Raw genomic sequence first — 71,677 nt, forward strand, 5'->3', positions numbered from 1 at the left:
GTTCAAAAGAGAGTATTTAGGACCTTTTTCTTATTTTTTATGTATTGAACTTAAAAGTATTGCTGAATATTGCCCTTACTCTTACTTGTTAAAAAATTACTAACTTGTAGATTCTTTTGTACGATGCGAGAACTATATATTGACAAGTTTTCATAATATTCAACTAGTAGGGGTGTCAATGGGTACGATACGGGTCGGGTAGAGATATTTTCATATCCGTACCCGTTATGATAACGAAAAAAAATCTTTACCCTTACCCGTATTATCGAATACGGTACGGGTCGGGTAAATGAATAAAGAGTGCTATTAACATTTCGATTTGTGTTTTCGATAAAATATTTTTCAAAATAAGAAAAAAATTATAATGAGTACAACTAATTTGTATTATAAAAATTTAATAAAATACAAAAACTTTATTGTATCATGTATCATCTTCATACAAATATATATCTATTATATAATTTTATTTTTTTTAAATTATCTCATATAAAAACGGGTAAGATAACGAAAAAAAATCATTACCCTTACCCGTACCCGATTAGTTAACGGAAAAAAAATCTTACCCTTACCCGTGTTTTCGGATATGATACGGGTCGGATAAACGGGTAAAAGGGTGCCATTGACACCCCTATATTCAAGGGTTAATTTTTTTTTTTTTTTTTTTTTTTTTTTTTTTTTTTTTTGAGATTTTCATCTAGAAAAAATATAAAATATTTCTCAATTTAGCTTCTTATTTCATCCATCATATCTATGATGGCAAGTAGAGGCTGTAGAGCTCATTTAAGTAAAATAGAGGGACAAATTAAGTTATACTTTATCATCCCTATTTTATCTGCGTATCATTCATTACATGTCTGAATCTATCGCATTGAGCCAGATAAAATTGAGACGATGAAATTTATCTGTGTATGATTCATGAAATCAAATTTATCATATTAATCGTCAGAGTTAAATTCAATCTTCGCAGTACTCAAAAGCTGTGTTATATGATGAAGATGAACAAAGCAACAAAGATGAGAGGACACGATCGATTTTTTTTTTTTTTTTTTAAAAACCTTGGCAGCAGATTCCTTTCATCAAATTCCTATCATTTGCAAATAATTTTATTAGAGGATTCGACCCTCCAAATCGCAGCGAATTATTTATTTTTTGCACTGCTTCGTTCCGATCAGATTAGATGGGGAGTACAAGGACGCGAAGGAAGCTGCCAGGTCAGCAACAGGATAGAAAGGGCTAAGACGGCAGCCATAGCTGCTGCTGAGCTGGCAAGACATGAAAACAAAGCCCGTGAAAAGGCACAAGCTGAAGCTGCTATTAGGTCCAGTAATCTGATATGCGGAGTAGGGATTATTTTCATTCATAGTAACCAGGTGATTATTTTCATTCTTATTCATTCATAGTAATTCAGGTGATTATTTTCAGTTATTGATTAATTGAGTAAATTTGTGAGTTTTGAAAATTTATAAGGATAAATATTGTATTATGTAATTTAGAGAGATAAATATGTAATTTCAAAGTTTTTGAGAGATATATATAAAGAGGAGGGATTCAATTACACAATTTTATGGTGACACATCTTGATACCATATTTTTATAAATTATTTTTGCGATTTTAAAATTCAAACAGACGATCCGAACCGTTCAACATGATCTCCATATTAAAATATGATTGAAGACCAAATTTTACATTTTTTTTGAAATTTTTATATTATTTATTAAGATGTGTACAAAATTGTTATTTTCAGATAATTTTTTACCATTGAAAAACAATAATTTTAAAAAATTCTAAATAAATAGTAATAAATTTTCAAAAAATGTAAAATTTGGTCTCCAAGTACATTTTAATATGGACATTAAGTTAAACGGTTCAGGTCAGACTATGTAAATTTTGAAATTGCAAAAATAACTTATAAAAAAATGGTATCATAATGTGTCACCATAAAATGGTGTAATTGGATCTCTCCTTGTATATAAAATGACTCCTAAAATTAAGTTAAATTTAATGTGTTAATTTTTCTTCGTTTTAGACTACTTGATTTTATAATCAATTAATTTGAAAATTTATAAATTTTGTATGTAAACGTATTATGATAAAGTAAATCATTTTGAACATTTTGAATGTTTTGTTTTAGGTTTAATCCGATAGGTTTTTAATGTATATCAACGTAACCAGCAGTCAAATATAAAAGCACTTAAACTATTACCAGATTATAAAAAAAGTTCCTGCAGGGATCAAATTAACTGAAGTTGAAAGTTAGAAAGAACAGAGAGAAGAAGAAAAAAATAGTTATTTTGGTAATTCAGAAATTTGTTTTTCATTTTTTAGATTTTTAAGATCCTACGCTTACCAAAGCATTCGAAAAGAAATATATTGAAGCAATCATCTGACTTTGTAATAAACTTTTTTTTAGGTTCACAGAAGTAAAAAGAAAAAAATAATCTTAAAAAATCGTCTCCTGCACTACCAGCTAGTTCATTGTAACTAAACAATCCACACTGATCATACAAGATAGATACGCATTCTATTTCATCTTAAGCATGTCTCTGAACCAGTAGGCAGACAGCTTGGGGTATCGTTTTAGGTTTTGAAAATCGACATAGACCAGACCAAAACGGGATGTGTAACCCAACCTCCACTCAAAATTATCCAACAGAGACCATGCGAAATATCCAATTACATTTGTGCCCTCATCAATTCCTTTCTTCACCTCTGATATATAACTTCTGTAGAAATCAACCCTTTTTGTGTCATGCAAGGCGCCTGGAAGGGTTATACTGCCCGGTTGATCCATTCCTACACATAAGATGCTTATAAATATTGAAAGTTCCCTATCCAAAGTTCAAAAGATAGGTAACCCTTAAGATGCCCCTACAAAAACATTAAAATTGTCCCTCTGTGTCAATAAATGGCAAGGTATTCTTCATGTCCTGGTAGTTGCTAATAAGTGGGCATATTCAAGCAATGTAAGATATTTTGATGAAATTAGGTGGGTGCTTAAGATGTTTCCCGTTCTATGGAGTATACTTGTTACACACAATCAGATATTTTTTGGTGAAAAAACATAGCTACATACTCCTTACCATTTTCAGTTATAATGACAGCCGGGTTTCCATATTTTTCCTTTATGTACTTCACACAATGGTAGATCCCAGTGGGCACCATTAAAAGCCAATTTGAGTTTGCCTACAAAGTTATAATGTTTTGTTAATTTTGTACATGGTCAATTAAAAAAGAGGAGAGAGAGAGAGAGAGAGTAAATACAAAGTGAGAAATTACCCGAGGTCCTATAAGCACACCATTGCGCTCAGCTGCATAGTGAAATGAACAAGTAAATAACTAAAAAGTAATTTTTTTATAGGTTCCAAGTTTTATACCACGAATGAGAACATAGATGAGCACTACTCCTTGTCTTTGCAGATAATTAACAATTAGCTCCATCATAACCATAGAAAAAAGTAACCAAACCAGCTTAAAAGAAATAGAATTTGTTCGCAGCTGATTTATCATCTACAAACCCACAAATCTTCAAGAATTCAAGAAAATAGTAGAGCAAACACAACTTACTAACAGAATGAACATGCCAATCAGTTGAGTAGCTTATTGCTGCCAGGTTTTTCACAAGGGAGTTTTTAACATAGCAGGCTGTGTACTGATTGATGCCAATGAAGTCAGCAGAGCCTTTTACCAATGCAATTTGGTCTGGGGTGAATTTTGGTAACCTGTTTTTCACTATCTTTTGCATTGTTACTGGGTATTGCCCGTTAATCAAAGGATCTAGATACCTGCAATTAGAAGCTGATTACTTCATGTGTGGATTCTTGATTGTAGAAGTTTGGTACTCATGGAACAGGACAAAACTTATCTTGTAATATATATACAAGGATTTCTATTTATGGCCAATTTACAATCTACCAGTTGGTCCATGGTGCTAACTTTACTGAGCTGTATGTTACATATAGGTATAACCTTGTTTGGAAGATTAGTTGGGACATCCACCAACTAAAAATTAAAACTAGCAAAAGAAAAGAAGCATACACCATCCATACTTCCCATAAAGCCTCTAATGACCAATATGATTGAGACTAACTAATGGTGGAAACTACTTTTGAATTTTTTTTTTCAAATGAGCTTTTCGCAGTTATGGAGAATTAGAGTTCTTTTGCAATATTTGGATAGACCAGGGGGTTTTGGCAAAATGATATGTACCAAATATTGGAACTTGTGCCACTTAAGCACAAGTTCTCAATTTTCTGGTTATTCAGAATGAAAGTTACTCCTTAGTTTATTACCATCCTATCTGGAAGTCTCTGGCTCTCTGTGCTGCTGCTCTATCCTCTCTTGAGTTTGTAAGTGGCTCGTACCAGGCAAAGTCGAGAACAATACCGATCTTTCCTTTTTGACTAGGCTATAAATTAATAATAAGCTGTTGGATAACTGTATAATAGTCTCTCCGTCTTTATTCTTTGGCAAAAATTAAGGACCCTTGCTTTTGTAGAAAATTCAAAAGCAACAGCTACCAGTAGTTTTCTACTTTTCTTGAGATTTCCAGCAGTACATAATGAATGACAATAAGCTTTCTTAAATAGGCAAGCCATTCATATTATTGGAGGAACATATTAAGAAAATAAACTATAAAGTAAATGGGGAGAGATCACTAGACAATGGTTATTTTGACAATCTTGACAATGGATTCTAATAAAAATTCAAATAAAATTGAAAATTGAAAAGTGAATTTATAGGTATGTAATTGAAAGTTTAGATAACCTAACAATCAAATTTCATGCAATTTAAGTATTATTTGATGATGCATCAAGCACTGTTAATTCCGCCCCATTGAAACAGAGTAACTAAATGTATGGTGAAACATACACAAAATTTTATTGTTTCTTTGTAGACATGTTATGGATACTATAAATTGCCTATCATAACGAATTTCAAATTAAAGCTTTATTTTTAAGATTGTCAAGTTTGTCAAAATAAAAATTTGTCTAGTGATCCCCCCTCTTAAGTAATTAATATGTTTTGTGGCTAACTATTTATTTCTTCTTCATACTTAATTACATTGACGGAGTGAAATTTGTATCTAAAAAGGCAACCTTCTACAGGGACTTACTCTATGAATATGATGAGAAGATATATTGCATTTTGGATGATTTCAAGAATTTTTGAAAAGTCAAAAAAGAAAAAATTAAATAACTACCTGATAGTTGTCACGATATCTTTTCACAGCTGTTGCATGAGCAAGGAGAATATGGTGTGTAACAGTATATGGCTCAGTAGAAGAGTTGCCACCAGCTGCACACCCGGTGCACCGTAAAGGTGGATATATCTTCTGATCATATCCAAATACTGCCATTAATCTTGGTTCATTAACTGTGAACCAATTCTTAACTCTATCACCAAATGTCTTGAAACAGAACTCCGCATAGTTTGCAAATAGATCCCTGGAAAGTTGAAATTATATGCTGTTACTGTAACCAAGAATTGCAGCCTCAAATCTCAGCAGCATGCGAGACAAATATAGAATTGGTAGGTGTACTGGTGAAAACTCCAACATCAAGCGTAGCCATTGTATTCATTTTAATTTTCCTTTTTATATAATAATTACTTTGTTCAGGTTTTGGGCCCAAAAACTTACACAATCTTTGGGTTTAACCAGCCTTGGTACTTCTTTTCCAGTGCAAGCGGGGAATCATAATGAAGAAGATTGACATATGGTGTAATCCCTATTCAATTTTAAGAAAACAAATAAGATAGTTTGTGGAATATTTTCGAAACACGATAACAAAGTTATATGATCCTAAATTGGAGAAGTATCAAATTCAGACACCATAATTTGATATCAAAGGGAACTTGAATTCAAAATGTTGTAATCACGATCCTAGGACTTTACTAATTAGGACACTAGACTGGCTTTTGGCTTAGGTAAAGATAGAATGACACCTTGTTTAAGCATGTAGTCAATCAAATTGTTGTAGTAGTTTACTCCTTCAGGGTTAACTCTTCCTTCCCCATCTAGAAATATCAGATATTTAGTTAACCTGTTTGAATTTAAAGTGGAGAGTAAATTTTGATCTTTAAAAATAAAAGATGAAGAAAAGAAACTGTACCAGGAAATATCCTGGACCATGAGATTGAAAACCTGTATGCATCAAAATTCATTTTCTTCAAGATGTCTATATCTTCCTGAGAATGATAGAGAAAAGCCATAAGTTAGTAACGTTAAATCATTAGCTTTATAGCACCGTATACCTTACTGACGGAAGGCTGATTGGAAAAGAACAAAAGCACGAGGTGAATTTGAATATCTTAATCATCTGGGCCCTTATGAAACGCTCAAAGGTTGTCAGCTCATTAAAGGATACCTTGTAGTGATGATACTCATCTGTTGCCACATCAGCAGTACTATTATCTGCAATAGCTCCTGCTCAGTATATGAAAAAAAAAAGTCAGAAACTTATCAAACAGACCATCTCACAAAGTCATACAAGGGCAATTGCCCAGTGTCTGCTGACACAGCATTGCACTGGAAATCAGAATATCAAGTTCGAATCTCTCCTAGGAATTATAGGTTTATTCATCTCACCTTAAAAAAATAAATAATACATACCTAAGGGTAGGTTAGATATTTGATTGTTTGCCTTAGTTTATGTCCTACTTATAGATGAATGCTATGAATTTCATTTTAAAATATTCTTCTTATGGGAGAACTGGAGCAATACAGTCCCAGTGAGCTATAGCCTATAGTATAGAAATTGCTCTCAATTGGGACCAAATTGAGCAATCATTGATAAGATTACAGCAATTTATAGAGGATTTGAGACAGTCCAGTCTCCAGAACACGTTGGTTAATTTTTTTTTTTTTTTTAAATTTACCTTTATCTCACAACAAAAAGAAGGAATGCATTATTTTACCTGGAGTATGAACGAACTCATCCCAGACAGAGGGACCTCTTCCTTCTTGCAGAGCCATTCCTTCCACCTGAAAAGCCGATGTCGCCGCACCGAATACAAACCCTTTAGGAAAGGCAGCTCGGCTGAGCATTTCAGTGTGCGTTGGAGGAGTAATCGAAGTTGATTCTGGTTTTCGAGGGGTTTCGCCATTGGTTGCAAACAAGAGATGAGTGGTCAGGAGCAGAGAAGAGATGAAGACGAGAAGAGGTGAGAAGTTGCGCTTCATTTCTTAATTCTTATAGTTAATAGTTAAAGCCTTAAAAGGGGGTTTGTGCTTACAAGGTGCTCGAAGGTGGTGGAGACTGTCAGTATCAGAGAGGAGTTAAGTGAGGCAAGTAGGCGGATCGGGTATTCGGGTATTGAAATTTCAGGTTTGGATTCGGATCCTCGGGATTTCGGATACGTTCGCTTTGTGGAAACTCACGTCTGTTGGAAATTCAAAATTTATATTTATTTAATTATTTTTTCTTTCGAAAATATCACGTTCAGATTTTTTTTTTATAAACCATAATTAAAAAAAATAAATTTATGAAACCAATATGATTATTTTTTTTTTACAAAATTTATAAAAATTAAAATGTCATTTCAGTCCGAATTTTTTTTTTTTGAAACTGAAATGACAATGCAGCCCAAAGTAGTTTTACAGATTATCATACTAACGGTCACAAAAAATTTAAAAACCCCTCTAGACCGAAATGTCATTTCCGTCCCACTATTTTTTTTTAAACTCGAAACCACCTCTTCTCTCTTCTCTTCTTTCTCCTTTCTAAGCAAATATGTTTTTTCTGACATTTCTAAACAATTTATAAGCAAACCTTTCTAAACAATTTTATGGAAACAAAAAAAAAAACATTAGATCAAAATGGCATATTGGTTCATGGATGTTACACCAAAGACTACATTTTTTCTGAATGTGAAACCACCTCAGACTGAATTATCATTTTGATCTCGAGAAAAAAAAAATTCAGATTTAAATAACATTTCAGTTCTTATAATTTTTGTAAAAAAATATATTAAATAATCACGTTAGTTTCATAAAATTCATTTTTTTTTAGTTATTGTTTATAAAAATATTCGTTCAGCGGGCCATTTTGTGAGAGACATTGAATAATGGATATGTAAGTAGCCGCTCGATTTCAGTGGGCCAAATCAGGTCTGGCTCGAAACTAGACTAATTTAAAAATAAATAAAAAATAAAAAATTCAAATTAGAATGATTTTTAAGTAAAAGTTAGAGATTAAGTTACCTAACTATTTAATTTAATATCTATAAAAAATTGTTTCTTTCAGATTTTAAATATCTTTGTCACTAGATCAAAAAATGATTATCAAACTCAAATTAAAATTATTTATGAGTTTAAATATTTGACGATTCTTCTTTTATTTTTTTATTTAAGCATATCACAAGGACATTTAAAAACAGTTATTCATATTTTATAACGTATCTAAAACTGAACATATAAGAGCGATGTTTTAGAGGTCGTGAAAAAAAAATTCACCTAACTTATCGCAGGGGTACCTGAGGGAGTTTTTTAATTAAAAAAGAAGTAAAAAATGTTAGTATATTATTAAACATTCTAAATCATCTATTTTCTTTCAAAATATTCAATTTTTTTATTTCTTCGTTTACAATTGAAATATTTTTCTTATTTTTCCATATGTTTAGTTCCATATATTTTTCAAAATTAAATTAATTGTTTAGTTCTATTTAATATTTGAAATACATGTTTTGCTCTATTTTTTAAATGGAGTCGTCCATTTCTCTTGGACTGCTATCTCTTTTTTTATTAACTCTACCATCAACTATGTAACAGTTGTTCTTGTTATTATTTTTAGTACTGATTAATCTTGCATCTAACAAAGTATTTTTGGATTAATTAACAGTAAAATAATAACATAGAGAGGGACAAATATTGCACGGCTGGTCCTAGGCATAATCACAAAGAAAATGACGGAGTGCTACAAGTCAAAGAGACGAGTCCATTTAAGATCCTTATATAATAAATGGTTAGATTTTGGAGGTATATGAGTATGATACTCTTTGGAAATTCAAATTACTGTTGAAATCAAAAAAAATTGTTTGGTTAGTCAAGAAAAATAGAATTTTAACAAAAGATAACTAAATTATAAGAGCAAGGCAAGGTTCCCAGAATTGTATTTTTTTTTTTGTGGTAGTGACGAATCCATTAATTATTTATTTCTTGTCCTTATATCATACCCATTTGGCATTGGATTGCTCAATTTAATGATTTCACTTTTGATTGTAATCAAGTTCAAGACTTATGAGAGTGTTCGGCAAGCAAGATTAAGGGAGTGCAGCTTAAGGATTTAAGCTTTACTAAGGAGAGAGTGTTCGGTAGAGACAAGATTAAAAATGAAAGCTTAAATATAATAAAATATGTATTGTTTTATGACATGAGATGTTAAAGACCGAACTACCCTTTGTCAAACATGCTCAACTAATTACAGTCAACTATATTACAATCATTCATCTGCGCCACACTAATTCGACTTAATTTTACCAACAAGATGAAGAACAAGCTCAAGAACAATGTAAATAAAACTCACCTCTAAAATTAATACAAACATGATGATAATTAATAAATTATACAAATAAATATGATAATAAAAAATTTCATACAATTAAAAATTACAACAAATGGCATAATGATAATAAATAGTGCTTCCACTAGATATCAAAGAGAACTTCTCTAAACAACACACAACTCATGCCAATAAAACAAGTATAATTGCATAACACACAAATAAAATATTAAAGTATAAAGAGAACTTCTCTAAACAACACACAACCTTTGCTGTATAATTCTTATTTTCCTTCGTATCTTTTGGTTTATAATTGTCTCTCACTGAAGGACGAAGAGAAGAATGGCTTGGATTTACTGGAAGGGGATTGGAATCCTCTACATCATAACCTGCATACAGGAAAATTTCAATGCATAAAAAATTGGTTATTCATACAAGAATGAAGTGAAAATGAACATAGAGCCAAAATAATTTTGCTCCGATCATGTGCAGCTATAGTCTCTAACTAGCATCCTTTCTATACTCATCCAATTTTATCTATTTTATCTCTCTACAAAAGTTATTGAAAAGGAACATAGCTACTGAAAATGAACACAGAGTAAAGAAATTTACTTCTACAAAACTATAATGCAGAATATTAGCTAATAATAATAAACCTTGTTTTGTATGCTTTTTTATGAAAATAAACCTCAATAACATCCAAGTACGAATTATTACCCAACAATCAAATTCAATCAATCATACGCACGATGTTTCCCTGGGAACAAGCCCAGGCAAACAGCACTAAAACCCTCCAACTTAGAGGAGTTATTTGAGAGAAATTTATATTGAAATAAGATAAAATGTTCAAAATCAAATCTCTCGGTAGCTTGGAGAGCAAGACCCTTCTCAAAAGATTGAACAAAAATAGTAAAATGCACCATAGAAAGGGGAGAAAAAAAAATTCAGAGAATAATACCTTGACAGCTCAACAAGAGAGTTCATGGAGTTTGAGGTGTCAATGAAGAGAGCTTCTCGGTGCGAACGTCTTGGAGCCGTCGGATTGAAATTCCGGTGACTAGATCGTCGTCAATCTTCGTCGGAAATGGTAAGCTATCATCTATCTCACGCCTAGGGAACCATTCTCTCAAGAGAGAAGAAGAGAATAGAATATTGAAAAGAAATGAGACGCCTCCTTAAGAATCTCAGCTTTTGAGGGCAATTTTGTCCATACACATGTAAATTTGGCCTCTAAGGAGGGCCGGGCCCGTTCGGCCACATACTATTCACCGTGGGAAATAAAAATTTGCTCAGAGCTAAGTTTTTATTCCCACGGTGAACAGTAAAATTTAGTTCAAAATTTTTGATTCCCACACCCATTCCTATTTCCTACTGGGTTGCCGAACGGGCCCTAAGAAAGCAAAAAGTTGAGCTTAAGATTTGGGTCTAAGGAGATGTTATTGGGATTTCGAGTAGGTTATAGTGTAACAATTCGAAACAGTTCAAGATTTGTTCACTACCCGAAAAACCAGAATCCAAGTAAACTAATTCTAGAATTAAAACAGATTTTACCACTAGACGCACAGCGGAAACTTCAAGTCTAGTCTAGCAGTAGCCTTCTTCTTCTTTCCTTCTTCTCCTTTCGTTCCGTGTCAGATTCATGTAACAGCCCAGCAGTCACGCCTCTATCAGTATTCACACGAACAGGTTCAAAATTAACAATCAACTGGTATACTAGTACCAATCTGAAAGCCTCGTCTTTTCTCTTTCTTTCTCTTACGTTTTTTGATATGTGCGAAATGGAATTTTTTTTGGAACCTCTGAAACCGAACTGCTGCATATATATTTATAATGCTTATGCATCCATTCAGTCACACCATTTGGTTGCACCTTTTAGAAAACGTGATCTGATCTGAGATCAGATCAGATCAGATTAGATCAAGAATTTGGGCCTAGCCCAATAAGACTTAATATATTAATTCAGCCCATATTATTTGGCATGTAGAACACTTCTTACAGATGCTCTTAAGTTTGTGTAAGGATCAGTTGTTCGGCTGGCTTAAGGCCTTAAGAAAGACTAAGGAAGCTAAATCCACTCTGCCGAACAGGTACTATGAGTTTTAGATGCCTATATGCCTTTGAAAGATAGAAAACTGGTGGAAATGATTAAAGGAGCAATACATTGAGTCATTTGGTTTGAGAGAAATTATCTTATTTTGTTGGTTTGAAGACAATTAATGGGTCCAGTCCTTTTTGTCTTTGCCATCGGTTTTGAGTCTAACCAATGCTGCTTGGTTCATTTCCTATTGGCAGGATTTTGGGGCAGATGGCAATCTGATCTTTTGCTATCGGTAGAAGCATCATGCAATGCTGTTATGCTTCAATTAAAAGGCGCTCTGCCTTTTGCTATCGGTAATTAATCAAAATCGATCCTGTTTGCATATATATTAAATTGAAGCAGCTGCGCTACTTGTGCTATTTCTTAATTCTTATATCGGTCAAACAAGTAGTCAACCGATGGCAATGGTTAGTATGAGTTTAATTAAAGGGTGCAGCCGTAACTTCCAGAGAGAGCCATTTCGTTACTTTGTTTGGGCTGCTTCTGTATTGTCTCTTTTGCCTTTTCACTTAACTTTGTCTAGGATTTACCTCTTCTTCTTAAAATTTGTAAAAGAGTATGTGAGAGAGTACTATTGAGAATTTTTAATCTTTTTGTACTTGTGAGACTCTTTGATTTTAGTAGATTTGTGCTGTGTGCTCCTGTGATTTTTTTTCAAAAAGATTTCCACGTAAAATCTTGTGTTATTTCTCATTTTTTATGCTTGCTTGCTTATTGTCTTGACTTCTTGTGTGATTCTCTATTTATTTGCTTACCTCTTTATTAGAGCTTTGAGTGCTCTCAACAAATTGGTATCAAAGCTTCTTGAAGCTCAACAATTTTTAATAATGGTAATATTAGGCTTATACAACAAGAGGAGGGTTCAAATGCCTCCATGTTTTTGTGTCTTCATCTCTCTCCATCATTTTCAAAGTTCAAACAGTCGATCCGAACCACTCAACCTAACCTCCATACTAAAATATGTTTGGAGACCAAATTTTATATTTTTTGAAATTTTTTTACTATTTTTTTAGATAGGTACAAAAATACTGTTTTTAGATGGTTCAGATTTACTGATTTTGTACCTATCTAAAAAAATAGTAAAAAAATTTCAAAAAATATAAAATTTGGTCTCCAAACATATTTTAGTATGGAGGTTAGGTTGAGCGGTTCGGATGAACTGTTTGAACTTTGAAAATGATAGAGAGAGATGGAGGCATAATGAAGGTACAAAAACATGGAGGCATTTGAACCCTCCTCATACAACAATTAGCAGCTATAATTGTAGCAGTTACAAATTTTTGGTGCATATGTAATAATGATTCTTCTTTGTTAAACCTTTCTTTTATTTTTCCTTTTGATTTAAGGGATATTATGATCACTGTGGATCAAGGTCCGAGCTCTTCCAAGGAGGAGATTTCAGAGGAGGGAGAACCTCCAGATTTGTACGAAGTTTGGTTTGGAAGAAGGATCCTATGGATCGTAAGAGCTTTTAAGTGTTGTACAATGTCCTATGGTTTAATTTTTTTTTTTATATATAAGTTTTGTGGACTTACATGAATAATTGTTTTGTACTAGTTTTAGGTGCCTTAGAGGGGGATTTAGATATGACAACATTATATGGCATAGAGTCAGATGATCAGGGGTGGACTCAGGATTTTCGTTAAGGGGGGCAAAAAAAATATCGAACTAGATTTAAATAGCTAATTGGATTTAGATCTATTAACTAATTAGGTATTCGATAAAAAAAATATTACTTTAACTTGTACTTTTCAATACTATGACTTGTAATTTCTGATTCTCTGATCTATAATTCTAATTATCAATCATAATTTAAAAAATATATTTTAATTTTAACTCTAAATTTAGCCCGAATTATAATTCAAACATCTAGAGGGGGGGCAAAAAAAATTTTAGGGAGGGGCAAAGTCAATTGAAACATCCCGAACACCACTAAAACTCAAAATCTAGGAAGGGGGGAGGGGGCATATAGCTACCCCTGGAGCACTATAGATACTTAATGCATATTTTGTTTTATGTGATTGTTAGACTTGTTTTAGTACCGAGTGTTGTTGTTGGATTTCTTTCTTTAGCTATTGTTGCTTATTTGGTTGTTTGTAATAATGGATGTAGAAACTTATGTGAGATGGTACCGACTTGGTACCATTGTCACATAACCTTGTGATTGACCACTTTTATTAAATATATATATATATATATATATATATATATATATATATATATATATATATAGAGTTAGGCTGGGTTGCTATGGATAGCATAGTGGCCTCCCGTGCTACGGCTCAATATTCGAGTTTTCAAAATCCAAACGGTCGATCCGAACCATTCATCTTATTCTCCATATTAATATCTACTTGGAGACCAAATTTTACATTTTTCTGAATTTTTTTACTATTTATTAAGTATTTTACAAAATTGTTGATCCAACGGTGGCTGCACAAAACAGTAAAACCGTTGGATTAGCGATTTTCAAAGTGGCTTAATAAATAGTAAAAAAATTCAGAAAATTATAAAATTTGGTCTCCAAGCAGATATTAATATGGAGAATAAGATGAACGGTTCGGATCGACCGTTTGGATTTTGAAAACTCGAATATTGAGCCGTAGCATAGAGGCCACTATGCTATCCATAGCACCCCAGCCTAACTCTCTCTCTCTCTCTATATATATATATATAGAGGTAGGCTAATAAACAATCGATTGTTCCTAGCCTCCCGTGCAACCAAGTTGTTTTCCGATTTTTAAAGTCCAAATGATCGATCCAAACCGTTAGATGTGATCTCCATATTAAAATGTGCTAGGAGACCAAATTTTATATTTTTTGGAATTTTTTTACTATTTATTAAGCCACTTTGAAAATCGCTGATCCAACGGTGGCTTAACCAAACAGTAAAATCAGAAGCTACCGTTGGATCAGCGATTTTCAAAGTGGCTTAATAAATAGTAAAAAAATTCCAAAAAATGTAAAATTTGGTCTCCTAGCACATTTTAATATGGAGATCATATCTAACGGTTTGGATCGATCATTTGGACTTTAAAAATCGGAAAATGACTTGGTTGCACGGGAGGCTTGGAACAATCGATTGTTTATTAGCCTACCTCTCTCTATATATATATATATATATATATGGCAAAACATGTATTTGAACCATTAAAATATAACTAAATAATTAATTAAATGTAAAAAATTCAGATTTAATAAACAGATGAGCAAATTAAAAAAAATATTTTAATTAAAATGGAGAAATAAGAAATTTGAGTATTTTAATAGAATATATAATTTAAAATGTTTTAATGAATATATCAATAATTCTTCAAATTTAAAAATTAAAAATTTAATATTAAATATTTTGACGAGAAAAGAGACAATTTAGATTGTTTCAAACTTTCAATGAATATATCAAACATTCTCCCCTGATATTTATATTTCTTGATTGTGTCGACACTATTTAAAGCCTTTCACAATTACATGTGAAATTCAGTCACATAATATTGGAAGAAATATAATTATGGATATTTTGATGTTAGGAATTTCAACTTGTTTTTATAATGGAGAACAGCTTGGGTCCGATGATCATTGGGCTCAAAGTTGTTCCAATGGGTTTGCTCACCATCAGATCTGTTTTAGGATCCGTGCCCGCACTTTTGCGTATGCTTTTAAATTCATGCGCACGAATCCTAAAACAGATCCGACGATGAGCGAACCCATTGGAACCGCTTTGGGTCCAATGACCATCGGACCCAAGCTGAAGTCTTTATAATGATCCATAAATAAGCTGGGATCTGTAGGCGGTGCCTCGGCGGGACTGGACTGGAGGAGATCAAAACAATGTACTTTATGCATTTTGGTTATGTTTGGTTGTGGAGTAACTTTAATCCGGAGTAAATTGCTTACTTCAAGTTAAGGTAAAATAAGTTAATCATGTTTGATGGAGTAAGCTAAATCACATCTCTAGATTGAATAAGATAAACCGGATTAATTCAAATCTTACTTCCACTTACTCCAACAATTTTGCTATTTGTTTGATGGATTAAGTGTAAAGTAAGAAGTTTAATTCACCCCTTACTGCACAACCAAACATGACAAGTTGGCATCCTGCATTAGACTAATCGCTAGGGATTTGATTCTTTGGTTGTTTAGTCTGGTTTTCCTCGTCTGCTTGGAATTCGGATCCCAACGCTAGTGCGCTACGAATTCACATCCTTTCAGGTACCTGACTGAACTTGACCGAAACGGACGGTCTAGATTTACTTTCAATTCAGATTTTTTAATTGGCACGAATCTTAAAGCACAAATAATACTGCCCCCCTACGTCGTTCCGAGTAATCACCGACTGAGAATAAATTTAGGCTGTCCGTTTCAGTCAGATTTAGTCATATACCTAGGAGGATACGGATCTAGTGCGCTACGCCTTACATACTAATATGAAAAGGTCCCATACGTTATAGACGTGGACCGAATTGGCCCAATTCTGATTATACGTTTCATAAATTAACTCAAAAAGTACGTTAATGCAAAGAATGCAGATTTAAACATATGCTCGAGTTATGTACATTTATATATGACTTAAGAACTTAAATAAGATTTAAACATATGTGCAAAATAGGGACTAAAAATGTGGTATTAAGCTTTATAAAGGAGAGTGTTTAGCAAGCTTAAGACTTTCAGAACGAACCTAGAGATTTAGCTATGGATCAGCAAAATTGTTGAAACTTAAATTCATAAAAACTAAAAATTTACAATATATATTAGAGAAATGTTTATGTACCCCGAGCTACCAAATCCGAGCCCGTCCCTGAACTGGTTTAACTGGGTTTAACCGTCCGCTAATAACGGTAATTTATTAATTTGCTATTAATTAACGAATTGTTGTTTTAACGCATTGCAGTTTTAATTTGATTGTTTTAAACGTTAGCTTTGCATGTTTTTGTACTGTGTTTTTATTTCGTGGACAGTTTGTTAGGAAAAGTTGTAATCACCAATCCCCGAATTAGTCCCCCAGATTGTTAACGGTCCTCTAATCATTTTCTAACTAATTAAGTACTTTAACTAGTTAAACTAGTTATAAGTACTTTAAAGTACCATTTAAACCCAGTTAGCTCGGGGACGCGGTGGGAAATTTGTTCTAATTTTAATTATGCAAATTAACAGCTTTTGATATTTAATAACTAAAAAAATAGTCTTCATTTTGAACAATTAATCTATTAAATGAAGATTTTTCAATGTTTGTAAACACAGGTTTATATGCTTTAAAATGTGTTTGTAAACACATGTTTATATGCACATGTTAATTTTAATTATGCAAATTAACAGCTTTTGATATTTAATAACTAAAAAAATAGTCTTCATTTTGAACAAATTAATATATTAAATGAAGATTTTTCAATGTTTGTAAACACAGGTTTATATGCTTTAAAATGTGTTTGAAGAATAAGCTTTAAAATGTGTTTGTAAACACAAGTTTATATGCTTTAAAATGTGTTTATAAACACATGTTTATATGCACAAATTTTCAATGCTTTGTTTATGTTGTTTGCTTGCCGGTACATATTGATTTACATACTTTACTTGTTCACAGGTACTGTTCCTGACACATTCGTATACAAGTATGCATTTCTTTTTGGCTTACAAAACTGACTCCATCCTCTTTGTGCCTTCGACATTTCTTATATTGAATTCATTATTTGGAGGTACATTATTTCATTTTTCCTTTGTATTCCAATTTTCTTTCTTTTTTGTTCATATTTCTAGAAATATATATATATATATATATATATATATATATATATATGAGATGTAATTGTCAAAATCCGATAATATTTTTCTTGATGCAAATTTCTGTACAAAATTGCAGAGTTCTTATTGATACTTGTTCACAAGTATTGATCTTGGTATTAGGCATATCTTAGAACCTGAAACAATTCACATGTATTGATATTAATCAGAGAATTTTCAATGCTTTGCTTATGTTGTTTGCTTGCCAGTACATATTGGTTTACATGCTTTACTTGTTCACAAGTACTGTTCCTGACACATTCTGCACAAATGAAAAAAAAAATGTGCTGGGGGACGCCCTCGGGGATTAGTACAAATTTAGAGTTGTAAATTTCGTGCTCGGGGACGCTCTTGGGGATTGGTTCAAATTTAGAGCTGTAAATTTTTGCTCGGGGATGAATTTGGGAATTCGTTTTTGTTTTAAAAAATGAAAATTTAACTCATTTACAATGAAAGTTGAACACTTGAATGCAGTTGATTAAACGCTTTCATTTATATGTTTAAATTATACGATTGTTTCACTGCATTTGGCTGTGCTTTTGTTTTTTTTTTTAACAGGGCATTTTTCTCTTTAGGCAGCGAAATTATATACAATAAAGAAATATTGGTACTGTTATTGCGCTGTATGAAGTAAAACCTAATTTTTTTTTGTCGCCGACATTCTAGAAGGTTGGGGACGCGAACGGGTACTTTATTTGAGGTACAATTATCAGCTTCCTATATATTAAGACCTTCATTTGTGATATTCTAAATTTTGAGGATCAAACTAAAATTACATTTCCTTCATTAGTCGTTAATAACCTTTATATTGGATCTTTTCGTGGCATCTTTGTGATGTTTTTCCCATTTTCGATTCCTATTAATGACTCTCTCCCGTAAAAAAATATAAAAGCTGTAACTTCTTTTATCTACGGTTACAAGTAGTAATTAATCTAAATTTTAATCCTTTCAAATAAGCCTATCTTTTCTTCTATGGTGAGGATCGGAGAATAGAAAGAAAAAAGGTATGATTCTATTATTTTAAATTGAATCACGGTTAAAATTGAACGGATCAAATTAATATATACACAAACCCTCCGTTCCTTGGCACTTTCGAATTAGAACGGCAGGCTCCTTTTTTCTTTTGGAAAAACAAGGGTAAGGGGGTATCCGATGGGCATTGAACCAAATCATGTTCAATGGGCCGTTGGAACCGTCAGATCTGCTTTAGGATTCGCGCCCGCAATTTCACATCTGCTTTAAAATCCATACACACGAATCCTAAAGCAGATCCGACGGTTCCAACAACCCATCGAACAGAATTTGGTCCGATGCCCATCGTAAACCCCCTCTCCCTTAAAAACAAAGGACACTGATGCTTCTATCAATAGAAACTTCTTATTTTGGTAACTCAAAAAAGAGAGTTGTGCTATTGCAATTCATCATGTAAGGATTATGTTTACTTCACGCTCACATTTTTATTTTTTAAATTTAAATAGTTGATTTAAACCGCTTAATATAATATTCATGTTAAAATGTGCTTCGAAATTAAATTTTATATATATATATCTATATATATATATATATATATATATATCTATATATATATATATATATATATATATATCTATATATATATATATATATATATATTTTTTTTTTTTTTTAAATCTTTTACTATTTTGTAGATAGGTAGAAAATTTATTTCATAAAATTGTTGACCATAAAAGATTCTAAAAAATATAAATTTGATCTTCAAATATATTAAATATATTTTATTAAATATATTTTAATATGAAGATCATGTTAAATAATTTGGATTAACTATTTAAAGCTTTAGGATTGAAAAATAAATTATTGAAGCAAACATCGGACTTTCTAAAAACTACTTTTGAGTTCCCAAAAATAAAAATAAAATATGAAAAAGTCTCTCTTTTGCACCACCAGCTAGTTCAGTACAAACACCCAACAGTCCAGACTGATCATACAAGATAAATGCGTATTCTATTTCATCTTAAGCATGTCTCTGAACCAGTAGGCTGAGAGCTTGGGGTATCGCTTTAGGTCTTGAAAATCGACATACACCAGACCAAAACGGGATGTGTAACCAGCCCTCCACTCAAAGTTATCCAACAGAGACCATGCAAAATATCCAATTACATTTGCACCCTCATCAATTCCTTTCTTCACCTCTGATATGTAACTTCTGTAGAAATCGACCCTTTTCGTGTCATTCAAGGCTCCTGGAAGTGTTACATTGCCTGGTTGATCCATACCTACACATAGGATGCTTATAAATATTTCAGAGTTCTTATCTAAAGTTCAAAAGACAGATACCCTCTAAGATGCCTCTACAAAAACATTAAAATTATCTCTGTGTCGATAAATGGAAAACTAATCATCGTGTCCTGCTAGTCGCATATGAGTAGACATATTCGAGCAAAGTAAGATATGTTGATGAAAATAGGTGGCAGCTTAAGATGTTTCCCATTCTATGGAGTATACTTGTTACACATAATAAATTATTTTTTGGTGAAAAAATAGCTAAATACTCCTTTCTTACCATTTTCAGTTATCATGACAACCGGGTTTCCATATTTTTCCTTTATGTACTTCACACAATGGTAGATCCCAGTAGGCACCATTAAAAGCCAATTTGAGTTTGCCTACAAAGTTATAATGTTCCATTACATGTTTGTACACAGCCAATTAAAAAAGAGGGAGGGAGAGAGAGAGAGAGAGTAAATAAGAATTGAAAAATTACCGGAGATCCTATACGCACACCATTTCGCTCATCTGCATAATGAAACGAACAAGAGTAAATAACTGAATAGTAATTTTTGATAGGTTAAATTCCAATTTTTATACCACGAATGAGAACATAGATGAGCATACTGCAAGTTTAATTATATTTGTTATCTTGTATAGTAGGTTTTCCTTGTATTTGCCAATAATTAACAATTAAGCGCCATCATAACCATAGAAAAAGTAAATTCAAACCAGCTTAAAAGAAATAGAATTTGTTGGCAGTTTATTTGTCATCTATTAAACCCATAAATCTTCAAGAATTCAAGAAAATGGCAGTGCAAATACAACTTACTAACAGATTGAATATGCCCATCATTTGAGTAGCTTATTGGTGCCGGGTGCTTCACAAGGGAGTTTTTTACGTAGGTGGCTGTGTACTGATTGATTCCAATGTAGTCAGCAGAACCTTTTACCAATGCAATTTGGTCTGGGCTGAATTTTGGTAGCCTATTTTTCACTATCTTTTGCATTATTACTGGGTATTGCCCATTAATCAAAGGGTCTAGATACCTGCAATGAGAAGCTGATTATTTCATGCATGGCTTCTTGAATTGTAGAAGTTTGGTACTCATGGAACATGACAAAAATTATTTTGTAATAAATGTACCAGGAGTTCTATTTATAGCCAATTTATGCACTTCCAGTTGGTCCATAGTGCTAGCTATACTGAGCAGTGTTACATAAAGGTATAACCTTGATTGGAAAGGTTAGTTGAGACATCCATCAAAGAAAAATTAAAACTAGCAAAAACTGACTAGATCATCCATATATTGCCAAATAATCCATACTCCCAACAAAACCTCTTGGAAGTTATCCTAACACCTTTACATTCACACTGGGCCATTTGTAAGGTCCAAATTAATGGTAACTTAATCCAATTTGCATATGCTATTTACAAAAGAAGGGGGTGTGGGGGGGGGTCGTATTATCATCGTAAGTATTTCTAATGACCAGATTGGTTGAGACTAACTAATGATGGAAACTACTTTTGAATTTTTTTTCAAATGAGCTTTTTGCAGTTATGGAGAATTAGAGTTCTTTTGCAATATTTGGATAGACCAGGGGATTTTGGCAACTATTAGAAATGATATGTACCAAATATTGGAACAGTAAGAGCTTAAATGAAAATTACTACAAATCCACAAAAAATACATAAAACAGTGAATAATATCTTTAATAGCTCTAGGGTCACCTAAAGCACAAGTTCTCAATTTTATGGTTAATTCAGAATGAAAGGAGTTTATTACCATCCTATCTGGAAGTCTCTGGCTCTCTGCACTGCTGCTCTATCCTCTCTTGAGTTTGTAAGTGGCTCGTACCAGGCGAAGTCAAGAACAATACCGATCTTTCCTTTTTGACTAGGCTATAAAATAATAACAAGTTGTTGCATAAGTGTATAATACTAGTCTCTCCATCTTTATTCTTTGGCAAAGACAAAAGGACCCCCGTTTTGTAGAAAATTCGAAGAAAATGCTACCAGTAGTTTTTGTGATGTTATCAGTAGTACATATAACAAGGATATACATAATGAAATGACAATATTAGCTTACTTAAATAGGTTGGCCAACCAAATTATTGGAGTAACACATTAAGAAAATAAACTATAAAGTAATTGAGGAGGGATCAATTGACAATCTTGACAATGGATTTTCATAAATATTAAAATAAAGTTGAAAATTGAAAAGTAAATTTATAGGTATGTAATTGGACATATAGATAACCTAAGAATCAAATTTCATGTAATTTAAGTATTTTTTGATGATGAATACAAGGATTGTTCATTTTGAACCATTGGAACTTTTAAGTCACTTTATGTACGGTGAAACATACACAAAATCTCATCATTTTTTTGTTGTAAACATGAAATGTGGATTGTATAGATCACCTATAATACTAAACTTAAAATTTAAGCGTCAAAATTGTCAAAATGAAGAATTATCAAGTGACCCCCCCCCCCCCCCCCCCACGTAATTAATGTTTTATGGCTAACTATTTTCTTGCTTCTTCATACTTAATTAAATGGACACCGTACAAAATTACTTTGTATCTTAAAATCCAACCTTCTGCAAAGACTTGCTTTATGAAGTATTAAATGAGAAGATATGTTGCATTTTGGATGATTTATAGGATTTTTTTAAATGTCAAAAAACAAAAATAAATAGCTACCTGATAATTGTCACGATATCTTTTTACAGCTGTTGCATGAGCAAGGATAATATTGTGCGTAACAGTATAAGGCTCAGTAGAAGAGTTGCCACCAGCCGCACACCCGGTGCACCGGAAAGGGGGATTTAGCTTCTGGTCATATCCAAATGCTGCCATTATTCTTGGTTCGTTAATTGTGAACCAATTCTTAACTCTATCACCAAACGTCTTGAAACAGAACTCTGCATAGTTTGCAAATAGGTCCCTGCAAAATTGAAATTACATGCTGGTAATGTGACCAAGAATTGCAGTCTCAAATCTCAGCAGCATGCGAAACAAATATGGAATTGCTAGGTGTACCAGTGAAATTTCTGACATCAAGCATAGCTGTTTGACTTCAATAGTTTAACTCTAATTTATTTTATTTTGATTTATTCATTTTCCCTTTTACATAATAGTTACTTTGCTAGGGTTTTGAGCCCAAAAATTCAATTATCAGAACACCTAAGGGCTAAGGCCATGTATTATTACTATTGTTCAAGAACAAACATAATTGGTACCAGTATGAAGGATTGAAGTTGGAGCTACAACTTACACAATTTTTGGGTTTAACCAGCCTTGGTACTTCTTTTCCAGTGCAAGCGGGGAATCAGAATGAAAAAGATTGGCATATGGTGTAATCCCTATTCAATTTTAAGAAAACAAATAAGATAGTTTAAGGAACATTTTCTAAACAAAATGACCAAAGTTATATGATCCTAAATATGAGAAATATCAAATTCACACACCATAATTTGAAATCAACGAGAACTTATTATGAATTGTAAAGAGGAGAGAGAGAGAGAGAGAGAGAGTACTTGGCAGCCACTGCCAAGGTTTCAAAAAAAGAGAGAGAGACAGAGAGTTTGATCAATTGTTCATTGTATTGACTGATATCGGATTACATGTACAAGGCTCTTATTTATATAGCAGTTTCTATCTTAACTCTATATCCTAACCTCAATTAACTATGTCTTAACAACTGTAATCAAGCTCTAACACAATTCAGTTACATCTAATATTCTGTTAGTTCTAAGCCTTGTGCTGTTATTGTGGAGATGCTGTGACCGTATCCAGTGGTTCTCTTGTGATCCTCTATTAGAACTTGAATTCATAATGTTGTAATCACCATCCTAGGACCTCACTAATTAGGACTCTAGGCTGTTGGGTAGGTAAAAGATAGTATGATTACCTTGTTGAAGCATGTAGTCAATCAAATTGTTGTAGTAGTTTACCCCTTCAGGGTTAACTCTTCCTTCCCCATCTAGAAATTTCAGATTTTCAGTTAATCAATTCAAAATATAAGTTGAGACTACATTACTAAATTGTGATCTTTAAAAAGAAAAGGTAGAGAAAAGAAATTGTACCAGGAAATATCCTGGACCATGAGATTGAAAACCTGTATGCATCAAAATTCATTTTCTTCAATATGTCGATATCTTCCTGAACATGATACGGGAAATTGATAAGTTAGTAACGTTAAATCATTAGCCTTATAGCACTGTATACCTTACTGATGGAAGGCTGATTGGAAATAACAAAAGCACGAGAGGTATTTGGATGTCTAAATGATCTGAGCCCTTTTCAAACGCTCTATGTTGTCAGCTCATTAGAGGATACCTTGTAATGATGATACTCATCTGTTGCCACATCAGCAGTACTATTATCTACTATAGCTCCTGCTCAGTATATGAAGAAGGAAGTTAGACTTATCAAATAGACCAGCTCACAAAGTCACACAAGGGCAATTGTCCAGTGTCAGAATACCGAGGTCAAATATCTCCTAAGAATTATAGGTCCATCCATCTCACCTTATAAAATTAAATAATGAATATATAACTATCTAAGGGTAGGTAGGTCCTTAATCATCTGCCTTTCAGTCTACGACCTACTTAATAGATAAATACTATTTATCTCATATTAAAATATTCTTCTTATGGGAAAACTGGAGCAATACAGTCCCAGTGAGCTATAGTAAAGAAATTACTCTCAATGGCAGCCAAATTGGAAAGCGTTGATAACATCATTCATTGAGGATTTGAGACAACATGTTGGTTTTATTTTATTTTTTTATTTTTTTCAAAAAATGCATTTTACCTTTTTTTTTATCAAAGAAATACATATTTTACCTGGAGTACGAACAAACACATCCCAGATAGAGGGACCTCTTCCATCTTTCAGAGCCATTCCTTCCACCTGATAAGCTGAAGTCGCCGCACCAAATACAAATCCTTTTGGAAATGTAGCTCGGCTGAGTTTTTCAGTGTGCGTTGGAGGAGTAATCGGAGTTGATTCTAGTTTTTGAGCGGTTTCGCCATTGGTTGCAAACCAGAGCTGAGTTGTCAGGAGCAGAGAGGACATGAAGACGAGAAGAGGTGAGAGGTTGCGCTTCATTTCCCCTAGTTATGTGCTTACAAGGTGGTGTACACAGTACACTGTTGGGGCTTCTTATTCAAACCAGCTTCTCACTTCTCAGGAGTCAGGACTCAGGAGTCGAAATGTTACATGCTTGAGGCAAACAGGCGGATCGGGTAATCGGATATAACGGATTTTAAGTTCGGATCCGGATCCTCCGATTTCGGATACGCTTGGTTAAAATAAAAAGCTCAATTATTTATCTATCATCTGTTTAAATATTAGATAATTTTATTATGGGAGTACCTAGCTATTCCCCTGTGACAATCCTCATTTATCCCTCAATCATTAACTACTTGAATAACTACTAACTACCTAGAGGAATCACTTACTATTTGAAGACCAACTAATATTTGAAAAAACTTACAACAGGCGCGTGGAAGTATTCATATATAATACATCAAGTATTCATATATAACACATCAAGTATTCATTCTAAGATATCAAGTATTAAAAAAAAAATAAATAAATAAAAAAAAAACTGGACACATTTTTAGAGGTGGTTTTTTTTTCTCCGTTCAATCTAATCAATATTTCTGACGATCGGTGAGAAATTTTACAAATCTAAAACCACGAATGTTTTCTACATAATTTTATCTTTCAAATGAGATCAATGATGACATACTTTCGAGTTGTCCGTTGCACAAGTATTCATACTCATCGGAAAAGTATTCATCCTTATCGTGCAAGTGCAAATATAAAAACTGGACATAACCAATATTTCTGATAATCTGTGAGAAATTTTGCAAATCTAAATCACGAATATTTTATACACAATTTTATCTTTCAAATGAGATACATGATGACATACTTTCGAGTTGTCCGTTGCATAAGTATTCATATCTCGTCATGCAAGTATTCACACCTCATTGAGAAAGTATTCATCCTCGTCGTGCAAGTGTAAATAGTTCATGTATCAAGAGTATTACAAGTATATGTGCATACCTCAATTAATTTTACAAGAGCATCCGAATAGTATTGAACATTGTTTTATTGCATTCTAGTTTAATTTTATCTTTTGGAAATAAAAAGTAGTTGTCACATGTTCCACTGTCGAAACAAAAATAATATATCAATTTTACAGACCATGTAACTGAAATGTTCCAAACAAAAACAATATTTAAAAGAAACAAAACATACTTCATTGAAGTATTCATCTATAAGATATCAAGCATTCATACCTAAAATATCAAGTATTCATTCATACACGTTGAAGTATTCATTTGTACACCTTTATTTTTTCAAAAATTTATTTTTTTGTCATTTCTTAGTACTTAGTAATCTATCAAATCTTACATATCATGTAATTGAAATGTTACAAACACAAATAATATTTTAAAAAAATGAAACATACCTTATTGAAGTATTCATCCAAATACATTGAAGTATTCATCCATAATATATCAAGTATTCATTCATACATGTTGAAATATTCAAATCTAAGACATCAATTATTCATTCATACACCTCTATTTTTTCAAAATTTATTTTTCTGAGGATCCGCAGAAACAAAATTAGTTGAATTCGATCCATCGTCACAGGTCGAAAATATGTATGACAATAAAAACAAAATTAGTATTATTGAATATGTTTGTTTGCTACTGTAGGAGTAAATCTAATCAACACAATGTCACTCATTTTGGTACCTGCTTAGGGGCTCCCTTACTGGTACGGTGTCGGTTCTAAAGAAAATTCAAGCCTCTGAGAAGTAACATACCTCAAAATTACTCACGTCAAGTTATTAGTAACCAAATCTAAATTAAAATTTCTATTTCGAAATGAAAATTGAAAATCAAATCACGGAACTTACTAACCAAATATAAATTAAAAATTTCTACTTATAAATGAATATTTAAAATCAAAGCACGGACCTCACTGTTCAACACCATTGACCGTTTCCTCTGATCTGAAATATCCTTCTCAAATCCTATGCCGGAGGTGGATCCAGTGGGTTCTGACGAGGGTTTGAGGAGATCGTCGCTGCTAGACCGGAGGTAGATCTAGTGGGTTCTGGCGAGGATTTTTGGAGATCGCCGCTGCTAGGGTTCCGGCGAGGGTTTGAGGAGATCGCCGCTATCAGATTGGAGGAGGTTGGTGCAGGTTCAAGTCGCGGGGCGGCAGGGTGGCGAGGCAGCGGGGCGGCAGGGCGGAGGCTATGAAGAGTTTGGAGCGGAGAGAGTAGAAAAGATAAAGACGAGAGTTCAGATTTAAATGAGATAGAAGAGTAATTTTATAATTTTTTCTGATCGGGAAAGATAGTTAACTAAAAACAGTTTATTAGTTTGTTAGAGATTGAGGGATAGATAGAGGATTGTTAGACAGGATATTATAATTACCCTTTTATTATTTTTTAACAACTAAACACATACGCCTCATATTCTATTACGCATCAAATATTCTTAAATTTAAAATTAGACATAAACACATAAGTTAAACGCATAGATCTGAATACATACGAGTATAATTTTTATTCTCATAAATTATCTATGAATACATATTCAATTTTAAAAATATTTAAAACTGAATATATTTTTATAATATATTCGATGGATCGAAATAGGTAAGAAAAATTCCTTAACCATTGGGAAATGTTTTATTTCTCATTTTGAAGCTTGTTCTGTGCCGATTTTTATTTTAGTAATTAAGTTCACTCTCTTATAAGTTATAACCAATCAAATTTGCTCTAGTATTAAAATCAATTATTAATCAATTGTATGTATGTATGACTTGAAATTAAAGAATGAAATTAATTTCAATTACTCTATGACTGTTGTATAAGATATACTTGGTTGAATAGCTAGAATAGCAAAATTAGTGTTTGTCTTATTATAATAGTTTGTTCTAATTTTTTTTTTATAATAGCTTGTTCTAATAAGACAAACAAATTTGATTTCCTATTCTAACTATTCTAATTCAATCAAACACCGAATAGCTTGTTCTCAAAAATAGCTTATTTTGATTGCAACCAAATTTTATTCTTGAGATACAATCAGTTCTTAAGAATAGCCTATTCTCATTGCCAATTCTTGAGATACAACCAGTCCTTGCTATTCTCATAGCTTCACATTTATTATTATTTAAAATTTACTTATAAATATTCAACGATTATCTTGCTATTTTAAAATATTTTTTAAATATAAGATACAATCAGTTATAACCAGTTCTATATAAATAAGCACTATACGCCTCAAAAATAATAAAAGTAGATTATTAGTACGGAAAACAATATTATTTTGCTAGCCTAAAACATAACTCAATTAATAATAATAATAATAATAATAATAATAATAATAATAATAATAATAATAATAATAGAGTAGGGTTAAAATACACTATTGGTTTTGTGTCCAAATCATACCTCACATCTTTATTTTTATTTTTAAAAATAGTCGATCTGAACTGCTCAATATGATCTCCGTACTAAAATGTGCTTAGAGGCCAAATTTTATATTTTTTGAAAAAAAAAATTACTATTTTTTTAGATAAGTACAAAATCATTGTTTTTGGACGATACAAAAACAATGATTTTGTACCTATCTAAAATAATAGTGAAAACTTTTCAAAAAAATATAAAATTTTGCCTCTAAGTAAATTTTAATAAGAATCATGTTGGACGGTTTGGATCAACGAATTGAACTTTAAAAACGGAGATAGAGATATGAGATATGGTTGGAATACAAAACTCATAATAATAATAATATTAAGGGAAAACATAATTAGTAAACAAAACAATATTATATTGTCAACGACTCAGCGTGCAACACGACTCAACTTAAGTAATAAGTAATAGTAACAATAAAAAATATCCGTATTAGTAAACAAAACAATATTATATTGTCAGCGTGCAACACGACTCAACTTAAGTACTAAGTAATAATAACAATCTCCTCAAAAAAAGAGCAAAAACAACAATAAAAAATATCGGTTTAAGCGCTATCAGTACTTTATGAGGGTACAAAGTTACAAACACTGTTTAAATCTTTTCAGGAACACATGCATTTTTTTCCTTATAACTTGAGGATCAAGTGGTACTGGTACCTGAGTAGTGAGTACACGGTTCAACTTCTAACAATATCCCAGCTCATATTTCTTGATTGGCTCGACACTATTTAAAGCCTTTCGGGATCACACGTGAAATTTGCGCACATAGTTTATTCCAAGAGATAATTATGGAGATTTTGAGGTTACAACTTACGAGAGTTTAAAAAAAAAAAAAAAAAAATTGATGCTCCAAAAAATAAGTTGAGATTTGTTACATCTGTGGACTATCTTCTCCATTAGTGTAAAAGATTCTCTTCACTTTACAGTTTGAGATTAACTCTCAACTTGGAATTAGCGTAGAGGACAATATTATTGGGCTTTGATTCGTGCCAAGTTAAAAAGAACGGTCCAGATCCAGTAATTATAAAAGATTCCCTATTACGATACCGGGGAGAATCTGAATTCTACATATATAAGCCCGATATTTTTAAATATACCATTTTATAAAAAATGTTAAACCAAAACACCATTTTCGGCTGGATTTTCCAAATTTCGCATGGCCGCTTCTGAGGGAAGCGGCCACCAGGAGCTGGGCCGCTTCTGAGCGAAGCGGCCAATATATTGGGCCGGATTGAGGCCCAGCGGGGTGGCCGCTTTGGGGGGTAGCGGCCAGGGCCGCTTCCTGGGGTAGAGGGCACCCTGAATACATAAAAAACGCACCGTTCATAGTATCATTCCAGCCGGCGCACCGTTTGCTTTTGTATTTTTTTTACTCTAGTGTTGTCATATACTATGATTTGTTATATCAGGATGCTTATCTTTCTTTTATGTTGTTATTTATTGTATTATTTTGCTTTTATCTTTCATTATTTTTCGTCATAGTAAATCCGAACGTAACGATTTGTAAAACAAACAATAAAACAACAAATAAATCACAAATAAATCAAAACAAACAATAATAGTGCGCCTAAATAGGTGTCTGCATGTTAATACAATAAACGAGTAATGCTTGCCTAAATAGGTGTCTGCATGTTAATACAAATCTAAACTTGACCGTCGGATAAAAATACATTGCTTGCCTCTTTCTCAACCTGAAAATTTAATAACAAAAATGTATTGTTACTCCTATTTCTCAACTTGAAAATTGAATAACAAAAATGTATGAGTTAACTACCTCGTGCATCTCGAGCAGCTCTGTTTTGTTGTTCTTGTGTATCCCGGCGAGTCTGATGTCCTCTCCTTCTATTATGAAGTAAATCAAGCCACATCGGAATCCTATTAACTCTCCTTCGACCCAAGGTAATATTTTTGTCATTTGGAACAAGGATCGGGCCTTCACTTTCCGGCCAATCAGACTGATTGTCATACACATGCCATTCACCCAGCCATGTGTTGATAAGTGTTTGTATGTGGTAGTAGTAATGTACAAACCTTCCAGGGTCAATGCCTCGGAGACGACACACTGCCAGAACATGAGAACACGGTATTCTGTTTAATTGCGGCTTCTGGCATGTGCATGTAACCGTGTTCTCATCCATGATTACCACCGTGTATTTATAATTCGCTTTGGTAAACCGGCCAGAAGCGTCTTTCATGTATGCATTAACTTTCTCTTGTGTGGATGTTATCTCAAACTCGTTCCAGTTGCCAAATCCACCGAGCGTCGTCATAGATTGTGACCTCCCGCACCGTTTGTTAATCAACTAGGAAAAATACATTGCTTGAAATTAATAAAAATTACAAAAATAAAATAATTTAATGAAAATAACATACCTCGTGCACACGGCATGAGAACTGTTGACCCTGGCTTGCTTCAAATTGCGCTTTTGCCCTCCTTTGAGCAAACCATTGCTGACATTTGTAAAACGTGTCCTCAATTATTGCTGCTACCGGCAACCTACGAGAAGATCTAAAAACATTATTGAGCGACTCGGACCCGTTCGTCGTCATAATTCCCCAACGGAACCCCCCATCCAACGCCTGGAATATCTTCCATGGTTTAGGACATTCGTTATCATCTTGATCTAGATACTTACCCACACCATCCAACCAATTCAGAGCCCGATCACATACATCTCCCATTGCTTGCATTCCTTGCTCATATCTCCTCATCTTTCTCTTCGCCACACATATCCTGAAGTACTTGATTGCTTCTTCATTGCAATGATTCTTTTTCATATTTTCTGCTATGTGAGTAGCACAAAGACGGTGAACGCACTCATCCTCATCTTCCTCATTCCATCCCAGATCATCCTGTCGAAACACCTTTTTTATGCCCTTACCCCTATCAGTGATGACACACACAAACCTGGAGCGAATTACATTGCGCCTCAACCATTGCATGAACCATGCACAATCTTCAAAATTCTCTGTATCTACCAATGAAAAAGCCAACGGAAGGAGCTGATTTTCTGCATCGTACCCGGTTGCAATCAACATTTTACCTTTGTACCGGCCTGCTAAGAAACAAGCATCAACAGTGATGACAGGTCTCAGGTGTTGGAAAGCCTCTATGCATGGTCCAAATGCCCAAGCCGCCCTATTAAAGTACCTGTAAGGTCCAGGCTCACCAGTTGGATATGAGGTAACATCAAACAATGTACCTGGATTTTTTCGCTTAATTGCCTCCAATAAGGGGACTATAAGTGCATATGACCCCTCCCAACTGTGCGCCGAGATGCAATCGACAACCATAGCAGCGGTCAACTGTGCATGATCTATTCTTGTGGCATCCGCATGACAAACATGTTTTGTTGGGCACTTGGATACTTTCCATTGTGTACCAAAACCAGTGACCCTTGCATTAATGTACCAACCACATCTGGGGTCCTTGCACTTGAACCTAATCCGTTGTTTGTCACTGTGCGTATTCTTAATCTCTTTATTACAAAGAATGTGAAACTTGTAAATTGCAGCTTTTATTTCCTCCTTTGAATCATAGGTTTGTCCTTCTGACAATTCATTTTCAAACTCTGCATGTCTACCAAATAACCCCACATTTGCTTCCTGAAAACCTGACAGGTCATTGAAAGCTGCAATCGGGTGCTCAACCCCCCGACCCATTATCCGAAACCCTTTATCAACCTTGAATTTTTTTGTCTGCCCGAGCACAGGCCTCGTATCTGCTGTGTCACTGTGATCGCTCATGCAATCAGGATCAACATCCCCCCAATTTTCCTCTGCCTCTTGTATTTCCGGATCCACCGTCTCCTCAATTTCCTCCGGATCACAAGGCTGGGCTCGGGATCGATGGGAGTGCTGACTATTAGACGGTCGGTCCCTCTGAACTGGGGCTTGACTACTCTCAGGCATGTCAATCGGCAAAGGGATTCGGGACCGACGGGAGGGCCGACTAGTAGACCGTCGGCCCTCCTGAACTGGGGCATTACTACTTTCAGGCATGTCAATCTGGAAAGGGGGTTGGGACACTGGACTTGAGGAGGTTGAGGCATTAGCCCGAATAGCACCCCGGATTAACCTTGCAAGGGGGTTAGGACGCTGGACTCGGTTAATCTCCACAAAGAGTTCAATTATCTTGTATCCACCCCCAGAAAAACTAATTGTCTGGTTGTACAGTACCTGCCATACTCCATCATTCTGAACAGGAAAAAGTTGGAACCAAGTTTGGCCTGAACCAGTGGGCATGCTAATTTTGGCCTGAATATCAAGGTCATATCGATCCTGATTCAATCCGAGGTTCTGAGAAATAATCGATTTCAGAACCAACAAATCAGTACCCGAGATTACAGGTATCACAGAAACAGGCCCGATACTGTAATAAACCCCATTAGGGCCTGTTAAAATCTCACCACCAGTGTAAATAGATACCATAACAGCCATTTGGTATGAGTATAAGAAAACCTAAATTTAAAAATTAATTAAATTAATTATAAATACTAAATTTTTTTTTAAAAAGAAAGAAAATAAAATACTTACAGCTGAAGCGGCACTAGTGGCATATGATCTCTGTGCGTCAAATGAATCTCTCTCCGTCAAATGTCAAATGAATCTGTCTGTCCTTTTTATGTATTCAGGGTGCCCTCTACCCCAGGAAGCGGCCCTGGCCGCTACCCCCCAAAGCGGCCACCCCGCTGGGCCTCAATCCGGCCCAATATATTGGCCGCTTCGCTCAGAAGCGGCCCAGCTCCTGGTGGCCGCTTCCCTCAGAAGCGGCCATGCGAAATTTGGAAAATCCAGCCGAAAATGGTGTTTTGGTTTAACATTTTTTATAAAATGGTATATTTAAAAATTTCGGTATATAAGCGGTGCCTCGAGCGACCGAAATAAGCAGTAATCACCGGCTGAGAGTAAATCTGGGCCGTCCGTTTCGGTTCAATCAAGTACCTTCCAGAATACGGATTCAGTTCAAACATAATCTTTAACAGACCGCAAATTAAGACTTACACCAGATCCAATTTGATGATTCGAATAATTCGCATCAAGCTCGAATGAGCCAATCCATGTACTACTGAATCTGAATTCTAGTACGTCCATTTATGCAGAGTAATTCGATACTTAAAAGTTACATGGATTGGCTCATTCGATGTTTCCATCTGTGTCTCAGATGTAACCATATTTCCAGGGGAATCGAATCGAATCGTCTGTCCCTGGAGGCGGAAAATTCTTGTCTCCAGAGTCACTGTGGAGTGGGCCCCCATTTTAAAAAGTAATAGTAATTAGTCCCTTTAACAGTAATCGGGCGCATCCCGCAGTGACTCTGGGGGCAGGAGATTTGAGAATCATTGCAAGGCAAAACAAATTATTGCATCTCTTTCTAAAAGGAAAACGGGTAATTGGCCTATTAGCAACAGTGATGCTAGCTTTAGTAGAAACGCTATCCTCTGCGGAGGTTTTACCTGCGGTGTTTTTGATATGGTCCGTTCGTTTCGGATCGGACGGGCTGGATTAAGGGTTCACCAAATTTTAAGTTTTTTCAAAATTCGGACAAGATCTGATCTGGTCCATCCGATCCGAAACGAATGGACCAGATCAAAACCACCGCACAGCACCGCAGGTAAAACCTCTGCAGAGGATACGCTTCCAGCTTTAGCATGGTATTTGGTTGGAATTCAGATCCAGTGCAATACCTTGACCGAGTAAAATGAGATCTGAGTCATCCGTTTCAATCTGATACGAATTTCAAAACACATCCCTTTATATTCTAAATAGGGGGAATTTCACGTATACCCCTCAAAAACTTCAAAATTACGTATTTCCCCCTCTAAAGTTCAAAAACTCACATATTTACCAATTTCATTGTCTTTTATATTAAAACTCATTCTAAATATATAAAATACCTATTTTACCCTTCATTAAAAGTATAAAATGCCCCATCGAACTCAAATTTGAATCTGAAGGGTTTTTCTACCGTCCGATCCGCACGTACTGCAATAAGATTCTTGCGTGTTCGCTTCAAGATTCGTGCTAATCTAGCCCGCACGAATCTCAAAGAAATTTTGATCTGTGTGCATCGCATTAAGATCTGTGTACATTGCATCAATTTCAATGTTTGTTCACTTCAAGATTCATGCTAATCTAGCGCGCACGGATCTCAAAGCAATTCAGACGGTAGAGGAACCTTTATATTCAAATTGGAGTCAAATGGGTGTTTTATGCTTTTTAATAAAAGGGTAAAATAGGTATTTTATAAATTTAGAATGTGTTTTAATAGAAAAGACAATAAAATGGGTAAATATGTGAGTTTTTGAATTTTAGAGGGGAAATATGTAATTTTAAATTTTAGAGGGGGGAATACGTAATTTTGAAGTTTTTGAGGGGTATACGTGAAATTCCCCCTTCTAAATAAGTGCGATGCAAACGGGCCCGATATTTTTAATATCCATAAAAAAAAATAAAAAATTACACAAATATCCAATATTTTTGAGTATTTTAAAAGCTACAAAAAAATCATAGCATGAGGGTAATCCTTCATTTCTCGCTATCTGGATTTCCTTATTGATGCCTATCACGCTAGCCGCTAGATTTTCTCAATTACTGCTCGGCAGGAATCGCTATCTATCCATTCGCGCCAATATTTTGCTCCCAAACTATTTTCTCTTATCATCGCCCTTTCTCCAACCTCCCTCTTCTTCTCTTCCGTTGCTAACCTCTGTTTCTCCGCTTCTTTTTCTCCAGACTCTTCTTTTAATAGGTACGTACGCCAACCATACCTCTTCTCTCCCTCTCGCTGGCTTCTTTTTCTCTCAATAGGTACGTCAGCCATCCAACTTTTTATGCTTTGAAGCCCGTGGGAAATTTCAATGAAAATCAGTTAAAACATCATGACAGACCCAAAAATGTAAAATGAAAAGCACGCATGTTAAATCTTCGGCTCTCTCTGAATTATGAAAATGTATTTGCGAACTTTTCTGAGGGCACATATTTTATCAAACATGCTTCTGGTAGCACGTAGAACATATACAATGCACCTGGGAGGCTCGGAGAAGTCAAATTAAACACTACTGATAGGATTTTATTTACTCAAGTTTTTAGATTCCATGTATAAGTTAGGTGCTTAAAATTTTTTAGTTTCTAAAGAGTAAAGGTTGTCAGAGACTCAATACTGGTACAAGTCATTTGCAATAAGGTTCGTCAGAGAAAAATACTGGTACAACGGACACATGGTTTGATACTGGTACAGCTGCTTGCAACAAGGTCTCTTAGAGGAGGGTATTACTGGTACAAGTTAATTTATGAGTTAGTTTTTCAGCTTTTGTAGTAGTGAATAGGTTTCCAATAAGGTAGAAGTTTGTTTTCACGTAGAGATCCTTGTTAGTTTTTCTATTTATTTTTATGTTCTAGCTTAGAGGTCAATTGTTAGATGTAGCGGTGTAGCCTCTTGTCTTTTAGTTTATTTTCTGATGTAATCTACATTTTAATTCAATGAATATACCTAAGGGTTTCCAATAAATAAAAAAGACTATGGCCTGGACACACTGGCATCGAACCTGACCAGAAAGGTACTGTTCTGATAGTTAAGCAGAGGCACTTTAAATTTTTCAATAAACATTACTTACCTAATTTACATTTCAATTTAATGTAGAAACAGCTGTTAGTTAATTTGAGTGACTATTGGGCTTTTACGTGATGGTGAATTTGAGTGAATTTCTAGTACCGCATCAGATAAAGCATCAGGATTGATTCAATTTCTTATAGTTCAGGTTTTAAAGAGTTAAATTTGTAAAATTGAAGGGCTAATGGGCAAGAAGTGATAAGAAATAATAAAAATAATAAAAAGTCAGGTCTTATATCTAGATAAAATTAAATCACTTGAAAAGGTGGGTTAATTTAAGCCAATTTAGGCTAGTCTAAAGATTAGCTTATTCTATCTTAATCCGGCTCAATTAAACCACATTTGACGAAATAATTAAGATCTAGAACCCTTATTCACTGTTAAGTCCACAACCAAACATGATCTTTTAGCTGACCTTGCTTGGCCATCTTAGTCAATTTGGAAATAATTGCACTTTCAAATATAATTTCATACAAGTATCCAGAAAATTGAATGATTCAGGCTTCCGAGTTGCATTTTTGGGACTTGCTAGTTGCTGCTGAACTAAAGATTTTCACATCAAGTTGTGATGTCTTACAAGTGATTAGCTACTTCTCACACTCTAAAATGGTACAACAAAGCTCCTTAGTGTACATCCTATGATCTCTTTCGTTCTATGCATTACTTCAAAAAGTGAAAGAAAAAAACAGAACATATTATGTTGCCCTTGTAGAGTTGCTCGTATTAAATTTATTTCTTCTGAAGCATGTCTCTGAACCAATAAGCAGACATCTTAGGGTACCGCTTTCGATCGTTAAAATCCACATAAACTAGCCCGAAACGGGATGTATAACCCACCTTCCACTCGAAATTATCCAACAAGGACCATGCAAAATACCCAATTACATTCGCCCCCTCGTCAATCCCTTTCTTCATCTCAGATAAGTAACTTTTGAAGAAGTCAATCCTTATCGTGTCGTTCAAGGCTTTGGAAAGTTCCAAATCACCTGGTTGGTCCATACCTACAGAATACAGATAGTACACGTCAAAATTTGGATATGTATTAATGGCACATAATTCATCACATAACAGCAGCCAAGGAAACTATCAACTATGTCAATTCTATAATAACTTGTTTATAGTACATTTTTTATGATTTACTTGATTAAGATTTTTATTTTTTGATTTAGTGATTTTCCTTTTCTGCTATGGAATTTTGTGGGCAATCTGAAGACTCAACACTGTCATGGTATTAAAGGGATATGTTTGAGAAAATAGGTTGACACATAATGTGCATCAGTTGTCATTTATGAGGTCAAGAGTTGCACTTGATTTAAATTGTTTTCACTGGTAGGTTGATATTATCAAATCTAAAGTTGACACCGAATTGCTTTACTTGGAAGGTTTGACATTATCACGAGGAGGTGAATGGGGAGGAAGGGAAAGGAAGGAGAGAAACAAGCACTTTCATCTTGCTCCCCTTTAATTTTAGCAGTTGGATAGAGATGAATGGTGGAAAAATGAGGAAAATTCCTCTATTCATTTCTTCAAGAATTGTTCCCTCCCAATTTGAGGAGTAAGAAAGTTCACCTCCTCCTCATTCTCTTTCCTTCCCTTTCCTTCTCCTTCAAACACGGAAGCAGACCCAAGTTGCATTGACAATTAATTCAGATTTTGTTTAGATGTCAGTTCCAATGTTGGTGATGGGAAGCATGATTTCATTGTAGTTATCATTTTTATATGTAAGAAAAGTGCTAAAAATTTCTTTGTTACCATTTTCAGTAATCATGACAATCGGGTTGCCATACTTTTCCTTGATGTAATGAATGACACCATACATACCCCTTGGTACGATATAAAGCCAATCTGAATTTGCCTGCGTTTTTTTGTTCATTGTATATAAATTATGAGCTTATACTCTTACTAGCAAAAACAAATTAATAATTATAAATATAATGGTAAGAGATCACCTTCTGCCCTATTTGTAAGCCATTGCGCTTAGCTGAAAAATCCAATGGAGAAAAATTCAAATTTAATTAAACATACAATTTACAAATATGTAACAATACAGGTCTCTCTACATATTTGGTGGTATTCTAGGGGTTTGAAGTTTGAGCTTGATCAATTTGGTATGATTTGATATAAAAGAAACATGAAAACAATTTGTCAGATCATACCAAACGATAGGATTTTTGTTTTGACAGGAGTTGCCAAATACCTCAACTAGTCTGGCAACAGTATTGAACAGTCATTGGTAAACTACAAAACTTGGTGATACCAGTACCTTTCTGGAAATTACTGACATGAAATATCACTCACAGATCCATTCAATTTGCCAATCTGCTCCATAGCTAGATGGTGCGTCATTTTTCTGTATTTTTTTCCCCTTCATATAATAGGCCGTGTATTGATTGATCCCTATGTAATCATTGGAGCCCTTAACAAATGCAACTTCATCCAGTGTGAATTTTGGTAACCTCTCTTGAACTATTTCCTGCATTATCTTAGGATAATGCCCATTTATTAAGGGGTCTAGAAACCTGTAATTGAAATACTATTAGTTTTTCACAAGTTATTAACAAAATATTTAAAAAAATTTATGTTTGGATTGAAAATGTACCAGCCAACATGGAAATCTCTGGCCCTCTGAGCAGCTGCCTGGTCCTCATTGGATTTGGTAAGGGGCTCATACCAGTTGAAATCCAGCACAATACCAATCTTACCGTTCTGATTAGCCTGGCAAAAGTAAAACAGAAACTTGCAACAGATTTCTTACATTATTGATATGCAAGTCAAATCCCCTAAAATTACTTTGCCATGAAACTGCATGATGCCCTAAGCATACAAAATTGTTACAGTACAGAACTAAGGTCTTCAAACACTAACTTGCAAATGAGCCTTTCTCAGCATACTCAACAATGTACAAAATATTGGAAAAATAGGGGTCTGTTTGCAATTACATCTGAAATAACTACCACATATCAGAAGTGCCCCAGGAGAGGTACTTTACCTAGAATCATCTTATTACCTTACCTGATATTTGTCACGGTATCTCTTCACGGCAGTTGCATGAGAAAGTAATATATTGTGTGCAACTATGTATGGCTCCTTTGCAGAATTTCCACCTGCCGTGCAACTAGTGCAACGGGCAGGGGCATGGATCCCCAGGTCATAGCCTAATGCCGCCATTATTCTAGGTTCATTAAACGTGAACCAGTTCTTCACTCTATCCCCATATGTCTTGAAACAGAAGTCGGCATAATCCGCAAATGCATCTCTACAAAAGATAAAAAAAAAAAATTCACATCTTGATTTGCCTTTTATTAAGTGGTTTGTTTTGAGTTAGGGCATACACTTTTCCTTTCTTTCACTTTATCCTAAATCCAATTTTGTTAAATCGGGATTGCCATTTGATGGCACTCTTAGAAGATGATCTTTAGTACCAAAAAGCTTAGAATACCATCCCGGTGTCAACATCCCCGTTTTCAAATGTTTGACAATATGCTTATTTTCTAAATGGATATCTTCACAACAACAAATAATTGCATGCATTCACATCCTATTATGCATGAAATGTTTCTGAATGTATATGTTCATAGAAAACGGATGAGGACATGGTTTCAGGCTTTCAGCCCTCAAGTGCATTCACATATTATGTGCGTACCCATGTGTTCACATACAATGCCTGAATGCTCAGGTAAGCCAACACCATGTTCTATCAAGTTTTCTTTGAAAACATGCTCCACTTGTGAATGGAAATTTTTGATGGATATGTTACAGTGAAGTAGTGAGCGCATCCGTTCAGAATATAGGAATGGTGTTGTTGATACATTTCAAAAGAGGGATATTGTTATCATACATTTAAAAAATGGAATAGGCAAGAAAATTTGAGGGAGAAAGAGAAAGAGGAGGAAGAAAAGAGAGACATAACAAGAAGACAAGCCTAAAATATGCCTAAAGGAATACACAGAAAGATAAAAGGTCTAAAATAAGATCCATGTTGGCACACAAATGGTACAAGAAGGTATAATAGGTACTAAAGAATTTGTCTGATCTTGTGTAAAACTTACATGATTTTTGGACTTAGCCAGCCCTGGTATTTCTTCTCAAGTGCAAGTGGCAGATCATAATGATGAAGGGTTGCATATGGAGTAAGACCTAAATAAAATATTGATTAAAAAAATATTATACATTTCTTTCTTAAGATCTTTAGCTTCAAACAAGGACTGCTACCTGGATTCTGGTGCCATGATTGGTACAGAAAATATTCATTAAAACAATTCAAATACTTCTTTCTGATAAATGTCTATCTTTAGGTTTGCGTATGATATTCAGCATATTTATCGATTAAAAAATGTAAGTATTTTTCTAATAAATATTGGTTTCAGATGAAGACTAGTACAATGGTAATTTTTTTTACAGTTACACCTCCAGAGAACCAGCATAATTGCAGTTAATCTGGTTTTTGCTTCAATGCCTTTAAAATAAATAAAAAAATGTAATTGAAGTAGAAAGTAATTAAACTGAAGCCCCAAATGTTTTGCACCATACCAGTCAGGATCAGTGCCAGTATATGCACCCAGAAATCAAAACCCTGTTGACAAAAGCTGTCATACCTTGTTGAAGCAAGTAGTTTATCATATTGTTATAATATTCTACCCCTTGTGGATTAACTTTTCCTTCCCCATCTAAAAGAGAAAATAATTCACTATCAGTTCTACTTGAGTTAACCAGATCAATTAAAAATGAACATGTAAAAAGTTGCAAGGAACCTGGAAATATCCTGGACCATGAGATTGAAAAGCGGTAGGCATCAAAATTCAACTGTTTCATTAAGTCTATATCTTCCTGTGTAAAAACCAAAAAAAAACAAGATGATTATTAGCTTCTGGATTGCAATCCGGTATCTCAGAGTTAATTAGGTCAAGTACCTTGTAGAGATGATACTCATCTGTGGTCACATCAGCATTAGATTTGTCAGCGATGTTCCCTATTATAAAAATAAAAGTATTAACAACCCGGTCATCTTTTAGTGAAAAGAAAAGGGGAAATGTAAAAACAGGTTATTCAACTGTAAACCACATTTCAACCACCACCACCCTTGTCTGATTTTCATTAAGAGTCTGAAACTATTGTTTTGTCCCAAATTGGGAGCACCCCTCCTAAATTAGGTAAGATGTAATAACAAATTAATACATTATTTTGCTTGTGTAGAAGGGAGGGCTGACTTGGAATGGAACTTGCATATCTGTGATTGTACTGATATGATGTTTAATAAACACCACTGGCAGCCACTGCCAAGGAATTAAAAAAAAGACTTGGAATGGAACTTTGTTACATTACCTTGAACAAGTGCCATAACTAAGAAAATTACAGCATGGCCTTAACATCAGTTTAATACTTCAGTGAAATCACTTATTCATAAAATGTGAATTACACATTTCGGCCCTATCAACAGCAATTGTAATCTATCACATTAAAAGAACTTAACTGATAGAAAATATTATCATTCAAAACTGACCTGGAGTATGAACAAATTGGTCCCAGATGGAGGGGCCTCTTCCATCTTTGAGCGCCATGCCTTCTACCTGGTACGCTGATGACGCCGTACCGAACACAAACCCTTTTGGGAAGTCTGCCCGGCTCAGCCCATTTCGCCCGGCCGGGCTGATCCGGACAGGTGAATGTCTTAACAAGGTTTTACCATTGGTAGAGAACAAGATAACGGTTGTGACAATGAGGCAGAAGATGAAGAAAACTAGTAATGGAATAGCGCGCCTCATCATTTCCTCTCTCTCCTTCTCTTTTCGTTGAGCGTGGGAGAGAGAGAAAGGCGCAGATGGCTTGAGAATTTGAGAGGTTTTGCGCTTGCTATACATTTCCCGTTGCATGGATCGCTTATGTCAACATCTCTCTGATTTACTGTGAAAGAACTCTTTTAAGCTGGAGAAGGGAAAACACGATGGTGGTCTATAAAATTATGTTTGCTGGTCAATGGTTGTAGAATCGATGCATTGATCGACAATGGGATAGTGTCTAGTGAGATCTAAAATTCTGAATTAAACTAGCCAATCTCGATGCGGCTTGTTTTCTCAAAAAGAAGGTTAATATTGTTTTGAGTTAGGGCATGTTTGGTAACACGAGAATTTCATGAAAATGAGAATGAGAATTTTAATTTATTAAAACTAGAGTTATTTAATTCATAAAATGTTTTAAAATATAGATTTTTAGCAAATGCATGAGAAATTTATTAGGATATTGATTTTTTTTATAGTAAATGTAATACTAATTAAGCTATATTAAGTGCTGAAATTGTTAGACTTATGTGGGATGATTATGTTAGACGTTAGAATAGAAACTTTACTTAAAATTAGCATAATCTATTAAAATTAAGTGTTTCTAGTTTAATTATGTTTGTTTAATAATTTATTATATTATTAAATTGTGCTTGTTTAATTAATTTTAGTATTTGTATTATTAAACTGTGTTTGTTTAATTGAGTGCTTGATTGTACAAGTTTGTTTAAATGAAAATTAATTAATCAATACTTGTTTAGTATAATTCCTTTTTTAATTAATTAAACAATTAAATGTATATTTTAGTTAATAAACAAAAGTTATTATTTAAATTTTAAACAACTTTGAATGGTCAACTTGGAACAAAAGTTATTATATATTTTAATTATTTTAATTCTTCACAAAAGGCACACCATCAGAAAAAAAAAAAAAAAAAAAAAAAAAAAAAAAAAAAACGAAGCTCCAAGTAAATGTATTTTTCCCATAAAAATTGAAGAGAACAAGAGCAAAATATCCATATGAGATTGTAAAATAGGAAGTAAAACTTGTATGCCGAACGGATATAGGAAATATTCCTACAGATAAGCAATTTCCAAAATAATAACCATGAAAATCAATCCACCGAACAGGCCTTTAATGTCTTACTTTTATTAAAGACTTCTTCAATTTTCTATGCATCTTTGTATTCTTTGTTATATTTAATATATTTCTTAAGTCTGATTTTCTTTTTATTTACCCTTTGAATTAATAACTAATAATTAAATATTATGTAATTTATTTTTTTCCCATCTTACTCTTGTTCTTTCTTTCTGATTTAAAAGTTGAGATCCAGTTGTATATATAAAATTTTCTACTCAAAATAGTAATATTATGCTCAGGAATCTTAACATCTTCATGTTCAGGTGTCCTCAAATGTTATTGAAGTCCTAAAAGAAATCTCTCCTTTTTTTTTTAATCCATTGACCTAGCAAATTCATCTGAAAAATCGGATGTTGCTAAAGTGATTGCAATCTCCTATTTTACCAAAATTTACTATCAGGCCAGTGATTTGGTCAAATGTAAGAAGGATCGACTATCTTCAGAATTTGCATCTCTGGATGGAGGCTCTTATGAAAAAAGCACATCATCTTAACATGGTCTCATACCATTCAACGGTAATGCATAGCCTCCTTTTTTTTTTCTTAACATATTATTTATGATTATCTGAATCATCATTTGAGAACTAAATCTTTGATCCATTTGTTTATAACAATAAGACTGAAATTCGATTCACAGATAAGGGTGCAATGGCGGTACATGAGAGCAGAGAGATAATAGAACAATGCGCATTGACAGTCTGGAAGAATTTTCAGGTTTCACTTTACCTTCTCATTTTCTATTTTTCTTTGTTTTCAACTCATACAGCTCTCATACTTCATGAGCAGCTTAGATTTCTTATTTTTTAGGACTTTATAGGGCTTAGTTTTTTACTGGTATTTTTATCCTTTTGTTTTTCCTTTTTTCTTTTTGGGAACACTGTTCTTGTGTACCAGTTTATCTATTAATGAAATGAGAGCTTTGACCCTCGTTCTTTCTCAAAAAATAAAAATGAAATTCAATCTTACGGGGCCGAAAATCTAATGAATGTCGACTTTAAATACCCTCAATTTACTTCTATTTGCCCGAAAAAAATATAACTTCTTCCTAATTAGTAAGGGATTTTTTTGGATTTATTTTGCACAGATTTCAGAGCAAACGGACGGACTGGATTTTGAATAGAAAATTTTATAAAAATTTTATATATGCCAGTGTTGTAAATAACGGTATGCGGTCGTCAGAAGGACAGGGTACCACCAAGCGATTAATCGGGAATAATTGAGAATAATCGGCCATAATCGGTCAATTAGTCGAAAAAATCCATCACGGTTTGGTCACCGCCAACGACTAATCAGCCTAAACGAACGTTTTTTACAACACTGATATATGCAACTCGATCTCAGCTTTTTAAATCAAAGAGAACAAGAGTGTGCTGGAAAAAAAAACAAACTAGATAATATTTAATTGTGAGTTATTAATTCAAGGGATAAATAGAAAAGAAAAATTAGAGTTAAGGGATATGTTAGATATAACTAAGAGTATGAGGACAAATAAAAAATTGAAGTCGAAATTAACCCTTTTTTTTTAAATCAATTTACTAGAAAATTAACCCCTTTTTTTCCGATACTTACTAGACTTTGTCATGTCACGAATTTGATCAAATAAATGTTTTTTGGGTCCTACGGGTTTTTCTTTAAAAAAAAAAAGACGTATATTTTTTTTGTATTTAAGATCTAAAATAAAGCAAGTCCGTGTAACTATTCCAGTTCAAAAGATTTAAGTGTTACGGAGTCAGACTTTTGAACTATAAAATTAAATATATATATGAGAATTAATTTATATAAAAATTTTGTATAGAGAATGGAAATTTTATATGCAGAATATTTTGTGTAGGGAGGAGTTAATTTTACATGCCAAAAAAATATTCTAAATTTATTCAGGTGGGGCCGCAGCAGTTACTACAGTAAAGCAGGGGGAATATACCCCTATGATTTCCGGTAAATTTTTTTTTATATATACAAAATAGGTGTGCCTATTTTCTTAAAGGGGTTTGTTAGTTTGTAGTATCTGTGTAGAATAAAGCATAAAAGGTTTCATCCACGCCTAAAAGGATGTAGAATTAGAGAAGGTTTACAGAATAAAATTCCAAAAAGAATATTAATAAAACATATACCACCTTGATGTCGCTATTGTTTGTTACATAATAATGAAAATTTCTAAAAAGAAGGATTCTGTAAAAGAGACAAAAATGAAGTGGCAATTATTATCTTTCATCTCCTGTCAACTGTGCTATGTATGCCTATATTATTCTTATACCTAAATTTTTAGCCATTCTCCTGGGTATACAGTATTCGGCTTTTGTATCTCCACATTTCTTTTCGCAGCCTCTTCTTTTGCTTTATTGATTTTAGATGGCAACATAACCACATGATTTCTCTCATGGCTCCTCCTCCTGCTGGGTTAGAATTATTTATACCATCAGAGACAGATAAAGCACATTACACAAAAAGAAATAAAGGCACTGCGCGGAGTAGTCCTTGTACTGATACCAACATTGTTACATTTTACTGCACCTAAAGGATCAGTATTGATTCATTCAGGGCAGGAATTGTTATGAATGTCCCCTCAACTAAAGTGCATCTCAGGTACCTGACATCCTAACTGCTACTCAATAAGTTCCAACTTATTGTCTGCATCGAGATTCATGCATGCACAGATATCAATAGGGATAAACAGCTTAAAACTTTCTAAAGGGAAGGGCAAGAGACTCGGGTCAAATCTCTCAGCTAACTGTTGCTGGTTATCTAAACAAGACAAATGTAGCTCTTTCCTTGCTACATTTTATTTCGATCCTTTTCTGAATATTATGCTATGCTGTTACTGGCACTATTGTTGTTGTTATTACTACAATTACCACTTTCTGATGTGAAAGGAACAAGACAAATGTACCTTAGTTGAAGGAAAATAAGAAGAACACCGACTAATGTAATTCCACCAGCAACAGAAGTAATCACTTTGTGGCCTGTGTGTCTCACTTCTTGTTTCCTCTCTTTTTCACACCCTTCAACTGGAGCCATTGCTGAATCTTCGGAGTGTTTTATGACCTATAAAACAAACCAACATGATAGTCAAAGATGCATCAATTTAACCAAATCAAAGTAAGTCCCGAAGCAAATGAATGAAAACCAGATAGTACCTTTTCACATTCAAATTCATCTCCAGCTTCAATTTCCCTGCTGGTACTAATTTCTTCTGATGAAGGATCAACATGCCCAATAGAATCCAAAGTGCTCTCATAAATTAATTCAGTAGTGGTCAAACTTTGACTAAGCATAAATTTTGAACCGTCAATTTGTTCCTCAAAATGACTAGAAAAAAATTCAGAATTCAATTCAGGCACCCCACCTTCCCTCAATAACCTACTTTCTTCAGTACAATCAGAGAAGGATTCATCAAGGTTTGAACTCAATTCTTGTGTGAAATTATCCTCATTTTTCTCCAATTCAAACTCATCATCAAGCTCTGCTGCTACAGTACATGCACAACTACTCTCCCCATCAGAAATTCTAGTACACGAATCTTCCATTGTGTTTTCTTGAAAATTTTCACTTGCAGACAACTTTGATTCAGGGGTTAAATCATTATCTTGCCCAAAGCTCAGCCAGCTGTCACGACTCAGTGGCACGTGGTTAACTCCAGAAACTACTTCTGGACTCAACTCTGAACTTTCATTTTGGCTTGGCATGCTAGAATTAGACTTATCCATATAAGAAGCACTAAAACCAGGTGAATTTATGGAATTTTCAAGGCAATTCTCAGAACATTGTTCTTCCCACGAAAGGGAGAATCTTTTATCATCAACTGATTCTTCAAGTAACTCTTCTCCATCTAAATCAAATGAGGGAGATTGATCCAACTCAGCACTTGAAATTGGGGTATCACACTCCACCTCAGTCAGACAGCTCTCTGCCTCGTCAGAGTCATATTGCGGCTCCTGGCTTTGTTCACTGTTTCCACTGAATGACCTCTAAATAATCCAAACCCCAAAGAAAACGAAAATATGTTAATGCTATATAAATAAAAAGAGAAAATGAATATTATCAAGGTTGAACAGCATATCCAGGTTACAATTCGAGTATGCAACAGTATACCTGGCGATATGACCCCCTTGAGCTGATAGTTGAGCGGGATGAACTAGACCTTGACTGCTCCAAGAAACTTCTACATATACCACCTACCACATAATTAGGCATGGCTATGGTGTATGTAACAACATCAAAATCTGGTACCTATTTACATGTGGTAACGCCAGTAAGTAGTTAATAGAATATGGTACATTTTTTGTAAATTAGACACTATTTTACAAATATTTTCAGTTAACATCCATATATATCATACTTACAATTAACAGTCAATATTTCCTCAGCTTTAGAGGAGAACACTCAGTGTCATAAGTCAGGGTAAAGTCAAGTCCCTTTCCTAACATATTCTTTTTTTCTGTATCGACCAGGCCACATAGTTTCTTACTTGGTTCATACAGGCATGAATCCCCATATGTAAAACCAGCTCAACTACATTTATAGTTTTTAATTTGGACTCCAAAAATGACTTACTTTATAGACAAAAAATTGGCAGTATATACTTTTATTATGGGCCAAATGACAAACCTACAAATTTGATCTTACTTTTGTATAGCTCAAAAAAATGGGAGTACAAATAGGTGAACATTTCATGATGATACAAGTTCTCCTTCTCTTTACTTACATCCAAATTCTTAGAGCGGGCTTTAATTGAAAGAGAGCGAATGCACATGCAAACACGGCGGGTATCTCTTCTCTCAACTACATCGGAAGGAGAGAACAAGTCAATTCCGGTTAACCCCATGATCTGACATATCTGGAAAAAAAAATACAACGACATGATGAACTAGCTACTTTCAACATGATGCTATATTTGAAAATTACTCACTGTTCTACTGAATTCAAAAGAAAATACCAAACATTTCTTGCGCTTGGAACTTAAAACCATAGGTGATTTGCAAATAACACCCAGCTGCTATAATCAAGGTTAAGTGGATCAAAAAAGGAAAGGAATATACTGCCCTAAGCTTTCAAAATTAGCTAAAACTACAAAATTGAAAAGAAAACATCTAAATTATTTTGCCCTTAAATTCATCAGAGAGAAAAAAGTCAGGGTCAGGTAAATAGAGTGTCAATATTTAGTAGATTATATGACTTGCATTTATTAGCATGACTACTGGGTGTCATTGGATTTATCATGTAAAATGTTGGGTGTTATAGCAAACACGAGAAAATAAAAATTGTTTACAAAACACCCTCAAAATTTCAAAAGAGATAATTTTATCTAACAACATTAGAAGGTACCTTCAAAAATGAGTCAACTTTAGGATAAGGCGTGTATTTTCCTTCGCTCTTACCAGAAGAAGTTCTCTCATAGATGTGGAATTTTGAATATTTCAGATCTGTTGACCTCTTCACTAGCATTTTCCATATTAACTTTGACACTTGAAACCTATTGGTCATAAGCATTATACAGAAAATTTACTACTGTAGAGATTCGAAAAAGTTCTTCATGTGCACTACATATAACAATCAGGAGCCCTAAGTGGGTGCTGAGAAAACACAACGATAGCAACAAATTTCCATTTGTTCTTAGGTTAGTAAACTTCAACCCAACTGTACTGCACATTTGGAACAAACCAATATGCATTTTGCCCTCCTAAATAAATTCCTCTCATTCTACTTATTTCTTTTCCACTTATTCTTTGTCCAATTTCCTAAACACCTGATCCCATTTCCTTAATGAAAACAAAACTCAAATAAGAAATGTTTCTTGTTTTCTACACAGATATTGGAAACAGTAAGTCTGTTCAACATTATGTAATCCTACAGTAAAAATAATCTGGTAGAGTATATCTTGTCCAGTAAAAAATGAACTTTTATTTGTGACTTCAAGGAGTATATGTCAATGAGAAAAGTTTTTTTTAAGGAATGCAAAAGTATTAATAAAAGTAATTGGTAGAATTAAATAAATTAATTAGATGGAACTTACAACAATTCTCCATCAGCAATGAGATCAGCCATGGAAGTCTCATCATCAAACCTAACATGGAGAACCTCTCCTAGCCAAATTCTTGCTTGAGTCTGGACAAAAAAATAAATCTAAAGTCAATATTTTCATTTTTTTTTCAATTCATAATCATCTTTTGTTTCATGCACCACTCAAATTGAATCTTTTCAATTCGGTTAACATTTAAAATAATATAGGTTGAAGTGCCGAGCTGGCACTCTCAAAATCCGCGGACTGTTGCATCTAAACAAAGAAAGTACAACAAAGAGAGCTTTGACTAACAAAGTGAAGAATGAATTCCCCTGTTAATTGAAGGTAAGTTTGGAAAAGTTCCAATAATAACATAACCATTCTAACCATTTACAGAATAACCCCAAATAGTACTTTATTTTGTCAAGTTCTCAAAAGGCTAAGCCAGTATAGAAAATAAACAAGCAAATGTATCCCTTCTACATTTACTAGTGCACGGTGCTTGCTTGCTTTCGTTTTCCATTGTTAGTATAATTCAAGATAAAAATTAAACTTAATTACCTGTAAGAACACATGGTCAAGCTCTCTAAAGCTGGAGCCAGGTGAGGTTTTACTAACTGTCACCAGTCCGGTAACTTCACCACCTCCCCGAGCTTTTTTCATCTTCTATCTATTCTCTCTCCCGCCAAATCACTCCCCTTTTTCTATATTCAAATCAAAGAAACTAAGAAGAAAGATACATAGAAAAGAAAACAACGAGAGAAAAGATAACTCTCTCTCTCTCCAGCTCACACTCTGTGCCTTCTTCTATTACTACCGACGAGACACCTCCCAGTCGAGAATCGATGGGAAGTCGGGAGAGTGATAAAATAATCTACCAAATAACTTAGACCTTTCTAGTTTTGTAATGACATTTTAGACTTTTAGTTCTTCAATGTTATCGGTGAAACAGAAACAACCTCCAGTAGTTGCAAGAAATGGAAGCTGTTTGTGATTTAGAAACATTGACCGTTCGGTTTTAAATCGGACAATATAAATCAATGGACAGTTCCATTTGTTAAATTAAGGGGAGAAAAGAGGGAACAGGGACAAAAGAGAGATTTGTTTCATGCGCTCGTACTTTCTTTATGGACGGGTGGAGGTTGCTTCTCGCGTGTCGGCTTCTTCAACTAATTATCTCCTTAAGGCTCAGTTCCTTTCTTGTCCAGGAATTACTCCATCCTGCGCCGATTAATCTGCGCCGTAAGTTATTCATCTGGGATAAAATCAACCACCGATTTTTGTGGGTGTGCTGCGTGTGCAATGTTTTCTTTTTAGTCAATCTTTTAAAAAAATATCGTTATATTATTTTTATGGTTGCTTTTCTCAAGAACAATCAACTTTGTCCCAGTAAAATATGGCTATAAATCTGCTGCTATTCCAAAGGGAATAACAGGACCCTGTTATTTCGATACCAGTCGTTCCTTCGTTGAGATTCGGATAAGGAAAACTTTTTTCTTAAAATTCCCACATGAAAAACTTTGAACGGTTGAGATGAGAATAACAGGTCTTGTGATCCCTTTGGAATAACAGCAGATTTATATCCGTAAAATATTAGTATCTACGCACTGCGCTGCTATAAATTTGGGGGAAAAGTTCAAATTCATGATTGATTAACAAACAAACATCCACAAAAAACGGACATATACCGAGCCACTAGTTACTTCGGTTACGGATATCGTTTTTAATCATGATTTAGATTCGAGTAGATCTGAATCTAGCCTCTGGCAAGGTAACTTAATTATGGTTGATAACTTTAATGTGCTTTAACAGTTTGATAAGGGCATTCTGGAATCTGGATTCAAATTTTGAAAATCGCGGGCAATACAGGTGGGCCCGACGGGGGTGATAAACTAGAAAGTGGAGTCGGAGATGATAAAAAAAATTCTGTAGGGCTGTAGGCTGATCAGATATTTTAAAACAGACATATTTGAAAACATTTGACTAACCAACCAACCATTAATAATGGGTAGACTGGTTTAGCTTAATAAAATATATACCTCTGGGTGACAATGGTTTGCCTACGGGCTTGATTCAAAAAAAAAAAACCTCTGAGTTACTTGACTTGGACATTATCCAAATCGTTCTTTTGTTTTCAATGGCAGAAATTTAATAAAAACAGGCAATTTGTTTAGGAGGTCCAGACAGTTATATTGTTATAGAACTAAACTGCAAGTTCGGTTCAGGTAAGGTAGCCTGACTCTGTTAAGCTAGATCCAAATCGTTTAGTTTAAGTTAGCATTTATTTTAATGTGAACATCTATTTTTCAAGTAATTCTAAAAAAAATTAGCTCAATTTTTTTTTTATCTCGAAACAAAAATTTCCCATCCAAACTCCAGAGGTGGATTCATATCACCTAAGGTAACATAATATTTCTGTTTAGATTCAGATCGTCAGATCAGAATCCGAATGAATATTAAAAGAGCCCCATGCATTCCATCTCAGACCGAATTGATCCAGATTATGATCGGACGGTCCAAATCTAAACAGAAATATTCTGTTACCTCAGAAGATATGGACTCCAGCTAGATCCCTGTCCTAAAGCAAAACACAACATAAATAAATAGAGACAAACCATAATATATTATATTCATTCTATTATTACTATTCACCACCCTAAACAATCTGCTGCATCCAGCATCATTGTAAAACCTGCTTCTGGTACCATTTTTAGTGGGATATGAATCTGTTGCTTTTCCGAATCTAACCGTTCAAAATTTTATATTCACGTATCTCTATAAAGAAACTTTTTTATACACAAATCTCAACAAATTTGAACGGTTAGATTCAGAAAAGCAGCCTGCTGCTTTTCTTATAGAAAAGCAGCAGAGTTGATTCCTTTTTAGTGTATCCAAGAGGCTAGATTCAAACTTGTTTTACCTTAGCAACTGTTATGAGAACTTTTGTTTAACATCTCCACTCCAAAATACCAACTTACTCTAAAACTATGCTATTGAAGATGTTGGTTACAAGAGAAAGAGCTAATGTCTTTTCAAAAAGGAGGAAAAAAAAAAGCTGCTACCTAACAAGAACATCAATAGGTTACAAAACCCTTTATACAACGACATCCATTACTTCCATGTCAGTATACAATTTTTTCCTTCCTTTGGCACCCTAGCTAAACACAAAAAGTTGCTCAAACTCGCCAAAAAGAAGTTTGGCATTCAATTAACAAATTTGATGTAGATAACAGCAGGGGATGGAGCTCTGAAGCTCTGCAATCCTGAAGAAATGCTAGCATTCTCTAAATAACTACTAAGCATACTCCTACCATACAATCCCAATCCTCCAAGATCTGCAACAAAATAATGGAATAAAAAATTAAGTAAACTTAAACATAAATAATACTCAAACGGTCAAGGTCTAGGCGTCATTGTGTTTATGTCACATTGTAAAATATATGATCCTGCGTCTATAAATCAATTGGCACCAAGACATCACCTAAACTGGTCCAAAGCATAAAAAATTTCGCGCAATTTCTTTGTACCAGTTTTACATCTATACATTTTTTTTGACCCATCTAATTGAACTAAAATTCTATAGAGGCAGTTCTATACAACTTTTTGGCAAAGATTACTCATTACACTTGAGTTGAGCAATGATATCTACCTGATGAAGTCAAGTCACAATAATCGTTCCATAAAATTATTTTTTTCTTTTTTCTTTATCATTTATTAAGTCCAGGGATCAGTTCGAGGAGGAGAGGATTGAGAAGAAGGAGAAGAGCGGAGAGGCAGAGGTCTCTTCACAAATGGGTGCTCTAACAGCTGCACTGCCGATGGCCGGTCATCAGCGTTCACTCTGACACATTGTGTGATGAAATCTCGTGCTTCTCTTGACAGATAATTAGGTATGGGTGGTTGCTCTCCCCTTCCTATCTTGAAGAAAGCATGTGTCTACATATAATAAAAAATGACTAGCGGGTTACATGATGTGAGTTCAGTAGTAATGTGAATTATTTTCAGGAAAAAAAAAAAAAAAAAACAGAACGTGAGTGTGAGAGCAAGAGAGCAATGAAAGATTGTGCTTACCCATTCGACATTAGGATAAGGAATCTGGTGAGTTAACATTTCAAGTACCGTGCAACCCAAACTCCAGATGTCAGCTGCTAGCCCATAAGCTTTTTTAGGGTTTACAACCTAAAATATAAATAAAAAAATAGAACTCAATTACACAAAACATTATATACATCAACTCTGGCATTTGTTTTTATTAATTCAACAAAAGTTAAAGAGCTACAGGAGAATATCCGGCAAGCATGACACAAAATTACCTCCGGAGCCATCCAATATACACTTCCTTTGGTTGACTTCAGGATGTTAATCTTCGTCATCTGAGTTTCAATAATTAAAAAATAATAATCAAGTACTTAATCAATATCGTTTATATTTAGCAATCAACAGTTCAATACAGATAATCGGCAATTGGATGTTGTTATAAAGTGTCCGCAAACCTCTTTTGCTAACCCAAAATCGGCAAGCTTCACTGATCCATTTGCATGAACCAATATATTAGCACATTTTATATCCCTGAAAACCAAACCAAAAAGATTCTCATATCATTATAAGATATAGAATATATAACCAGCTAAAGAAATCATTTTTTTTTTCGGAATTGTAACAATAACTTTAGTTTTGTTCACCTGATAGCTTCTATCAGGATTTCAAAAAAAAAAAACTTTAGTTTTGTTACCTGTGAACTATGTTCCTTTCATGAAGATACACCAACCCGTATAGTATCTGCCTTGTGTATGCCGATACGTGCGTGTCTCGTAGATGGTACTTTTGGTACAATGATGCAAGAGAGCCTTGTGTCACTAGTTCTAGAAAGATGTACAATTTTGTTTCCTCCTGATATAACAGCACAAGTTAATTTTAAATTTCCTGGTTTTGCCCCATTGTAGAACATTACAAAATCAAAACAATCTAAAATTTACCTTGTCAGTTCCATAGTATTGAACTATATTCTCATGTTCAAACTGACTCAAAAGAGCAATCTCCTGGATTTAGAAAAGCACAGCACATTTCAGGCTTGCAAATTGAGAATATATAAAAGGTTGACTACATATTGTATTTCCATTTGAAATTCAAAATTTTATACCGACCTGTTCCAATTGGGAGATACTTTGCTGAACATTGAGCCCTTGATCAATCAACACCTCTTTAACCGCGAAGAAAAATCCTTCACTGTATAGAGTGATAAAATACAGTGTAAAAAGAACAATTAGTGATTGCGTCTCTAGTCCATACATAAAAATTCCTTGGATACCAAAGCTAATATTGTCAGCAAAGTAATTTTCACAGTTAGTTCAGCATTAATTTGTGGGGAGTTGGTAATGACCCGTACCATGGTACCAGTACTGCATTGGGACATACTTATTAGCTAATTTAGTGCCACGGTTATGTAATTATAGAAATAGAAGCAACTCCATTTATAGTATCTAAAGAAGGAAAGTTCAAATACAGACTTACTCGCTAATTGCCTCATAAACTGTGCCAAAGGACCCACTTCCGAGTTGTTGACCCCTGACCCAAGACTTGATCCTTCTCTTAAGCTTTCCATTAGGTGAAACAGTGAACATGGTCTCAGTTGTAGAGCTTGACGCGTCGTCGTCATTTACTGTAGACAAAGAGCTTGTACCAGTGAAACCCTCCCAGGTTTCATCTAATCGCAGCTCCAGGTTTCCTGATTCTAAACCAGCATTAATTTCTCTTTCCTCATCTGAGTCTTCAAATTTTATCTTCTCTTCTTCACCTCCCTCTTTTGGAGCAAATGAGGAGATTAGGTCCCAGACCGACCCAATAGTTGTTTCCTCTGCCACAGGTCGCATTAGTGGCGGTGGAGCCAGAGGCATCTGTGGAGCGAGAATTGGCATAGGAGGAGAGAGAACAGGGGGCCGGATGCCTTTTATACCATTCCCCTCCCCTTTTCTCGGTGACAAGGGAATAGCTTTAATGGCCTCCTCAGACAGATCATGCACAGTTGTAGTGTCTTCATCCTTCTCTTTTTTGTCATCTTTTGGCAATTCAGGCAATTGAGTTTCACCCGCTGGGCTTGTGTTTTCACCCTGATCCAATTCCTCCACTGGGGCTGTATCCAATTGGACCTGATCGATTAGCCGTGACCTCGGCAAGAGATCCGAGTTAGACCGGGCTTTTCGGGCTTCCCATGCGGCTACTGGTATTGAAAAATCCTCCGGACCATTTATCCCAAGGCTCTGGTAAAGCAAATCGACCTCTCCTTCGATGCTTCCACCAATTCTGAAGCTGGTTTGGTTTGAATAAGTGGAAGGCATTATATCGAGCGACCTAGAAGCACGCAAGCTGGTGGAAAGGTCAGAGGAGGGAGAGGAGGAGGAGGACCATGAGACAGGTGAATCCGTGGGGGCCACACCGTAGTCGATGTTCTTGGATGCGTTACGGCGGTCCAGGCGTGGTGTCCCGCTGAGCTGGAGCTTTTTCCCATGGAAACTTTTCTTCTTTGAAGGATCCATTGCTACGTTTGGAAGAGATAGTCAGTGGTGCCGCGGGAAGAGCAACCCATTCGAGAGAGAGAGAGAGAGAGAAATTGGGAAAAAGAAAGGAAAGCGAAAAGAATCTTGAGGCGGGTGTTGTTGACTGGTAAGAGGAGTAGAAAACTGCGCGAACAAGTAAATGGAACACGCGCTGTGGGTCACTTCAAACTCTCTCTGTTTTTAGAAACTGGATATCTACAGCTTGCTTACCTCAGTTCGTTCGTCACAGTATGGGTGTAAACGGATCGGATACGGATCGGAATCATCGGATAGTGGTAAAACCACGGATATCTGTATGTTTTTGTTTTCTGGATATTAGATAGATATATATACGGATTAGATATTAACTTAATACGATTACGGATATCTTTTTTTTATAATAATAAATAGGATCATGATAACAATCTCCACAGGTCTATCCCCGCAAAAAACTCCGCACTAACTGCCAAAAAAGTCATGGGGGGACTGCTCAATCATTAATACTCCGCATAAAATGTTAGTATTTAACTTGAAGCATCAAAGTATTTATCCTGGATTTGCAAAGTATTAATCCCTATGTAATGATCTCTATTTATGACTGAATAAATCAATCCATTAATTGTCCCCGCACAAAATTTCTTTTTTTTTTTAATTGTCCCCGCACAACTGCGGACCATTAAATAAACAATCCCCTCATAAATAATTGTCAGTTATCCCCGCACAAAATTTTTTTTTTTTTCGGATTGTCCCCGCACAACTGAGGACCATTAAATAAACAATCTCATCACCTAATGATAAATATTTCTCACACATAATGATAAATACTTTATGTTACATAGATAAAAACTTCTCAAACATAATTGCAATTTTTCAGTAAAACATCAATGATAAAAATACTTTAAGACATAATGATAAATACTCTATGTTACATGGATAAATACTTTATGTTACAAAGATAAATATTTTATGTTACATAGATAAATATTTCTCAAACATAATTGCACTTACAGTAAAACATCAATGATAAATGCTCTTAGACATAATGATAAATACTCTCATGGATAAGGATAAATATTTTATGTTATGTGGATAAATACTTTATGTTACATAGATAAAAACTTCTTAAACATAATTGCAACTTACAGTAAACATCAATGATAAATACTCTCAGACATAATGATAAATATTTTATGTTATATGGATAAATATTTTATGTTACATGGATAAATACTTCTCAGAAATAACAAATAAACATTTATTAACGGAGATTGTTATTAGATAAAAGTATAATTAATGCGGAAATTGTTTTTAAAGGAATAATTAATGCGGGAATTATTATTAGAGGAAAGCATAATTAATGCGGGGATTGATATTAAATGACTCTAATTTAATGCGGGGATAAATGAAAAATTTTAGCCAAATAAGTGAGGAGATATGACAGTTAAGGAAGAGAGAGAGAGTGCGGGGATAAATGGGGGGACAGGGGTGGGGGGATTAGTATAATTATTCTCATAAATAATATAATTTTTTTCATAATATATATTAAACTTGAGGAGTTTTCAAATGCCTCCATTTTTTGTGCCTCTATCATATCTCTATTTTTAAAAACTTTAATAACTCAAAATTTAAATCTTAAAATTCAAAATAAAACCGTTGGATATGAACTACATCATTTTATCTTTGCACATGTAAAAAATTATGACATTTCAACTTTGTTTTAGTTGTCATCTTGAGCTTGTAAAAATGTATACTGATGTGAATAATTTCTAGACGTTGATTTTTTAACTTATTGATTCACATTAAAAAAAAATTAAAATATGATAATTTTTTTATGAGCACATAGAGAAAATAATATAGATTACATCTAACGGTTTTATTTTAACGTTTTAGTTATTTAAGTTTTTAAAAATGGAGGCATGATGAAGGCACAAAAAATAGAGGCATTTGAACCCTCCTCATTAAACTATATAGTATATATCTATTATTTAAATACGAATAATTGGAATTTAAAATCATATCCGTATCAAATTTTTTAATACGGATTCATATACAGTCGGATAATACCCGTTTGCACCCCTACGTCATAGCCTCGAGGTGAAAAAGAAAATCCGGTCAACTTTATACCTTCTCGGCAGGTCAGCCAACATCATCCTCTATCACGGCTGGAAAATTTCTGATTTCCATGACTTTAGTCCTAGAGGTAGTGTTCGACAAGGTGGGTAGGATTAAATTTTAAGCTCTACCAAGGAAGAGGTGTTCGGCAACAAAAAGTTAAGAAAGTGCATGCTTAGCTTTCTTATTGAGTCTCAAGTCCTTAAACCATGTAGAATGGCTCCTTAAAAATGTGAACAAGCTTAAAAATATGGGCAAAAGGAGTCTTAGGAAAATGGTTTAAAGCTTTACAAAGGAGTAAGTGTTTGACAAGCTTAAGACTTCTTAGTCTCTTAAGGAGCTCTAAGAGCATCTACATCCCTGAAACTCTTGGAGTTTCTAATCTGATGTGGCAGTTTCAAAATCAGTTTCAGGGATGCAGATGAGTTTCTTATTTAGCAACTTTGCTCCAAAGTTTCTTAATAAGAAACTGTTTATAAACTCTGACGTGGCCAAATAATTGGTTGAAATTCTTTTCTCTTGTAATTTATTTGCTGATGTGGCAATTAAGAAACTCTAATCTTAGTTTCAGGGATGTGGGAGTTTAGAAACTTTCAGAGACAAAATTTCTAAAAATTAGTTAACAGTTATTTAGAAACTCCAAGAGTTTCACGGATGTAGATGCTCTAAGAAACACTAAGGAGGGTGTGCCAAATACTAGACTTATTTAAGTTTGATCATAATTTTTTTTAAGATTGATGTTTAAACTATCATTTTTTTTCTAATTCTTTATTTATATTATAGAGATTTTTTTTTTACTTTATGAATTTCGACTTCATAACTTTCTATATAAAAGTCATGTATCTTTGTTATTATATCAAAACTAGTTCTTTTTATCATAAATTAAGAAATAGTTTTTTGTTAGTAGTAAATGTGATGTGAAAAGTTATAAATTCAAAACTTAAATGAGCAAAACAAATTATTATAATAATATTTGTTATTGTAATAATAAAAATATGAAATTCAAAAATTTGATCTTTATCTTTCTTTTAATTTTTTTTATTATAAATTATAAGATAATCATTCAAATTATGAAATTCAATTCAACTCAGTGGGAGAGTTCGGCAAGACTTTCTTAAATCTCTTTAAGACTAAAGAAGCTTCATTTAGTTTTCTTAGCCGTTTAATCATGCCGAACACTGATTCCTTAGCACATATTAAGATCACCTCTTTTAGTTTTCTTTTACCTTAATCTTAATCCTTTATCTGGATCTTAAGGCATTTCTATTGAATATCGATTCCTTAATAAGTCTCTTTAAGCCTTAATTCTAATGTAGATTAAGAGGTGTTATCAAACAGCAGTAAGTCAAATTAGCTAATAGTTTCATTATAATAATTAGAAGAAATAAATATTCTGCATGCTATATATATTTGAACTTTAATATGTTAAAAAATTCATAAAATCAATGACATGCAATACGCTTCGAAACCAGTTATTTAAAAATTTAAATTGTAATTACGTGTATTTGATAATTAAGAACAACATAACTTGATTTGAATGAAAATCACAATTAAAATTTAAGATTGTATGCTTGACTACCATTACAAAGGTAAAAAAAAAAAAAATTAAGATTGTAAAATTGGATGAATAAAGTATTTTTTGTAAGCAGTGGATTGATAGAGTTGAATAACTAAAATAAAATATTGAGCAAATTTGAGTGACATCCATCAGATCAATCCAATGAGATGAGTTATTCTCTCGAAGAAATTTTGAACTGAAATGACTAGGATCGACAGTTAAAAATTACCCATGCAAATCGGCCGTGTTTGAATTATAGTAATCCATGCAAGTTAGCTTGTTTGTTTGAACAATTGACTTAGCTAATATAAAATATAAAATGAGATTTGACGACAATAAATTGAAAATTATATTTTTGTAATTTAGTCTTTGTATATAGTTAACAATATATTCACAACCATTAAACATTTACATCGTCAGCAAAAAAAAATATTAGATGACAATTATTCATTTTCTATAAACAATTGCCGTCCCCTTCTACCGTTCTACGTCTCCTCGATCAGTCCTCACTCAAATTCATATACAATTTATTTATAATAAAAACCTAATCAAATATTATCTAGTCCTCCCGATCTTCCATTTCCACCTACATATAAATATGTAAATATATCTTCCCCGAAAAAAAATTAAATATCTAGATTTTTTTTTTTATCACGGACTAAATATTGTTTGGTTTGATTTCACACTAAAATTATTATATTTTATTTTTTTTTATAAATAAGATAGAGAGAGTAGTTTTTTCATGGGAATTTATTTTTGTCTGAATTAATCACTGCAGTTAATTTCAAAAAGGTAAAATTGGTCCATTTCAAAATTTAAGATATATATATATATATATATATATATATATATATATATATATGAGGGATCCAATTACATTCTTTTTTTTGTGATACCGAATTACACTTTTTTATTTTCAAAGTCTAAATAGTCGATTCAAACCGTTCAATATGATGGATATATTAAAATATGCTTGTATATCAAATTTTATATTTTTTTTGAATTTTTTTATTATTTATTAAATATTTTACAAAATTATTTTTTTCAAACCATTGAATTTTTAATGAGACTACAACTCCTCTTCAGATACAGAACTTGCGTCTTATCTCATCAACCTACAAGAATCAGCTACCACTGTAAAAAAAAGGTAGTCGTGTTATACTATTTTAAGTTGATTTTGACAAATTGTTGGAATTGAGGTGGACCAAATAAATGGAGAGGAGAGGCGATAACAAAATGGAGAGGTTGTTGGGATCACAGTATACTGTTGACCGAGGAGATTAGAGTCAACGCTGCGTAATATTTCCGTGCGTACCAAAGTCCGTCGGTGAATTGTTTTCTGTGGCCAGTGGTTCTTGCCATTCATATCTTAAAAACTCAAAAACGCATTGTAATGTCAAGTTACTTGCCACAGAAGATCTCAATAAATTGGATTGTGTGAACGGAGGTTTGGTTCTGTATTTGTCTTCCCCTTCCTCGATCCAAGTTAGAAAGTTGCCTGCGGATGTTAACTAAAAAAAAATGTTTACCTTCTGAATTTTTATTTACCGTTATTTTTATTAATAGAATATTTGTATATTTCATTGATATTAGACTAATTGAAGCTCTATTGTATATACATAATTTAATTGATCATAAGTTTATTTTCTGGTGAAGTGTTTCATAAAAAATCAAGGTTTTAAATAACGCGCTATACTGTTTTCGAATCATAAAAGCTATGGCGCTATCAGCGCTATAGCGTCACTATTTGAGTATAGCGCTGTTTTTTTAGCCAGTCCGCTATGACGCGATAAACACTATTTAAACCTTTGTAAAAAATTGTGAGAATAAAGCACAGTGAAAAACAATATAATAGATTCATCAAGTCTCGTATGAAAATCGGAAAAGTTTACGTCATCGCGTGAGATTTATTATTATATATCTTATAGCAGGGAGCTTCCCGTAAGGTTTACATGTCTGATGTCTTGTAAAAATGTTTTCTAAAGTAGAGTTTATTGTGATTTCAGATTTTCAGTGGGTGATATTTTTAATTTCACTGTCATGATGTACAGTGAAGAGGACAAAAAAGTCGATAATATTTGGTTGTGGCCTAAAACTAAGGAGGCCTAAATTGATTATTCCAACTTAGGCTAATATAAATTATTCATGTTTGGTTGAGGTCTAAAGTTAAATCATAGCTTAAACTATTTCTTGTTTGGTTAGAGTTGGTGGAGGACTAAAGTTTTGAAAGCCTAAATTGATTAATTATTTATAATAAGATAATAATTATATGATATTAATATATTAATAATAACTGTAATATATTATATATTATTATAAAATTTATTTAATATATATTAATAATATAAAATATTAATTATATAATAATAATTAATAAAAAGATACTAATTATATAATCTTATTAAAATAATTATTTAATATATTAACAATATAAAATATTAATTATATAATTATATATTAATAATAATTATTAATAATAAGATAATAATTATATAATATTAACATATCAATAACAACTATAATATATTATAATATTATTATAATAATAATTATCTATATTAACAATATTAATTATTAATTATAAAATTATAAATTAATAATAATTATTAATAATAAGATACTAATTATATAATATTAATATATGAATAGCAACTATAATATATTGTAATATTATTATAATAATTATTTAAGAGGAGGGTTCAAATGCCTCCATTTTTTGTGCCTCCACCATGCCTCCATTTTTTGAAACGTTAATAACTCAAAATTTAAATCATAAATTTCAAAATAAAACCGTTAGATGTGATCTATACTATTATATCTATGTGCTCAAATTTTTTTATTACATTTTGGTATTCTTTTTATGTGAATTAATTAGCTGAAAAATCAACGTCTAGAAATTATCCACATTAGTGCGTTCTTACAAGCTCTTGATGGCAACCAAAACAAAGTTGAAATGTCATAATATTTTACAAGTGCATAAATAAAATGATGTAGATCATATCCAATGGTTTTATTTTGACTTTTAAGTTTTAATTTTTGAGTTATTAGTGTTTTAAAAAATGGAGGCATGATGGAGGCACCAAAAATGGAGGCATTTGAACCCTCCTCGTTATTTAATATAGTAACAATATAACATATTAATTATATAATTACATATTGATAATAATTATGAATAAGAAAATATTAATTATATAATATTAATATATTATAATATTATTATAATAATTATTTAATATATTAACAATATGATATTAATTATATACTTATATATTAATAATTATTATTAATAATGATATATAATATTAATATATTAATAATAACTATAAAATATTATAATATTATTATAATAATTATTTAATATATTAACAATATAACATATTAATTATATAGTTATATATCGTTAATAAGATACTAATTACACAATATTAATACATTAATAATAACTATAATATATTACAATATTATATAATAATTATTTAATATATTAACAATATAACATAATAATTATATAATTATTTATTAATAATAATTACCAATAAAAGGATATTAATTATATAATATTATTATAATAATTATTTAATATATTAACAATATAAGATATTAATTATATAATTATATACTAATAATAATTATTAATGATAATATACTAATTAGAGTAAAGCTAGGGTGTGATGTGCTCACCAAGAGGGTTTGGTGAGCACAACTCCAAAAGTATATCGGATCAACTTCAAACGTCAAATCCAAACCGTTGAAATCCTTTTACTTCATGAGTGATGCATGTACATATAAAATTTTAAAAGTTTCGAGTTTATTTGCTATATGATCAAGCGGTCAAAGAAATGATAAAAATTGAATATATAAAACAAATTATAAATTAAGTTATAAAAAGTTCCTTTCTTTGACCGCTTGACCGTGTAGCAAATAAACTCAAAACTTTCAAATTTTTTATGTGCATGCATCACTCATGAAGTACAAGAATTTCAACGGTTTGGATTTGGCGTTTGAAGTCGATCCGATATACTTTTGGAGTTGTGCTCACCAAACCCTCTTGGTGAGCACATCACACCCTAGCTTTACTCTACTAATTATATACAAATAAAATATTATTATAATCATTCAAGTTAGGCCACGAGGTGGAATAAAAATTAAACCACCATGTGAGGTGGTTTAATTTAGGCCAGCCTAAAGATCGGCTTATGCCATCTTAGTCCGGCTCAATTAAGGCACATTTGGTGGAATAACGAGGCCTAAACTCCTTATTCCACCCTTTAGGCCACAACCAAACATGGTGTACGATTAGCAATCATAGCTGTGAAGCGATATAGAGTCGGAGACTATCTTAATAGGGTCAATTGGCCCGCTAATTATTATGACAAATGAAAACATGAAATAATCAAATAAATAAATTAATACCACTGATCTAATACTCCGAACCAGTGTTGTAAAAACGGCCTTAACGGCCGATTACTCGGCTGTTTAATTGAAAACGGTGGTCAAACTGTCACGAATATACTTAACAGAGTACATTTTGCAGTTTTTTCCGATTAATCGGCAGTTTTACCATTTAATCGGTTGTTTATTCCCGTTTTTTCAATTTTTTTCATAATTTTTTTTTATGTGATAGTGTGTGAAATAAGTTTTATAAATCATGTATTGTAGTTTTATTTGTGCTTGGACATACATTTAATATTTTTTATATATGTTTTTTCTTCTTACTTACTTTAAAATTGATTAATTCTTCTTCTATTTATTTATCATATTTTTTTCTTACTAATTACTGATGTAATTTTTTCAATTAGTACGACATATTCATTTATGAAACTAAGTTGTTATTATAAATTAAATTTAGTGATTTTATGTTGGAATGTTTCATTTCTTTCACATAATATGTTATTACCATTTGAAAAAAGTTTAACTCTTGAATTTATTTTTTCATGAAATAAATGTGTTACTGACACATGTAAAGTACTTGTACGTTAAAAAAAATAAGTATAGTGTCATGTTATAATAATGAAATTAAGTTAAATTAAGTTTATTTGATAAGTTTAATGAGTTAAATAATTTTTTTTAATAAATTATGATATATATACATAAATTTAATAAAAACATTAAATTGTCCGCATAATACCGATTAATCGCTTGCGGTACCCCGTCCATCCGACGACCGCATACCGTTATTTACAACACTGCTCCGAACTGCCATTGAGCAATTCACACTTGAAACCATATTTATTGAAATGAGTGTTCCTGGAGTACCTAATTGTGTAGAATAATACAGCTGAGTTAAGTCATTTCGGTGTCTGTTTGAAATACAGAGTCATACAGAGGCGGAGCTACATTGAAGGAATGCAGGTCAATTGGCTTCCATTTATTTTGATTTTTTTTTTTTTGTATTTATACACGATTTTCTATATAGTATAGGATAAAATATTGTAGATATGGTAATATTGGCCTCCATTCGCAACATGAAAATTTTATATGACTGTAAGTATGACTCTGCCCGTGAAGTCGTATATACTTTGGGATTCATGTCACATTAAAAAAAGACAACTCAGATCTCATTTTACATAGTCAGGTATTGCACTGTATCTTAATTCTATTTATTGCTAGCGACTCTAACATTGTTTGAACACAAATTAAGTTATTAAATTCAATGCTAGTTTTCAACTTTTTAAGAGAGTATTTGATAGTGACCATTGAATGGGTAATTTAATTTTGTAGTGCAATTTCCATCTTGAATTAGCACTGTTATGCTTATGTAATGACGAAAAGCTTCTGATAACAAAAAAAATTCCAAACCTTATGGACCTGTTTATTGGTTACTTGGTTACGAAATTTTCTCGTGAGTGTGATGATCTCGGAAAACAAAAGTGTAGGAAAAACTTGTTCGTATGGATGTGAGAATTGTAATTCAAATTTGAAAATGTTATACTTTTTGTTGTGAAATCATGTTAATTAATTTAATTATGTAAAATTAAAAATAATAATCCATAGCCTACAGTTATTAAAAATATTAGTATTAATGCATAACTTCCAAACATTGAACTCAAATATATGAATAAGTTCGTGAAAATGTGTTCTTTATAAGACTTGTAAATTAGTACTGTAATAACCAAAATGTTTCTAGCTTCTCGGAAAAAATGAAAAAGATGCATAACTAGCTACCTCTATTGTTTACTTTGCGTCGTTTGGAAATTAAGAAGTGTTTACCCTTATGATTTGTAGGGAAATAAGAAATACAAAAAAAAAAAATGTGAGAAATGATTTTCTTCTGTTCATGTTTCTTGTGTATTCAGGGAAAAATTGGAGAAAATAATATTAAGCAAAAAATGGACCATTTTCTTCATTTCCTGAGAGGTTTAATGTCACACCCCGCGGCCACGGGTCGTAACAGTCCCCCGCCGTAAGCATACAACGCCGTGTATGCTTACAAGGCAATTAACAATTCATACAACATAACAAGCAATATAAAATAAGTTTCTAGTATATAATCAGAGTGCACCGTCTAGTCAGAATATCATACAACAAAAGTATATCATCCGGATACCAACCACGAGGCCTACCCTAAATCTATACAACAAAACATATCTAGGGTCATATACTGGTAAGCTACTAAGGCCTACTACTCTCGTGCCTCTCCGAAATCAGTCGCACCAGTACCTGTAAAATAACCGGGAGGGTGGGGGTGAGAATAAATTCTCAGTGCGAAATTTGCCACAGTTTAGATTATTGGACTTGCAATCAAACTCTATATTCAAAAATGAAATCCAAACAATAACAATGTAAACAGATATATATATAATCATAAATAACAGAATGCCAGTGCTCGACAACAATTTATCAACCTGAAACACAGTTCACAGAATTTCCAAGATGAATTTCAAACACAACATATATATTTGGCTTAACTCGATCAATTAGGGCTTGTAGCAATTGCAGATGTTCTTTCGAGCTGAACCATTTATCACACCCACATCTGTAGGGTTACTGACACCTACAGATGGCCAACCGCTGGACCCTTTATCTGACACCCATCTGCAATCGCTTGGCTTAACAGTTTATTAAGGTCTGGTTCAAGTCACATAAAGAAAATCCTCTTTAGAATCGTTTCCAATATTCGCAATATTCAATTGACCTTCCAAATGCATTAACACGTAGGAGAATGCCACTGAGCCATAGACGTTACACATGTCACCCACGATTTCCTATCACATCTCATAACATAATCACCCTCCCTCGTCCCAACCGGTACTAGGAACATCGAGGGCCGTTCACCTAAGGCCATTTAGGATCCTGGGAATCCAAGCCAGCATACAGCCCGACTTGGCAAATTCATTGGATCCAAGTGCTTAACTTCGTAAATCCATTCACAAACATATTCAATCCAATCGTGGTGACTTTCAATCAAATCAGATCATAATAGATCGACACAACCTACAACCATACCAGCATGCAAATCACTCAAGTCATATCAATTCGAGTTTAATTTGATTGGGCTATGCAAATGCTTTACACAATTCAATGATGCAATCAATGAGATTCAACATGACAAACGAATAACAGTTTAATTCCTGAAAATAAAGTATCAAACAAGTCCAATAATCCCGCACCTTATTATGACGAGCGTACCGCTTAGTTACGGATCAGGCGTCTCGAATTGCCTCGCGATATCTTGCTCGACCGAGCCTACACCTATATTATACGTTTACTTGGTTTAATTCGGGTTCAGTGGTCTATACGTTTACTTATGGTTTATACAGTCTTAAATCAATTCTTATGTTTTGGTATCGATTCTTTTCGGTTCCTCCTTTCTTATTAAAAATCTCATATAATGGTGCACAATTGCATCTAGGCCCTCTAGCCATATACCATTTCACTTTGGTAACACTTCATTTACTAGTTCACAGTTTCGGTTTCCGTAACAATTCAATTCACCAAGTGGTTAACCCTAATTTGGTCAAAACCTCAAATTAGTCGTTAAACGTTCTAGCAATTCACGATCAGGAGGCAACCCTACCGATTACAAGTCTAATTGGTCGGGTTAAACAAATCAAATCACGATTATGCCAACTTTCAATTTTGGCACGAAACCCTAGAAATCAGATTTCACAAATCGGAAGAAATCGGGAAAAAGATTGACAAACAAACTAGTAAGGAGTGTAGAGGAACTAGTCCTCGAGCAATTCGAACACAAATCTCGAGTTTAAAACGAGAATCTGAGAAATTGAGAAAATTGAAGGTTTCGAAAGAAAGAAAGAGAGAAAGAAATACCAAATATGAGAGTTCGGAGAGATCCTCGGCAGCTTACTCGGTTCCGATTTCGATTTCTCGCAACCATCGGAGTTTGAAAGGAACGGAAAGTTCTCACGTTCTTTTTCTTCTCTTTGGGCGAAAATCACAAGAAAATGGGGAAAATATGAAGTGAGAGAGAGAGAAGCTTCAATTTGAGTTTTAGGGTTAAAATTACCCTGAATGCGGATGCACCCATCCGCACTGCGGGTGGCTTGACCCGCACTCAGCACTTAGTCGGTTTTCAGAAAATGGAATTTAACACAGAAATCTCAAAGTGCGGACGCACTCATCCGCAGTGCGGGTCCCTCACCCGCACTCGGGACTTAGGCAAGAGTTCAGGAAAAGTCCGAGCTTAGTGCGGATGAATTTGTTACATTCGGAAATTTTAAAACTTGATTAAATTGATGAATCAATCAATTAGCTTAAATAAAAAGTTTAATTAACTTAACGATCGTTCAGAAATTTTCTGACCGACTAAAACGAAACTAAAATTTCGTAATATTATTAATGTATGAAAATATGTATAATAAAATTTAGAGATTAGAAATAAAATAAAATATAGCACTAGGAATAAAATTATAATTATTCGGTAAATTAGAAACTTAGAAAATTCGTTACAATTCTTTTTAAGTTTTAGGAAAGAAGAAATTGATTTAATTAGCTTCGTGTAAATAAATAATTAAATTAAATTCCAAAATAAGAGTATAATTATACGAAATAATTCGTACGAGATAAATTATATAAAAGTTACCAATTTCATTTATTTGAGAATGTTGAGGACTTGATTTGATATTTATATATATATAGACATAGATACTATCCGATATCGATTTATTCGAATTCAAAAATTTAATATATATAATTATATAAAAGGAAAATCAAATTATTCGAAGCTTAAATTGAGAAATAAATATACGAATTATATGTACAAATATAGTTACAAAATATTATGAAACTTCGACTCGAATGTATAAAAGAAACAGAATTAAAACCCATTTAAAAGAAACAATGTTTAAATTCTGAATTGTTTGGACCTTTGGATTTAATCTAACACGGATCTTAATAGTGTAATTTAAATGCTGGAATTATATCCACCTTTCATCTTGATCCAGCACGAATCTTAAAGCCACCCAATTTAATCCCTCCATCTCTATTTCTCTCCTCTCCCTCCCTCTACGTGACCAAACAGAACCCCCCCCTCTGTCCGCCCCTTCCCTGTCTACGCCAAACCAGGGCGGGCTCCGCCCCCTCCGCCCCCTCCCGTCGCCGGCGAGCCGCACCAGCCACCACCCTCACCTCCTCTCTCTCTCACCGTGAGCCCCACCAGCACCGCCCCCTCTCTCTCGGTTCTGCCTTCCCTGCCCCTCCGCACCACCACCCCTCCTCGCTCGCTGATCCCCGCCACCACCACGAAAACCCTTCTCTCCTCTCTCTCTCTCTGACCCGTGAACTAATCTCCTTCTATTCTTCACGGTTGCCGCTAATTTCGTGAGAAACCCGAAACCCTAGAAATTGGGGGTCCTTCCTTATTGCTTGCGGGTGCTAATCGGGTGTCCCTTGGTGCTAATATGGTGGTTGGAGACTCTAAATCTGTGGTGGTTGATTCAATTTTGGTGGCCACAAGGCACGGCGAAACCCTCGGAACATGCCACTTTCTTTCGACATTTCCTCTTGCGGTTAATTTCTAAAATTCGTGAATTGTGTGTATTAATGAATTGATTAATGTCGTAGGATGTGAATTTGTTAAGTTTCGAGTACGGGTTGTTGATTTTCCCGACTCGATCGAATTGTTCGAATAAATTTAGTATAAGGGGTAATATGGAAAAATGATTGTATTAATGGTCGGAATTGTAAAATATATGACCATAGTGATTTGTATGAATTAAAGGGAATTATAGTTAATTACACCTTTGCTCGGGTTGTTGATTTTCCCGATAAATGGTGCTGACTTGAGGCTTGAGCCGTATTGATTGAGTTCTGGTGTGCCTATTCTGATCTGACCTGTGGCTTGTCTCTGTTTTGCTGGTTTTATTTGTGCATGGCTGTGTTGGGTGTATGAATGGCGAAGTGCTGGTACCAGTGGTACCAGCCCAGTATACTACTGGTATGGTGCTGATTTTGTGTGTGTACCAGTCTTTGACTTGACAGAGACCAAAAATGTAAATAAATTAAATTGAAGGTTGTTTTGTGCAAAATACAAGCCTTGGGAATTTTTATAAAAAAATAAGGGGTATGAATTATAAAACATAAGGCCTATGTGAGATTGGATAAATGTTAAGTAATAAAAAGGAATAAAAGGGTTGAATTGCAAAGTAGACACCAATGTGTGAAATTGGATTAATTGAGGACCAATATGAAAAAGATGTGAATTTATATGAATGATAGCCATGACTTTGCGGTTGGGATATACTTGAATCGAATTGAAATGAATAAGACATGATGTGTATATGTAAAGTTGGAATTGGACTTTAATTAAAATGATTATAAATGAGCCGAAAGGTATAAAAGAATTGACGAATTGAAAGACGGCTTTTGGAATCTAAGTTTTGAGAATGTATCCGAACTAAACCAAGTAATCGTATAATATAGGTGTAGGCTCAGTCGAGCCAGATTTCGCGAGGCAATTCGAGACGCCTGATCTTTAAATTAAGCGGTACGCTCGTCATAATAAGGTGCGGGATTCTTGGACTTGTTTGATACTTTATTTTCAGGAATTAAACTGTTTATTCGTTTGTCATGTTGAATGCTTAATTGTTGCATATTTTGGAATTCATGCTGCATATTGATTCTTGCATAAATGAGAATGATTGAATTGATAGGTTAAGTTTAACTGGCATGTTGGTATGGTTATTATTTGATTAGTTCTATTAATTGTTCTTGGTGTGAATGAATCTGCCAGGCCGACCTGTTTAGGTGGCTGGATAAGGTAACGGTGACCTATCCGTTGACCGGTGTTTATGAATTTGCCAGGCCGACCTGTTTAGGTGGCTGGATAGGGTGACGCTGCTGACTTATGCGTTTGACCTGTTAGAATTTGCCAGACCGACCTGTTGAGGTGGCTGGATAGGGTGACGCTGCTGACTTATGCGTTTGACCTGTTATGGATTTGCCAGACCGACCTGTTAAGGTGGCTGGATAAGGTGACGGTGAGCTATCCGTTGACCATGTGTTATGATTTTGTGAGACTAACCTGTATGTGTGGCTTTGAGATATATTTGCTTGAGATTTAGCAAAGTTGACCTGTATAGGTAACTTTGATTCCGTGTGTTGCATTTGCGTCAAGTTGACCTGTATTGGTGACTTGTAACCGAACCTTAGGAAATGGTTAAGCCAAACAGCAATTGCAGATGGGTGTCCGATAAAGGTTCAGCTTGGTTGGCCATCTGTAGGCGCTTGTAACCCTACAGATGTGGGTTTGATAACGGTTCAGCTCGAAAGAACATCTGTAATTGCTACCAGCCCTAATGAACTGAGTTAGGAATCGAGTTAAGCCAAAATAGATGTTGTGTTTTGAAATCCATATTGAAATTCCGTAAACTGTGTTTCAAGTTGATTAACTGTTGTCGAGTAGTGGCATTCTGTTAGTTATGTTTTCTTGTATAACTGTTGCATTGTTATTGTTTGGGTTTCATTTTTGAATATAGAGTTTGATTGCAAGTCCAATAATCTAAACTGTGGCAAATTTCGCACTGAGGATTTATTCTCACCCCCACCCTCCCGATTATTTTCAGGTTTGTTACTCGGACGCAGCGAATGAGGATATTGGTAATGCATATAAAAGATCCACTGCCTTGCGTGTATATGTGACATCTGATGGATACACGCGGCAGGCTGTCAGACCCCCGGTGGATTTGGGGTGTGACAGAATTCCACCCACATTGCGGGTCAACCTCATCCGCACTCAATACTTAGCCGATTTCAGGAAATTTAGTTCAATACAGGAATTCATGAGTGCGGCTGAACCCATCCGCAGTGCGGGTCACTCACCCGCACTCAGTACTTAGTCCATTTTTTCAGCACAATTTCAGAAAAAGTCTGAGCCTAATGCGGATGCATTCCACCCGCAGTGCGGGTCAATCCCATCCGCACTCAGCCTATAAAGTTTCAAAAATCTCGAAATTTTAACGCGGTTTCGATTCACACTTAACTTATTCATTTAGGGGAACCTTAATTAAGGTTTAAACTTCTATTTTGTTAACATGATTTATCGATTCTTTCTTTTAAATCATTTGAATTTAATTGTAAAAATTTCGTAACGTAACATTTAATAACATAAAAAAGTTTAGAATAGTGAACAATTGGGACCAACCAAAAGACGAACATATTTTTAAAATTTTCCATGAAATAAGTTTATTTGGCAAAAAATTCTAAGTGCACTGTGCCGATTTTTTTTTAATATCCAACATTAAATAAAATATAATACAAATATTTAAGTATTCTGAATTTTTCTAAAAATATCCGGACCGTCAAAAATCTTAAAAGAATTGGACCTTCGAAATTTCTGACGGCCGGATAACATAA

The 71,677-nt window shown here is 33.7% G+C and overlaps 6 protein-coding genes and 1 long non-coding RNA gene across 10 annotated transcripts; all 7 read right to left on the bottom strand.

Moving 5' to 3' along the window:
• Positions 1–2,371: 2,371 nt before the first annotated feature.
• Positions 2,372–7,290, bottom strand: LOC144551312 (beta-glucosidase 7-like). Its single transcript, XM_078299233.1, has 11 exons — positions 6,917–7,290; positions 6,367–6,425; positions 6,112–6,187; positions 5,945–6,016; positions 5,640–5,727; positions 5,202–5,445; positions 4,291–4,406; positions 3,566–3,783; positions 3,278–3,309; positions 3,082–3,184; positions 2,372–2,794 (listed from the first exon to the last, which is right to left on the bottom strand). Exons 1-11 carry the CDS (start codon positions 7,179–7,181, stop codon positions 2,523–2,525), a joined length of 1,545 nt encoding a protein of 514 aa, XP_078155359.1. The 5' UTR covers positions 7,182–7,290; the 3' UTR covers positions 2,372–2,522.
• Positions 7,291–19,185: 11,895 nt separating this feature from the next.
• Positions 19,186–24,765, bottom strand: LOC144551313 (beta-glucosidase 7-like). 2 transcript variants are annotated; one of them, XM_078299234.1, is made up of 11 exons: positions 24,472–24,765; positions 23,963–24,021; positions 23,710–23,785; positions 23,535–23,606; positions 22,899–22,986; positions 22,325–22,568; positions 21,406–21,521; positions 20,451–20,668; positions 20,115–20,146; positions 19,914–20,016; positions 19,186–19,626 (listed from the first exon to the last, which is right to left on the bottom strand). In XM_078299234.1, exons 1-11 carry the CDS (start codon positions 24,734–24,736, stop codon positions 19,355–19,357), a joined length of 1,545 nt encoding a protein of 514 aa, XP_078155360.1. In that variant the 5' UTR covers positions 24,737–24,765; the 3' UTR covers positions 19,186–19,354. The 2 variants fall into 2 exon arrangements, with proteins under 2 accessions (XP_078155360.1, XP_078155361.1); XM_078299235.1 differs by lacking the exon at positions 23,963–24,021 and having other exon boundaries at positions 24,472–24,650.
• Positions 24,766–29,677: 4,912 nt separating this feature from the next.
• Positions 29,678–30,311, bottom strand: LOC144551790 (uncharacterized). Its single transcript, XR_013510869.1, has 2 exons — positions 29,913–30,311; positions 29,678–29,829 (listed from the first exon to the last, which is right to left on the bottom strand). It is a non-coding gene; the product is annotated as an uncharacterized LOC144551790 (long non-coding RNA).
• Positions 30,312–30,493: 182 nt separating this feature from the next.
• On the bottom strand, positions 30,494–31,432 carry LOC144551836 (uncharacterized). Its single transcript, XM_078299935.1, has one exon. The coding sequence runs from the start codon at positions 31,430–31,432 to the stop codon at positions 30,494–30,496; it is 939 nt and encodes a 312-aa protein (XP_078156061.1).
• A 4,733-nt stretch (positions 31,433–36,165) lies between these two features.
• LOC144551315 (beta-glucosidase 7-like) lies at positions 36,166–41,840 on the bottom strand. The gene is made up of 11 exons (XM_078299236.1): positions 41,251–41,840; positions 40,661–40,719; positions 40,502–40,577; positions 40,346–40,417; positions 39,800–39,887; positions 38,763–39,006; positions 38,350–38,465; positions 38,049–38,269; positions 37,700–37,731; positions 37,503–37,605; positions 36,166–36,751 (listed from the first exon to the last, which is right to left on the bottom strand). Exons 1-11 carry the CDS (start codon positions 41,618–41,620, stop codon positions 36,480–36,482), a joined length of 1,653 nt encoding a protein of 550 aa, XP_078155362.1. The 5' UTR covers positions 41,621–41,840; the 3' UTR covers positions 36,166–36,479.
• A 2,913-nt stretch (positions 41,841–44,753) lies between these two features.
• Positions 44,754–49,557, bottom strand: LOC144551317 (uncharacterized). Of its 2 annotated transcripts, none has more exons than XM_078299240.1 (8): positions 49,223–49,557; positions 48,674–48,765; positions 47,986–48,133; positions 47,366–47,497; positions 46,753–46,890; positions 45,798–46,628; positions 45,551–45,705; positions 44,754–45,050 (listed from the first exon to the last, which is right to left on the bottom strand). In XM_078299240.1, the coding sequence occupies exons 1-8, from the start codon at positions 49,322–49,324 to the stop codon at positions 44,918–44,920; spliced, it is 1,731 nt and encodes a 576-aa protein (XP_078155366.1). In that variant the 5' UTR covers positions 49,325–49,557; the 3' UTR covers positions 44,754–44,917. The 2 variants fall into 2 exon arrangements, with proteins under 2 accessions (XP_078155366.1, XP_078155365.1); XM_078299239.1 differs by having other exon boundaries at positions 44,754–45,053.
• Positions 49,558–51,635: 2,078 nt separating this feature from the next.
• Positions 51,636–55,348, bottom strand: LOC144551316 (mitogen-activated protein kinase kinase kinase 1-like). 2 transcript variants are annotated; one of them, XR_013510800.1, is made up of 9 exons: positions 54,173–55,330; positions 53,806–53,887; positions 53,638–53,700; positions 53,394–53,551; positions 53,155–53,230; positions 52,975–53,034; positions 52,733–52,840; positions 52,311–52,597; positions 51,636–51,996 (listed from the first exon to the last, which is right to left on the bottom strand). XR_013510800.1 is itself a non-coding variant. In XM_078299237.1 (8 exons), the coding sequence occupies exons 1-8, from the start codon at positions 55,192–55,194 to the stop codon at positions 52,376–52,378; spliced, it is 1,791 nt and encodes a 596-aa protein (XP_078155363.1). In that variant the 5' UTR covers positions 55,195–55,348; the 3' UTR covers positions 51,636–52,375. The 2 variants fall into 2 exon arrangements, 1 of the variants encoding a protein (XP_078155363.1); XM_078299237.1 differs by having other exon boundaries at positions 51,636–52,597; positions 54,173–55,348.
• Between the last annotated feature and the right edge of the window lie 16,329 nt (positions 55,349–71,677).

The sequence above is a fragment of the Carex rostrata genome, chromosome 3 (assembly GCF_964058835.1).
Source record: "Carex rostrata chromosome 3, lpCarRost1.2, whole genome shotgun sequence".
Lineage (NCBI taxonomy): Eukaryota > Viridiplantae > Streptophyta > Magnoliopsida > Poales > Cyperaceae > Carex > Carex rostrata.

Coding starts and splice junctions, on each gene's coding strand:
- LOC144551312 (XM_078299233.1), bottom strand. CDS start 7,181: ATGAAGCGCAACTTCTCACCTCTTCTCGTCTTCATCTCTTCTCTGCTC. Junction 5,728..5,944: donor TGACTACATGCTTAAACAAG/GTGTCATTCTAT, acceptor AAAATTGAATAG/GGATTACACCATATGTCAAT. Junction 4,407..5,201: donor GATATCGTGACAACTATCAG/GTAGTTATTTAA, acceptor ATTAATTTATAG/CCTAGTCAAAAAGGAAAGAT.
- LOC144551313 (XM_078299234.1), bottom strand. CDS start 24,736: ATGAAGCGCAACCTCTCACCTCTTCTCGTCTTCATGTCCTCTCTGCTC. Junction 22,987..23,534: donor TGACTACATGCTTCAACAAG/GTAATCATACTA, acceptor AAAATTGAATAG/GGATTACACCATATGCCAAT. Junction 20,669..21,405: donor AGAGACTTCCAGATAGGATG/GTAATAAACTCC, acceptor TTCTCATTGCAG/GTATCTAGACCCTTTGATTA.
- LOC144551836 (XM_078299935.1), bottom strand. CDS start 31,432: ATGGTTGTCGATTGCATCTCGGCGCACAGTTGGGAGGGGTCATATGCA.
- LOC144551315 (XM_078299236.1), bottom strand. CDS start 41,620: ATGCAACGGGAAATGTATAGCAAGCGCAAAACCTCTCAAATTCTCAAG. Junction 39,007..39,799: donor TGGCTAAGTCCAAAAATCAT/GTAAGTTTTACA, acceptor TATCTTTTGTAG/AGATGCATTTGCGGATTATG. Junction 38,466..38,762: donor GATACCGTGACAAATATCAG/GTAAGGTAATAA, acceptor TACTTTTGCCAG/GCTAATCAGAACGGTAAGAT.
- LOC144551317 (XM_078299239.1), bottom strand. CDS start 49,324: ATGAAAAAAGCTCGGGGAGGTGGTGAAGTTACCGGACTGGTGACAGTT. Junction 48,766..49,222: donor TTGACCATGTGTTCTTACAG/GTAATTAAGTTT, acceptor TTTTTTGTCCAG/ACTCAAGCAAGAATTTGGCT. Junction 48,134..48,673: donor ATTGCTGATGGAGAATTGTT/GTAAGTTCCATC, acceptor TATGACCAATAG/GTTTCAAGTGTCAAAGTTAA.
- LOC144551316 (XM_078299237.1), bottom strand. CDS start 55,194: ATGGATCCTTCAAAGAAGAAAAGTTTCCATGGGAAAAAGCTCCAGCTC. Junction 53,701..53,805: donor GTATCTCCCAATTGGAACAG/GTCGGTATAAAA, acceptor TTCTAAATCCAG/GAGATTGCTCTTTTGAGTCA. Junction 52,841..52,974: donor TATATTGGATGGCTCCGGAG/GTAATTTTGTGT, acceptor TTTATATTTTAG/GTTGTAAACCCTAAAAAAGC.